The sequence below is a fragment of the Choristoneura fumiferana genome, chromosome Z (genome assembly GCF_025370935.1).
Source record: "Choristoneura fumiferana chromosome Z, NRCan_CFum_1, whole genome shotgun sequence".
Taxonomy (NCBI): domain Eukaryota; kingdom Metazoa; phylum Arthropoda; class Insecta; order Lepidoptera; family Tortricidae; genus Choristoneura; species Choristoneura fumiferana.
The window spans coordinates 12,098,249-12,170,337 of record NC_133472.1 but is presented as its reverse complement, the minus strand read 5'-3'; the positions used below and the strand labels follow the sequence as shown (position 1 = coordinate 12,170,337).

The following is a 72,089-nucleotide window of genomic DNA, read 5'->3' as shown; positions in this document are numbered from 1 at the left end:
ATGAAAAAAATCATATCTCAGAAAATAACAAAGATAGGAAGCTGAAACTTATAGGAAATAATACTCGTCATGAGGACTCTTATTAAAAAAAAAATAAGTGAACGTTTGGTGAAAGGGCCGCTTTTCCATGCAAACACGGCTACGCTCTTTAAGCAGGTGGTGACATTACATTACAGCAGCATCAAGAACATAACCATTTATACAGTACACATCCAAATCCAAATAGATAGGTAGATACATAACAACATTAACAACATACTCATAAATAAACTAACAGCTATAACATTCACACGCAAGACGACAGAAAGTGCTCCCTAAGAACAGACTTGAAGATAGGCAAGGACTTAGCGCGCCTCAAGTCTATCAGCAGGGAGTTCCACAACCGAGTGGTCTGGTCTGGACACTAAGAATAAACGTAGAATTAATGTAGGTTCATCCGTCCAATTGTTGATTATAATTTAGGTATACTGTACTAGTTGTTTCCCGTAACTCTGTTTGCATACCATGTAAACCTAACAATATACAGGCAACAAAATCCTACTAATATTATAAATGTGAAAGTTTGTGAGTGAGTGAGTGGGTGAGTATGTTTGTTACTTCTTCATGCTGAAACGGCTCAACAGATTTGGATGAAATAGAGGTTTATTACCTGGATTAAAACATAGGATACTTTTTATCCCGATATTCCCACGGGATAGGGAAAAAATCTCTAAATAACCGCTGGGCTTACAGTCATGATATTATTATTTGGTATGTAGGTAGTTGAACGTCTGGAATAAAACATAGCCTACTTTTTATTCCGATATTCCCACGGGACAGGGATACAATCTCGAAACAACAACCGCTGGGCTTAAAGTCATGTAATTTGACAATGATTGTTTTTAATTGTAACGTCAATGAAAACAACGATTTGTTTTTCGGGAATTTCCACGGGGTTTTTTTAAAATCCCGGAGTTTCAATTCAGCTGCTGGACCTAATGATTTACGTGTGCGAAGCCGCTGGTAAACGCTAGTTTGGTTATAAATTTGAGATAGTGTAGCATCAATCCGTAGATTTTTTTAAACCTTGAGTTATCTCGCAAACATACCTACATAAAAACAAAGTTTGCTTCTTTGTTTTATTAAAGATTGATATTAAATTATCTTTCATTACCTATTATAAGGGAAGTCTAAAATATTTTATATTTTATTTTTGAGGTATTTCAAGTGGTAAAACTAATGCCTGTAATCGTGTAGAGGTGTTTTAAAATAAAATAAACAAAAGTTAATTCAGTATACTTTATTCTTATAAGTTAAGGATTATTTACAATATAAAACATTTTTACAGCTTCTTTAAAATAGACAGTAAGATTGTTATATTACAGGTGGTTCCGTATTGTACATAGATATGGTTACAAGTATTTTACACCTAATGGCACACACAGAAATTTCAAAGTTACGGCCTTGCACACAGTCAAAAAACAAACAAAACACAAGTATAAATGTAACAATCAGCTTGTATGTGCTAATCTTATAAAATAAATTGGTGAACACATTTCGAAAAGACAAATCATTTATTTTAACATTAAACGAATGTATAATTCCAATTCTAATATCCAAAATCTATCGTAATGCCAAGAATTACGAAAATAAACATGTAGACAAGGGCTTTTCTAATCCTTGCAAAACAATAGAGTTGGCATTGCTTCCATCAATGCTAATTATTGTATGTTCTGAACAATCAGAACCGCAGGTCTAACTAATGGTTACTCGTTGTCTTTTAAGACACAAAAAACCTGTTAATTCGCCCTCATTAGTCAGGGAACTCGAGTCAAAGTTCTCGAATAGAGACCGCGGAACTGCAAACGCAGCGTAGGAAGGACGTCCATAAATGAGATAGACGGACATCCTGGTTAAAGCCGCGGGTTCACGGTGGATGCAGGCCGCTTCCAATCGAAGCGACTGGAGATACATATATGAGGGAGGCTTATGTCCAACAGTGGACGTCCTACAGCTGATATAATAAATGATTATGATGATGAGAACACTGGTTACAAAAACTACTTACCAGAAATTAGATTTTATTATTATACAATCGCTTAAAAAAAACAATTAACTAAGTATTTTCTTTGACTTACTGAGAATAACTCAAAACTGAAAATATTTCTGACACTACGCTAAAGATAACTGACTTCTTAATTAAGTCTTTTTGGCGTAAAGTTTGAATACAAAGATGATGATTTAGTTTTTTATGTAGGAAAACGTAAGGCAATCATGTTTTTAACTCAGAGGACCAGCATTCTTTACAAAATTTCACACACACATGTCATGCTAGCATCACAAATCAACCACATTAGAGCTACACTATAAAGGCCTGGCAAACATGAACCTCTCACTGCCTTGCCTTCTCATTATTTCTGCAGCTGCTGGCGTTGCCACAAACACAGCTGCTTGCCCCCCCAGCTCTGCAAATTTTCCTCTCTTAACCTTACTAGGTCTTCTATCAATCCTAGTATCGAATACATCATCATCGCTCTGATCATAGTCCACCATAGGTTCATTTAATGCTTCTTTCCTTTTGAAGCTTTTATTCATGAAGTATGACTGAGGAACTGAAACATTTGGTGATGATATTTGCCGCGTGATTCTGCTCCCAGATGGCAATCTTTCGAACGGTGGGTAGTGTCTCTGTATGTTTTCTGAGAAGGATTGTCTCCCGTAGTTAGGGCGACGTGTTTGGAGTGGTTGTTGGCCAAACGAGGCTCTGCGTGGAAACCTTTGGTCCGTTTCAGACCTGAGATCTCGATGGTAAGTTTTACGTTCTTGGTTGTGGTTGGATTTTAATGAATCTTCGTAGCTGCATCTGTAATATTGTAACAAAATTTAGTAAAGAACTCGATGGACTGTAACAAAAAAAGATCAAATCTCGTTTATTTACAATTCGGCAACCAAACATTTTTGGATGAATCAATGATGTTGAATAAACGAAACGTGAAAATCGTAATGAAAAATATTGACCCAATTATCCATTTCATGCCATGTTTTGAACTCCAAAGTCACCCAAAGATATTTATTCACGCCTTGTGAGATTTAGAAGACAGAAGAAACAACTAATTGCAATAATGTACATGAAAATAGCGCTACGATTATACACAGCATCATAATACATACATAAGCTTCTTGTGAGCATTTGTAAAATTAACTTTATTTTATATCCAGCCCCTGAGTCACTGTAAGCAATTAGCTTAACTAATTAAGTTTCGTTTATCGTTGAGTACATTCAACCTGACGCCTTTGTAAAAGAGTTTAAAGATATTTTGTGGAGATTGACTACATGAAGTGATCTTGCAAAGCTTGCTCAAGTTCAACTTAACTAAATCTTCTGGAGTCATTTTTTGATACCTGATATAAAGGAGAGGGAAGTAAAGAAATAGTCTATATATTTCACATACCCACTACTTTCCTCTGAGGTGTGGACGCAAGACTGGCCACAGGGGCACCGTGCTGCCTCCGCGATGCCAGAGTCCTGTCCACTAGAATTGACTGACGTTATCGAGTTGTCATGACCCTTCCTAATGAATGATTGTGTGTTAGACATGTTAAAGTAATGATCGAGTTATGATTAAGAGTAAAATGTACCGGTCTAGTGAATGAAAACAGTTCGATTTTATACATATTTTCGAAGAGATCTAGATCGCGATTACCTCTCGTATCATCATCACTCTGCGGGGCATAGGCCTTATGGAATGAGAGGAGTTGGACCGTAGATGTTATGCGAACTATGTTAGAAATTCTCACACATTATTCAATTTCTCCGCTGGTGTCTGGAGTTTTTTACACGATATCATCTCGCTTACTATGTCTGGTGTACAATAAAGAGTCTTTGTATTGTATTGTATTGTATCATCATTTACCGTAATGCTCATTGTAAATTTTAATTGCGAATTCTCATATTAATAAAAAAAACCAGGTGCATGTCCAGGTTCGAACCCAAAACCTTCTATTTGCGAGGACATAGGACAAACCACTAAGTTAGTGCGACTTTTTTACCTTTAATATTTAGTAGATGCGTCGCAATATCGAGAACGTTAAACTTTAAAAGTCATAAAAGGTAACCGCGATCAACATTTTTAAGAAAATATGTCTAATGTAATACCGTGAATCAGTAAAAACAGATTTTATCGCACTAAAAATGGTGGCAAGTTTAATGGTGGGAGATGTTAAGTACTGACGATTTTTATATAATGATCATGTTGTATGTGTTATAAATTATGATGTGTCAGTATTTATGTGTTAGCTAGTCACATTTTTAGCTCGATTTAAAATCATGTTGTCTCGATTAGCTTCTTTTTAATTTGGAAAAAGTTAATGAATTAATAAACTATTGATTCGGACGTGGACAAAGGTTTATAATATTAATCAACTTCAACCATTTTCTTTTCTCCTCCGCTACTATTATTATGTCAGACAGTTTAAGTCTGTATGATATAAATGTGGTTTTATGCAGAGATGTAGCATAGCATGGTAGCGGAGAGGCAAGACAAAAGGCTGTTGTTTATTGATAAATTAATTACAACTAATTTTTATCAATTAAGTATGTAGCTCACCTCTTTTGCAATGGTCGTTGATTGTATTTGATACATAGTTTTTCGTGTTTCTGATTGTAATCGGAATTGTGATCTCCAAATTGGGTTTTGATACATTTTTGGTGAGCTTTTCCAAATTCTTCCACAGTGTTGCCGTGAGGACATACTTTCTTGTTCACGTTATGATTGATCACGTCTATGTACGAGTCGGCCTCGCTGTAGGATTGGTTGAGTTCCTGACACTGGTTCCCTCCAGATGGGAAGAGATTCCCGTATTTAGTTAAGTGCTCAGTGGAGAAAGCGTTAAGACGTTGTTGGGAATATGGTTTGTGACGATTTCTGTTAGGGCAAAAGATAGGAGAAGATTCAATTAAAAGAAGAATATGGTTACCACAAGAAGATGATAGTAAATAGTTCGGTGCAAAAATAATGAATAAAAAGATGAACAGATTATAAATACAGTGGATAAGGAAGTGCAATGCAAAATGAATAAAGATATTTTAAGTAAAAATGTTTTTATTAAACTATTTAATAACAAATACACTAATATTAGCAATTATTTTAGAAATAAATTATATAAACAACAAAACGTAAGCATCTATTGAATTTATCACAAGAGTTATCCAACATGCACGTATTTAATTCATTCTAGAAGTTTCTATATAAAATAATGAGTCACATGCTTTGGTTTTGATGATGGCGATGTCTGAAAAGGTAAGTAAAAATAAAGGTTCGCTTACCCCTTGGTGTTGCTAGAATAAAATTTTATGCATTAAATTGTCCTAGTGAGGAAGGTTTCAGAAACGTTACAATGTTTTATTCAAAAGTCGTAACTTGAAACTTGCTCCAGGTGAAATTTATCAGTCGAACAAATAAAAGACTCAAGCTATAAAAATACTAAGTATTTGCAAGTTAAATTTTTCAAGTCATTCTGGAAACTCGAGGTTTTCATAGCTTTAAAAAGACACTTAAAAATATTTTCATCATTGTACTAAAATTACACCTGTCTAATTGTAAGATTGAAAAGATTGCATGAATATTAATATGCTTTGTCGTGGGAAAGAAAATAGATTTTAAATTACCTTCGAGTCCTTAGACATTTAATAGCGATAGTAGTTGCTAGAGTGGCAGCAAACAGGATGCAACCTAGGGCCACAGCACTTATTTCCATAGTACCAAGCAGGCGAGCGCCTCTTGGCTGGCCCATAGTATCATCACCTACTTCCAGTACTTTGAATCCAGCAAGATTCTGCCGAAGTTCTGGCCCTCTTTTTAGTAATGATCTGCAATAATATAAGCGTTTGGCAGGCATTAATCATCATTGCTTTAGAATTTTATGTGTTAATGTTTTTCTACTCACTTTTGAAGTTCTTCCATATCAATGATTGTATTCGACATTGGATCGACAGCGTAAATGTACATATCAGTTCTGTAAAAGATAAAGTTTATTTTAAAAAATTATCTGTTTAATACAACTAGACAGATCTATTGTTTAAATCAATTTATATTTATTTTTAACTAGCTGTTGCCCGCGGCTTCGCTCGCGTTAAATATGGGGTAACACAGATCATTTACTTTCTATGATCTTTATTTTCGTATTTTAATTGATTTTTCGGAGGATTATATTTGCAAATTTTAGAATTTAAAAATCAACCTAGATGATCATAATTCGTTAAACTTTGAACCCCTGTTTCACATCTTTAGGTCAGGGGTGTAATTCTAGAAAACCCACGTGCTTCTTTTGCCCGCGACTTCGTACCTACGCGGCATAGGATTGTTCCCGCAGGATAGGAATAAGTAAATTCAAGAGAAAACCACACTGTCCGCGATTGAATTGAAACAGGCTTCTATTATTTCGGGTATCGATTTTTAAAAAGCTTTTACTGATAGTTTTTTTTTAAATCCGCTCAGTTTTTTCAGAGACTCCCCAAACAACCAAGAAGCAGACAAATTTAAATATTTCCTTTTCCCATGGGAATTTCGAAAAATCCTTACTTAGTGCACTCCTATGATACTTTATCTACATGTGTGCCAAATTTTGGTCTGTCAGCCTGTCTTGTCACAGTATACTGTTTTACAGGTATGGATAAATTTTGTTACGTAATGAGTTGATTGGTTTGGTGTAGGTACTTAATGTGTCCTCCTAACAGTTAAGGAGTTATACCTTCCATCATCAGCTCACCTGAATAACCAGAAAGAATACAACTAAAGGTCTACCTATACGTGCATATGATGTTTAAAGAAACTTCCTCTAACTCCTAACCCTTAAGGAGTTTAACCTTCCATCATCAGCTCATCAACATGAGATGATGTCTGTCAGACGCAAATACTTAAATAACTCGAGATAATTATATAAAAAACGTAATGCGTGCCTACAAAATTTGAGGGTTGCCCTCGATTTTTCTGAGATTCCGTCATCAGATTCTGATTTGGTGACAATGGGACTACCTCAGGAGTAGATATTATTTCGAATAAAAAATTATTTAAAAAATCGGTCCACAATTGAGCGAGAAATCGGTGAACTAACATAAATAAATATATATAGCGGAATGCATAACCTTTTCATTTTTTTGAAGTCGGTTAAAGAGCTTTTTGCAGCGTACGTGCAGTATAAAATTTTGAATTTTGAAATTTTAGCTTTCTACAACCAGTAAAACGCAAAATCCTGTTTTTTTCCGTTCCTATAAAAAAAACGGGAAATGCTCTGTTACTGCTCCCCTACACTCCCCAAGGAACACACTTGCCAAGTTTCAGCTATCTACGACCAGTAAAAAGAAAAATCCCGTTTTTCCCTGTTCTCGTGTGAATTTTGGACAGTCCTCTCTCAGTGCTGGAGGTACATTGCCGAATTTCAGCATTCTACCAGTAAAACGAAAAGTCCCATTTTTTCCCTTTCCCGTGACAATTTCGGCAAATTATCTCTTAATCGTTCCACAATAATACTAATGCTGTTTAATGTAAAATTGCAATAATACTAACGATAAATCCTGTTTTTTCCCGTTAACGTCAGAATTTCGGGAAATCCTTTTGTAGTGCTCCCCTATACTCCTCCCCAAGGAACCTAAATTTGAGTTTTCTGCGATCAGTAAAACGAAATATCCCGTATTTTCCCGTTCCCGTTGGAATTTTGGAAAGTCCTCTCTTAACGCTCTTCTACAATCCCCAAGCAACCTACATGCCGAATTTCAGCTTTCTAGGACCATTAAAATGAAAGATCCTGTTTTTTTCCCTTTCCCGTGGGAATTTCGGGAAATTATAACTTAATGGTTTTCTTCACTTCTCAAGCAACTTACATGCCAAATTGCAGCCTTCTGCGACCAGTAAAACGAAAAATCCCATTTTTCCCGTTCCCGTCAGAACTTCGGGAAATCCTTTTGTAGTGTTCCCCTACACTCCTCAAGGAACCTAAGTATATGCAAAATATCAGTTTTCTAGGACCAGTAAAATGAAAAATCGATCCCGTTAAACTGAATATAAATCCCGTTTTTTCCTTATCCCGTGGGAATTTCTTCCTTAAAACTTTTTTACTATTATAACCACCTACTTCTGTGCCAAATTTGAAGAGTCTAGTTATTATAGTTCATAGAATTCAGTTAAACTGAATATATAAATCCCTTTTTTTCCTTATCCCTTGGGAATTTCCAAAAATCCTGAAATAGATGTTTTAATTAATGTAATACCTACTTGTGAATCAAATTTGAAGTCTAGGTATTACAGTTACTGAGATAGGGTCAGTCGGAATCGAATATATATATCCCGTTTTTTCCCGTTACCGTTAGAATTTCCAAAAATCCTTCCTTAGTGGATGCCTACATTGTATAAGGTATCTATGTGCAAAATTTCAAGTCTCTAGGTCCAGTGGTTTGGGCTGTGCGTTGAAATATCAACGATTGCTTTTCGATTGACTTTGTCACCACATTACCCCCTTTCAGGGGTTGAATTCTCAAAAAACCTGAAACACGTGTTTACTTATTTGTTGTTAAGAATACTCCTGTGAAGTTTCGAATAAAATAGTCTAACTAATCTTGTTTCCCCATACTAACTTTGGACCCCCATTTCACCCCCTTAGAGGGTGAATTTTGAAAAATCCTTTCTTAGTGCGCCCCTAGACCTTAAAAGGAACCTACGTGCTAAATTTGAAATCCCTAGAACCAGCGGTTTGGGCTGTGCGTTGATACATCAGTCAATCACTTTTGCCTTTTATATATATAGATTACAAGGAGGGATGGAACAGATACGGAAACGGAACGCCAAGGAGTGACAGCTGTTGTAGAAATGAGGAACGATCATAAAGTTGACAGGCGAGGATTATGTGATTAAGATCACAGGGGACAGCTCCACATTCACATGCCGAGCTGTCCACTATGCCCAATCTCGCAAGATGTTGGGGTGTGCAAACATGCCCCATTCGCATGCGAGACATCATAGTTGTTGCAGGCTTACAAAGATAGATTTTTGAGAACCAGGGCTTGGCAGGGATTGCCGGTTGAATATCGCGATAACGCAAACCCGTCCTTACATCATTGGACGCCCAAAGCTGGCTCCAAGCCTCTCGTAAGTATATCTTTGGCATAGCTACAAGATCCTCAGCTATATTTTTGAACGGATGAAGGTCCCCACTATCTATCGCTTCGCGAGCTAATTGGTCCACGCGTTCGTTTCCCTTGATCCCCCTATGGCCAGGGATCCAAGCTAAGGAAACTATGTATCCATTCTGATAGCATTTAAATAGAAGGCTTCGTATTTTATAGATATGGGGATTGTTAGATTTTGTTTTGAAAGGAAATTTAGCAATAGACTGCAATGAGCTCAGTGAATCCGAAAATATTATAGTGTTTTTGAGTTTCATTAAAACTATATATTCAACTGCTTTCAGGATACCAAAACACTCTCCAGTGTACACAGATGATTCTGGTGGAAGTTTAATTTTTTTGTACAATATTGTATTGAGAATGCAATACACCAACGCCAACACACCCATTTGAGGAGACCTTTGAAGCATCTGTGTAAATATGATGGACATCCCGAGCTTCTGATCCAATAAAACCCAAAAACTGTTGATTATGTTCTACATCATTTTTAGAAATACCTATATTTAGGGCGACAGATGGAATAAGAAATAATGATTCATATTCATGCTGATAAATGGGGAGTGTAGAGGAATTAATAGTGGGTGCAGAAATAGATTGATATTTATCAAAGCTTTTGATTAAACAAGGAGGCTTCTTATGTTTCCAATATTTTGAGGAGGCTATTTGCAGAGATAGACGAGGCAGGATAGACCAGAGCTGATGATTGGATATCTGAGTACATCGGAAGAGATATCTATCGCTGAGGAATTGACGCCGTAAATATAGTGGAGGATCAACGCATTCCACTTGAAGTGCATTAATAGGACTAGATTTCATGGCCCCACAGACAATTCTAAGAGCTTTAGACTGGATACCTTTCAATTTCTTGAAGCCAGCAACACTTCCAGGGTCTAGTAAAAAAGTACCATAATCTAAAATGCTTCTAATCAAAGCATTGTACAATAATTTCAAGCATGAAGGATGTGCACCCCACCAAACCCCTGAGACACACCTCAGAATATTAATGTTTTTTTCACATTTTGCAGCTATGTAATCACAATGGGCTAGACCAGTTAATTTGCTATCTAAAATTACACCTAAAAATTTTGTTTGATTTTTAACCAAAATTACTTGACTACCAAATTTAACACTAATTGGGGGAGGGAGTCGCTTTCTGGTAAACAATACCACCACACTTTTGGACACAGAAAGCTCCAAACCATTGGAGTCTAACCATGTCTTTAACAGCCCTAAAGAACAAGTGAGACTATTGCTAGCCTTTTCAATGGAGCCATTAATTGAGTATAATAGTAAATCATCAGCATATTGTAAAACTCTGACCGATCCTTTTAAAGATGATTCCAAGTCATATGTGTAAATATTATATAGCAATGGGCTTAATACGGAACCCTGTGGAAGTCCTCGCCACACTGTACGCGTGATTCTATTATTGTCATCTAAGAGTATACTAATAAATCTTTCTGATAGTAAATTGATTATGAAGTTGATTAAAACTATAGGTACCCCTAACTTAAGAAGTTTATCCCTCAATACTGAAACTACCACATTATCATAGGCAGAACAAATATCAAGGAAAGCAGCAGTAACTGACTCATTGTTTGAGAATGCTAGATGGATATCGGACGTTATTATTGCCAGGCTGTCATGACAAGACCGACCTTTGCGAAAGCCAAATTGACTTTGAGCCAGAAGCTGATGGCTTTCCATGAAATACTCTAACCTGTTTTTAATCAAATGCTCCGCCACCTTGGCGAAGACTGAAGATAGGGCAACTGGGCGATAAGAGGATGCATCGCTAGCTGGTTTACCCTGCTTCAGAATAGGTATTATAATTTGAGACCTCCATGCCTCAGGAACAGTGCCAGTAAACATAACTGTATTTATGACAGAAAGGAAATAAGAAAGAATACTGTCACTAACATTTGAAAGAAAAGAATAAGGTACACCATCCTCTCCTGGTGCTGAATCCTTTAGGTTTGCTAAAATACCTTTTAACTCCTCCATTCGGAAGGGTGATCCTAGACTAAATTGAGAAGAAGGGCTAGGAGGAATAGAGGAATGCTGAAAAACATACCCTTCAGGAACTGATGCAGGGGCTAACTGGTCTATGAATTGTTGAGCTAAATTAGGAGGAAGTATTTGTCTAGGAGAATCATTAAATGCAGATCTAAACCTTTTCACGTTATTCCATACTATGGAAGGTTTTACATTAGGAGAAAGTGACAGACAAAATTGCTTCCATCCTTCATATTTTTTCTTACGCAGCAACTTTTTAGTATCTCTTGCAACTTGCATGTAAAATTCAAAGTTTTCATTGGTCATTGAGTGGCAATAACGTCTCTCAGCCTCCTTTCGTTTTTTAATTGACTGGGAACATTCAAAGTCCCACCAAGGCGGAGAAGGAATTTTACCTGATGCACTATTTTTAACAGGAAAAGTTTCATCAGCTGCTTCAGTAATTATCTTAGCCAGGGCAGCCGAGGAAGTAACTAGATCCTCCTCATCAATACTGGGGAGATCAGATAATCTCTTATCTACGCAGCTTTTAAACATTTTCCAATCTGCATTATTTAAATTGTACTTGAGCATGGGGCTAGGCCTTGTAAGCAACGGAATAGTAAAAGGAAAAGAAATTAAAATCGGAAAATGATCACTTCCATGGGATGACTCTAATGTATGCCAGGATAATGACGATGAAAGATGAGCAGAACAAATAGATAAGTCCACAACGCTTATGGCCTCTAAAGGGCCAGTTCGCCTAGTGGGGCAGCCATTATTGAGAACACAAAGATTATGACTATCGAGAATATCTAAAATTTGTTCTCCATGATTGCTAGAAACTGAACTACCCCAAGAGCGATGCTGGGAATTAAAATCCCCTAAAATCAAGATGGGTTTTGGAAGGGAGATTATCACTTGTTCAAGCTCATGGAAAATCAATGATGATGGATGAGGAATATATACAGAGACAATACAAATGTTATTTACAATGGCAGCAACAATGGCCCATTCATTGTTGCTGTGTGGAGGAGTAGGTATTGTTGAAAATGCTATATTATCCTTAACAAGTAACGCTACTCCACCATATCCATCAGGTCTGTCCTCTCTGAGACATGAGTAGCCAGAAACTCTAAACAGAGCTCCAGGCTTAAGCCATGTCTCAGAGAGGGCAAAAGCGAAAGGATTAAACTGATTTATAAGATAGATTAAGTCTTGTTTTTTGCTAGTTATACTTCGGCAGTTCCACTGAACTATCTTGTCCATTGTGTGTTATAGTAGCAGCAAGTGCTTCAAGCAAGGGGGCAACGTGGGACGATGAAACAAAGTTAGATTTAGATAACAAAGAAATTAAAGCTATTATGGCCTCAGCCACAGATTGAGATTGTGAATCAGTATTGTTGGAATCTTTCAGTGCGCAACCATTTGGTGGAGGTGGAATAGCATATTCCTTAATCAGAGCATTGTGAGCCACTTGATCGTATCCTTTACTGGTTCTAACTGGAGGGCCTCGGGGTTTAACAAATACTGTTTTTCTATATGACTGAGTGGGTGTGCTTTGTCTAGAAAAATTTCCAACACTATTGCGATAAGTTTGTTGGTTCGATGGTGAAGGTTGATGAGGTGAGGGATTATGTTGAAAAAGGACATCTGCAAAAGATTTTTTAACTGGTGGATGACACTTAGCAGCTTCTCCATACGAGATACAATTATTGGCCATAGTAACTTTAATATCTTTTTGCCTTTTATGTTCCGGACATGATCTATTTATAGCAAAATGTGGGCCACTGCACCAATAACAAAAGGCATTGTCTTCTTCCACGGAGCAGGTCTCAGCTGTATGCATTTGTCCACATTTGTAGCACTGGGGCTTGGACCTACAATTAGTTTTTGTGTGGCCGAACTTGCAACAGCTGAAACACTGCACCGTTGGGAAAATGTACAGCTCTACAGGTATTGCGTTATAACAAGAGAATACATGTTTAGGTAGATGACGTCCGTCAAAAGTCAAAACGATAGTTTCCGAAGGTTGCCATGTGACAGAACCATCAATAGTCACCCTTCGGTTCAGTCGCCTCGCCTTAACAACATTCCCACACCCAATAGGTACAGTGATGTTAGTTAAAATTTCGTCATCGGACCATTGAGCTGGAATACCCCGGACTAAGCCCATACGTGTGACAGAAAATGAAGGGATGTAAGCCGTGAGATTCTCGGCCTCAAGACGAGAATCGTGGATGAATGCATTTGCGTCGTTCATTTTTGAAAAGGCCATAGATATGCGGGTCCTACCAATTCGTTTTACGCTTCCGTTAATGATGTTTTGGAAGTTGTTCCTCATCAGAAATTTACCAAAAGACACAGGATGTAAGGACGAGTTTGCGTCTGTTTTTTTGGTTTGGACGTGGATAGTGAAGGGACTGAAATCCATACTATTAAACAATTCCCTGCCAACTCCTGATGTTTTATTTTTTTCCACTTCCATCTTACGTGTCTCTACAGTATTTAAGTCAACAACAGTACTGATACTCCTTGGTATATTCGTAACTTCAGGAACACTTTCATTACAAGCGCATGCGTAGTATCCCTCATTGTTTTTTCTACTTTTTGTGTTACATTTTTTACAAATTTTTCGGCGTCTTTTCCGATCGCATACGGTAAATGAGGTAGACGAGTCTGTATCAGCAATGACTCCATCTATGATGGAGTCGATTTCGATATTGCACCCAACCTGGAGGCTTGCACCTCCAGGGTCTGGGGGATCCTTATCCCCCATGGGGCCAGAATATAAAAAAAGGAAAACTTACCTAACCCGACGTTTTTATATACACTTACACAAATATAAATATGAACAACGAAATAGAGAAACAAAATATATATACAAACACCACCTAACTGATCTTTAAACTATTAAATAATATTTAAACAAAAAAGAAAGCCAGAAACAGAACCGCCGCGTTTCACGTTTCCCGCGCTTTTTTTTTTTGTCTGTCATCCTTATTCTATTGTATTGATTTTAATATGAACGTAATGTCTTATAAAAAATGTAATGGTTGTATGTAAATAAAACAACAATATTATCTTCCAGATCATTTTAATTTATATCAGTAACCCTGCTGCTAGTGTTGTCGTTTCTTTAAAAAAATATAGATCTGCAGGGCTACTCCGAAACTCGAAACTCGAAGTTCGTGTCGTGCAGTCCCTCTGACACTTATACTATTTAATACGAGAGCGAGAGGGACCGCACGACACGAACTTCGAGTTTCGAGTTTCGGAGTAGCCCTACTGTCCAACGGAGGACAATTTTGCCAGTGTCCAGTAGTTTTTGCCGTTGTACGGTAAAAAAATTCTAGAAAACGAAATATGAGAGGTAATGGTGGATGAACGATGACAGCGCGACCACCTGCTGCTAGTGCTAAGAGAAACTTCAGGGAGGGCTACTACGAAATTCAATAAAATCTTCTATGGGCGGGCGTGTACCTGAAAAACAGGCCCTATACACTGTCCGTCTGCATGCAGGGCTACTACGAAACCCGAAACTCAAAGTTCGTGTCATGCGGTCCCTGTCGCTCTCGTATTAAATAGTTTAAGTGTGAGAGGGACCGCATGACACAGACTTCGTGTTTCGAGTTTCGTAGTAGCCCTGCTGTCAGGCTGGATCTCATGACATGAACCGTGATCAAACCGTGATAGTTACCAACATCCGTTCCATGCTTACTTTCATCTAATAACCCATGTATCTATGCCTCCATTGCTTCCTACATTGTTTCTAATGATATTAAAATATAAATATGCTGCCTCTCATTATAATTTGTATTCACATATAACTATTCCGACCAAACCCGATCCTGATCCTAAGCTTTCCTATCAAAATTCAAAATTCCATAATTTTTTTAATTAAATTCCGCTCCGTTTCCTCACTTTGACGTTGGCACAATCGCAAAGAGTATAAGTACCTCACAATCGTCGTTCTATCCACGATAAATACTAAAAACCATGGACGTAATATCTAAAAGGGACCAAGTACTGTGAAAATATGTATTTACGAAAATGAACCATATTACAAGGTGAGAAAGTATCTTTCTCTGCAGGGCTACTACGAAACTCGAAGTTCGTTTTTAAGTTATCGTATTATAATTTTCATCAATTTCGTTGTAGAAATTCTTAAATAAATAATAAAAGATAGAATTTTTGTCTATTTTACTTTTTTATTTCTAACATGGTAACCCTTCAAAGCGTAATGTCATAGCGGCATTATTTGAATATGCCTCACAATTCGTCACTACTTTGAAAAAATCTCGTATCTAATATCAATTTGTCAACAAAATTGAACCTTGACACAATGTCTATAAAGTTCACTCTGAAAAATTATCTATTTTCAGTTACACGAGTTTTTTTGAAAGTAGTGACGAATTGTAAGGAATACTATTTTTTTATAACAATTAGGGTCTGTTTCACCATCCATTGATTAGTGTTAACTGACGGTTAGATGTGATGCCGTCTCCGTCTATTCGAACAAAACAAATAGAGACGGCATCACTTTTAACCGTCAGTTAACACTAATCAATGGATGGTGAAACAGCCCCTTAAAATGGTAAAAAAAGTGTTCCATTTATACTTGTCCAAGTGAATCATATAGTGTTTGCACTATATCGTTCCACATGTAAGCTAAAAATAATAGTACATTGTGTCTTAAGGGCGGTAATTAAGGAATTACGAACGAGAGTCTATTAGAAGCCCGAAGTCGAAGACTGAGGGCTTTAATGAGTCGATGTTCGTAATTCTAGTACCGCCCGTGCGACATACAATGTTTTTCATCACATTTGCAAGTAAAATGGCTGTGCTCTTGGTAGCGTCGCCCTCAACCTCCCTCGGCATGCGCCGCAACGTGCGTGTGCATGTGGTGGTCCATGTAGTCCTGCAGCAAGAGCGCGCGCACGGGCACGCGGCACGGCGCAGCGCCATCAGTACGGGCACGGACTCATTTACCGACCTTGGGCTTCATGGCAAGAAAATGTGTACGCGCAATGACTCATTTACTGACCACGGGTTTCATGACAAGCACATTAAGGTCGAGGGTTTTATTTGGGGGGTTGCAACTAAGGTAGCCTGCATGTTACGACACTGTTTACGAGCAAGTGTGATGAAAAATTATTTGAAATCAGACAAATTATTTAAAAACATGTTACATTACCTACTGATTTATTGAATCAGGCGTTACTTTGCCGAGGTCCATATTAATGAACTGAAACAATCACCTACTTTGCTCAAACGCGACCTTATAATAGCTACGTTTAAACTAGAAACGTGTGTTCATTCAGTTCCTCCTCCTCCACACTGCAAAAATACAGGGTAGTTCGAAGGACTCGCGCTGCTAGGCAGACTTCACACCCCACACTTCAGTTTACTCGTGACCACGGCCACTATGTTGACCATGAATTCTTGTAGTGTCCTTACGGTTGTATTATTATTACAGTTTCCAGAAAAATGAAGAAGTGTGACAAAAATGGCTCAGCAATGTAGAACTTCGTTCGTAAGGCGTAGGGCGAAGTTCGTATCGTACCATCCCTCTCACTTTCGTATTGAATAATATATTGAAAGCCCAAACCAAATTATTTTCGAAATAATAGCGCGGTAAATTTTGGACACGCAATTTATGATCGATTTTGACTTAGTTTTTTTAATAAAACAACGGAGGGAAATTTTGCCAGAATCTAATGTATTTTTCAGTTATTCGGTAAAAAAATCTACAAAATGGAATATGAAAGGTAAAGATGAGATGTTATGAGCGTTTATACCTGCTGAGCTGGCAACGTTGTATTTTGGTTAGTTTTTCTCGATTATTCATAAAAATTGAATGAAAATTAAAAATGTTGTCTGATAGAACACTTCTTAATAGTTATATAAGTTAATGTGTGTACTCCAATAATTATTCGTGATAGACTTTTATTTTCTTTAAAAACCGGTCATAAACATTAGTTCGTTTTATAGAATATAAAAGTCTATCACGAATATTGGAGTAGACACATTAACTTATATAAGTATTAAGAAGTGTTATATCAGAGAACATTTTTAATTTTCATAAAAATTTTATGGAATGAGTAATTGAGCCCTCTTTTTCTGCGAGGAGGCCTGTGCTCAGCAGTGGGACGTATATAGGCTGGGATGATGATGATGATGAGTAATTGAGAAAAACTAACAAAATGCAAAGTTGCCAGCTCAGCAGGTATAAAAGCTCTTATGAGATTGTACAGAAGTGCAACTTGCGGAAAGTTACCAAAAATTCGGAAAAGTTCTCGGAAAATTTTCACAAGAAGTAAGCTAGGAAATGTAAATTTAAGGAACGGAAAGTTTCAATTCCCATACAAAATTGTAAGAAGTTTCCGAAATTTTCATAAGAAAAATTCCGCAATTTTGGAAAGTTTCCTTCGGCAGAAAGTTTCGATTGACGAGTGAACGACGAATTACGCAGTTTAGTTAAAACCTATTAAAACTGATAAAATTATGATTTGACGTCATACGTCACATCACTAACTACCTTTTGGTAAACATGTAATCAATGTTGCCAATTTAATAACTTAACGCTTGGAGAGCGGACTTTTGCTTAGGTCTTAGAGACTTTTAGATGTAATCGGTTATCTATTGTTTGCCCGAAAGTTATATGCCATAATTTAATTTGCCCGAAGATTATATGCCCGAAACTTCATTTGCCCGAATGTTTCGTTTACTAGAAAATTCATTTGATACATTCTTATTTTCCCGAAAATTAGATGCCATAATGATACGAATGCAATACGTATTGTTTTCCATATTATTAAGTGCAAAAATATTATTTAAAAGAATATTCAAATGCCATACTAAAAGTGTTTATTTTGATTATGATTGATTAAAATTGCTTTTTTTCTATTACTAATCTATTCTATTTTTATTATATCTTTATTATCTGGGTTGCTATAAACACAAAAAAAACTAACATCGAAGGCTAAGCGGGAGCTACGCTCCTCTTCGCTCCCGCCTTAGCCTTCTTAACCTAACCTATCCGAGTCACTTCTGCTCCGAACTAGAGGTGGGTAAATCCGGATCTGAAGATTCAAAAGAGTCAGATCCTCAAGCGGATCCGAATCCCTTAATGACTCCTTTCAAATCTTATTGACTCCGGAGTTACTAACTCCGACTGGATCGAGCGGCTCGCCTCGCTCGTGATCGCCGTCACGCTCACTCACACTGACTCGCTCCGTCCGCCTGCTTTCGCTCTCGCTCGGCTCGGATCGGATCGGCAGGGCTACTACAAAACTCGAAGTTCGTATCGTACCGTCCCTCTCGCTCTCGTATTAAATAGTATAAGTGTCAGAGGGACCGCACGACACGAACTTCGATTTTGGAGTTTCGTAGTAGCCCTGCGGATAGGATCTTGAACTTGGATCTTATTATCTATGTTTGGTTGGTCGGTTCGGTTCGGTTCGGTTCGTAGTAGCCCTGCGGATCGGATCTTGGACTTGGATCTTATTATCTATGTTTGGTTGGTCGGTTCGGTTCGGTACTCGGACTTGGACTAACGAACAAATCTTTCTCTCTCTCACGAATCTGTACTTCAGTTCAGTCAGCGGGTGGGGCACCGCAGTACCGTACCGACACCGACCGACCGAACCGAGCCGGAGCGGATCGGCCATAGATAAATTAATAATCGCTCGAAAGAACCGGAGTCAATAAAGGAGTCGGATTCAATAAGCGGATTCGGTACCGACACCGGAGCTGGATCTAGTGAGTCAGATCACTTCGCGGAGTTGAGATTACCCATGTCTACTCCGAACCGTCAAGTCAACAAATCAAGTCGCAATGCTAACCTTACTTAATCTATGTGATTAAAATTTAACTAATTTGCTTGTTTGACGTATGGGATTTATCAGTATTATAGAGTCGATACTCACGATTTACATGGATGGCAAATGATATTATGGCATGTGATACTTATGTGTTACAATGATTATGAAAAATGAAATTATTGAAATTAATATTATGGGAAACAAAGATTCTGTCATTTGATTAATATGGTAAACAATGAGTAGTGAAAATGAATTTATAAGAAACAATATTATGGCGGTTGAATATTATAGCACATGAAATTCGGGCAGATGAAATTCGGTCAAGTGAAGGTAGAAATCACTTCACTTTTGGAATAAGTATGGAAAAGTTTCAAAAGCTTTGGGAAAAAACTTTAATTACCTCCCAAAACATGATCTTGTATCCGTCCTTGCTGCCATCACCAGTGTACCTATGCAGAACGCCTTAATCGACAAAGGCTGACTTTAGCTAATTTTAACGAATGTTTTGACAGTGAGCCTAGCGTTTAGATAAATAGAAGTTGGCAACACTGAGTACCATACTATTACCACGTTGACCTTATTATCCAAACTTATCACTCCATAAGATAAGTCTCACCTCATATCATACATAGTTCGAATAATTTTATTCCATTTCGTCATATAAATTGTTGTTTTTAATCTCTGCCTTAAGCAACGTACCCGTACCTGTTCGATCAAAACGTGTTCATTGAGCTGTGATCTGTGATAATCATGCCTGATTCATTTTCGTGTATTACTTGTCAGGTCTTGTTTAAAAGTCCTGAATTGCAAAGGGAACATTATAAATCCGATTGGCACAGGTACAATTTGAAAAGGAAGGTCGCCGCGATCCCCTCCATTACGCTGGAAGAGTTTGAAGCTAGAGTAAGGGAGCATAGAGATCAGGCGCAGGACGAAAATCGCGATGATTCACATTACTGTAAGTGTTGCTCAAAGTTGTTCAACACGACGAATGCTTACAACAATCACCTGAACAGTAAGAAGCACAAGTTGGCGCAAGAAAGAGCCAGCAGTGTGGAAGATGAAGAGCACAGCAGCCCGTCTGATACTGACAGCTTTGTGAAGGTGGAAGCTGCAGCGACCGCGGCAGGCGCACCCAAGCCCGCTGAAGACAGGGTTAAGTTCAGGCTGGTCAACGCCCATGGATCCGGGGATGAAGATGCTGATACAGAATCAGATATAGAAGAGGTAGATTCATCTGATTTAATATCACAGTTTTGTTACACAACACTATGGTTTTATACAATGATTTCTTATAAAATATGAAATAATTCCATGTTAAATTAGATCAGACTAACAGTAGTAACAGTTCATTCAGTTCAATAATGTAAAAGTTTTTTTTTTGTAAAATTTCCTGATTTAATGTATATTCTGGTTTATAGTTTTAAATTGTATTTTAGCTTGACTCAGACGAATGGGATGAATGCCGCATCAAAGGGAGTGACTCCCTGATCAAGCTTCAGGACTGTCTGTTCTGTGGCCACCACAATAAGAATATGGTGAAAAATCTGAAGCACATGTCGCAAGCACACTCATTTTTCATCCCTGATGTGGAGTACTGTGTTGACATTAGGGGATTGTTGCTGTACCTAGGAGAAAAGGTATTAACTATGGTTCGGTTCACATACAGAGACATCAAATTTTCGAGAAAAGTAGCAATGATTCAATGCTCAAAATTTAGAAATTAAATGAATTTAATACATGCTCTGTGTTTGTAGGAAATTGCTGTTGTGTGTAACCTTGGCCAGATTGCATTATTCAATATCTAAATAGACTTGATAAAAAAACCTTTAATATTCTGTTTGATATTACCTAGTTTTTATATATACTAGCTGTAGCCCGCAACTCCATTAATTTAGAATTTGTTTACTGCTATCCCGCGGGAATGATGAAATTTTCTGGGAGAACAACTATCCCATGTCCTTTGCCAAGACTCAAACTATCTGTATACAGAATTGCATCTAAATCAGTTCAGAAGTTAATACATAAAAGGTAACAAACAAACAGACTTACGCTTTCACATTTAAAACATTAGTGCTATTACCTAGTACGTATCTTTAATTGCATGATGGCCCATAGCACTGATGCTTTGTAATGATTTAATTTATGCTCAGTAAAACAGAAGTTAAATGCCCTTGCTAAAAGTTAACTGTGTCTTAGCCTAAATTCAGTTTTCTGAGAACTGACATGTGTTCAGCTCATGTTCATGATGTCTTGCCTGTTTGGAAAAGAGCACCTGTAATGAATTAATAATTAACTTTTTTTCAGATTTCACAGGGTTATATGTGCCTCTGGTGTAATGAGTCTGGCCGCACATTCTATTCTATGGAAGCAGTTCGTGGCCACATGGTTGACAAGGGACACTGCAAAATGCTGCATGAAGGGCTGGCCCTAGCAGAATATGCTGATTACTATGATTATAGGTAAGCTTATACTTATGTCAAATTTGATGTAAGGCATGTAAAATGTTTACCTCATCGTTTGCAATACAGTTACATTACTTTTATTATTTAAAAACATTATTTGTAGTAGTTCATTTAATTTAATTTTCAGTGCATCTTACCCTGACAAGAAAGAAGGTGATGAGGATATGGAGGTGGATGAGGAGGTGGAAGGTCCGGCTACACTGGAAGGGGATGACTTCCAGCTGGTGCTACCGTCGGGCGTCACTGTTGGCCATCGCACACTGATGAGGTAAACCATTTATATTTAATAGCTATCTAAGATTATGCTAACATTGCTGTTTTAATATATTCATCAATGAATAATTACTTTGTAGAAAAAATGATTTTGTCTAGATTTCAACCCCAAAAAGAATAATCTATCTTGGTGATCCTCATTAAAAAAATAATTGAGCTTTGATTAATGCCCAAATTGTTTTCATTAAAAGATCTGCTCTAGTTTGAGACTTTTTACCTGAATGATGCGGAAGCTATGGTTCCTAAGCATTATACTTCAACTCATTGCTGCAAGTATCAGAGTATGGCAGATTCTTTGAAGAACTGCCATTGCCTTTCATTTGTATTTATTGCGTTGTCTGCATAGCTATATTTGTAAAAACGCCACAAAATTGCAGTGGTTATAAAATTCAATAAACAAGACAAGTATGAATATGCAATGCATTTTTTTTGTGATTGATAATAAATTAATAGCCACAGGATTTGAAAAAAAAAACAGTTATGGTAACTATTAGAGCGGAAACTAGTATTGTGTTTTTAATTACATGTTAATGCACTGCAATATGCTTGGAGATTGCGAATTGGTTATTATATAGTAAAGCATTAAATCGTAGTAAGCTTCAATTGCACAACAATTTGCAGCAATTATTTTTTGTGTAATATTGTGCATTGCCTTGGTTTGATTAAGAAATATTGTCAGCACGTTAGAAAATACGGCCTCTGAACCCCTGGTAATTACGGGATAAAAATTAACCTATGTGTTATTCTAGATATTCAGCTATCTGCATACCAAATTTCATACAAATCCGTGCGGTTTTAGCGTGATAGAATAACAAACACGCATGCACACACTCGCATTTATAATATCACTAAGAAGTAGGATTTGCCTATACATTTTTGGCTATATTGTCCATATTACTTTTATCCAATAGAATGTTATCATGTTTACAAAACCACAAGTTTTAGACTTTGAATTTATGTTTTGATATTTTTAAATCACATTCTTGTATAATCGTCAAAAGGCAATTGTGTCAGTATTCTGTTGCATGAACAACTAAGTAGTGTGTCGACTAAGTAATGTGTCGTATATATTTTGAAATAATTGTAATCTGCGCGAACACATGTTATAATAGTCGTCATACAATTGAGTAGTATGTAGCAGCACGTATTTTACCACTCAGTATGAGTCATATTGCTGTTTGCGAATATTTTGAATGAGAACATTTAATTCGCTATTATGTTTATCTATATTAATTTTATAAAGAGGAAAGATTTTATTGTTTACTTGTTTGCATTGAATAGGCTCTGAAACTACTGGACTGATTAAAAAAATTCTTTCACCGTTGGAAAGCTACACTATCTGTGTGACTAGCTATGTTTTATTAAAAAAAATTAGGGATCCGTACTAAAACTTCTATAATGTAATCCAAGGTGTAAAAAAAATAGTCATAAAATATCTTTCATCGCATGCGCTGCGGAAACTATTAAAGATAGAACAAAAAAATGTCTACAATATTAAAGAATATATCAATATCTACAAAAAAATTCGTTGTAGTTATGTTACTATAACTATTTTTTTACATTTTAAAAGTTGATAGAAATGCCGACTAAAATCAGGCTACTTTATTCATATCTTTGAATTAATCCTTATCCAATTAAATCATTTCATATTCAAGACTGTTTTCAATACCTGTAGTCAAAAGATATTACGAATTTAAACATATAAATCTAACCTAAAAATGCATTTACGTCGACGCGCCCCGGCTTCGCGCGGGTTGGGTGTAGTTTTTGGGAAATGGAGCTGAAAAATGTGTGCCCTTGATTAGAGAGCTTTTTAGGGTTCCGTACCCAAAGGGTAAAAACGGGACCCTATTACTGTCACCAGGCTGGATCTTATGAACCGTGATTATCGTATCGCTATAACAATAAATAGTAATAACAGAATAAAATAAATATTTAGGTGGGGCTCCCTACAACAAATGTGTTTTTTTGTGCCGTTTTTTGCTTGATATTAATGACCGCAACAGGTAGACGCTTGAAATATTCATATAATATTTAGTTGTATATTCATTTTAAACATAAACAATTAAATTAAAATAAAATAAATATTTGAGGAGACCTCCCATACAACAAGCGTGAATTTTTTTTGCCGTTTTTTCTAATGTCTAAAGTTGAATAGATAACGGTACGGAACCCTTCGTTCGCGTGTCCGACTCGCACTTGGTCAGTTTTTTGAAAATTTTGCCGTTCTATTCTTAGGGGATCATTAAGTTTGGGTTATTTTTTACTCCTCTGCACTAAAATATTTAAATTGAAGTAGCTACATTTACACCCTGTTTCACCATGCATTGATTACATTTATTTGACGTACCTATAAATGTGATGCTGTCTGTTTGTTTTGTTCGAATAGACGGAGACGGCATCACATTTATCCGTCAATTAAAATTAATCAATGGGTGGTGAAACAACAGCCCCTTAAATTCTTAGTCTTGGTCATGTCCATAGAAAGTACGGTTGAACAAATGGAAATCAGTTTGTTTGACTGTACACTTCATTACCCTCCTAGCTCCTATACCAGTCTGTCATGCTAAAACTGTACATTATATGTTTCTTCAGTGTCTTTGTGTTACTGTTTTGCGAAACTTTATTTTTATAGAGCCGTTTTAGAATTACATTGTCGTAGGGAAATAGCCTTCTTTCATTCCACCATATAGGGCAAAGTCGCGGTGGTAAGCTCATAAAAGTAATAAATAAAATAAATGAGAATAGGGAATATTACTGCAATTTTTTGCCGTCAGAGTGCAGCTTAGCACAAACCGTAAACAGTTTTTTGAATAAGTTAAATGCCCATAGGATTCCATAATATTATATTTTTTCAATTTTTTTTTGGAAATATAGCTCTATCGTTACTATTGATGTAAATATCATGTTATTTTTTATTAATAAATATGTCATGATTTCTGTATGTAGGGTCAGCATCAAACAAAAGTAGCTGCTTACTTTTGTACGTTGTTGTTTTGCAGCAACATAGCCAACATACTTAACCAAATTTGTCAAATTTGTTAAAACGACAAGAGTATTTACTCTAATAAGTTTTTGGTAAAAAAATCATTTTTAATACAAGCTTTTTTCCTGACTGTACTTTTTGTTGACCATACTTTTATTGTCACCCAAACTACATTTGCATGCCAAATGTCAAGTCGATGCCATTAACCGTTGAAGAGTTTTGTCCTGTGGAGACGTTCCTGGCTGGACTACCAGGATGTCACTACCAGATTATAAAAAGTATTTGATCTGAGGTATTGTCACGCAATTTACATAAGTATACCAAATTTCAAGTCAATCCAACCACTGCAAGTGGGTCGAGTTTAACTTGCAAGATTTGATTACAGACAGACAGACGGACAACGGGACAGGTGAAACTAAATAAAAGCTTGTAAAAAGTGATCCGCAACTTTTGATGCTGACTGTACTCTTTGGTCATGATTAGTGAATTCGATCCCGAGATTTTTAGTATGAAGAATCCCGGGATTGGAGTCTGTAGTCATGATCCGTCATGGCCACAAAATAATAAGAGAACTAACGGCGGTTTGCGCTAGTGTCGCCCCCTGCGCAGAGCTTTGCGTAAAGGGGCCTTAAGTAATTGATTATGATTACATTAATCGTAAAACTGAAATATTGTTTACATTATTAAATTGACTCATGTTATTTCCACCATCATTTGAGCGGCATGACCGTAATCTTGTGCTTACTAAGCAATAAGTTTGTTTTCAGATATTACAAACAGAACTTGACGCATAACAGCCAGGCTCTAGTGAAGAAATCTGATCGGAAGCTTCACAGGCTCCTCGGTGTGTACCGCGCGCTCGGATGGGCCCCCAAGGAACAGGCGCTGGCTGCGAAGTGAGTTCTTATCAAAGAGATCGACAAGCAGTAGTAGTAGCTTATTTTCGGTCGGTGTATTTTTTGTTCTACTAGAGTTTACCCGCGGCTTCGCATGCGTTAACTGTTCGATCTGGTAGTTACAATTGAAATTCCGGGAAATTGCGATTCCGCACCGTTTCGTGCGCTTCGTTCGCGTGCGTGCGTGCGTGCGTGTATGTTTGTTACTCCTTCACGCTAAAACGGCAGGACGGATATGAATGAAATTTGTTATGTACATTGCTGGACATCTGGAACAACACATAGGCTACTTTTTATCCCGATATTCCCACGGGATAGGGATAAAATCTTAAAATTTCAACTGCTAGATTTAGTCTTAAAATTTTGAACAGTTCTGTTGTTTTTAACACAACCTCAGACCACGATATGAATTTTGGAAATTCCCTGGGAATTTGAAAAAATCTCGAAATTTCAATTGTACCAGATCGAATAGTTTACGCGTGCGAAGCCGCGGGCGAACTCTAGTGTATCAGACATAAATTATGGTTTTGTTTATACCTACACGTTGACTGCCCACCATACCTACTTCACTAGTGTTGCTCCCACGCTCCCACATACATTAAATTAAGTGATCTCACCGGTGATGCTCACAACATCGCCCTGTTACTCAGGTACGAGTAATAAGCCCCTAAAATAATCTCTCAAAACAAAACCCTGAAAATAGTACATTACTGCAGAGACCAGGAAGTAAGCCATCCTGGACGAAGGTGAGGCCATCAATGATACGTGGCCAGGATGGCAATTACTGGTCGAAGCTTGTAGTGCTTTTCTCAAAAATTATAGGTGATAATGAAATGACGGTGATTGTGATGTGATGATGATGATGTTGAGGATGATGGTAATGATTATTATGATGATGATGATGATGATGGTTGGTAGTGATGAGTTTGATGATACACGATGATGGTTGATGGTGATGACAATGGTGATGATGACGATGGTGATGATAATGATAATGATGATGATGATGATGATGATTTTAGACGACCAGATGGCCTAGTGGTTAGAGAACCTGACCTGACTACGAAGCTTGAGGTCCCGGGTTCGATTCCCGTGTCGAGGCAGATATTTGTATGAAAAATACAATATAATGTTCTCTGGTCTTGGGTGTTTAATATGTATCTATATAATTATATTAATCCGTTGCTTAGTACCCATAACACAAGCTTTGCTAAGTTTACTTTGGGACTAGGTCAGTTGGTGTGAATTGTCCCGTGATATTTATATTTATTTATATTTATGATTGTTAGTGATGGTGATGATGATGATGATTATGATGATGATTTTGACGATGATGCTGATGGTTGTTAGTGATTGATGATGATGATGATGGTCGTTGATGGTGATAATGATGATAATGATGACATGGACCCATTTCAAAATAGGTGCTACTTTGTTAACTACACCCAACACTGCCGCTCGGCCCGCGCGCTGTTTGTGATGGGTTCCAAATTTTTAAAGGAACCCGTTATTCTCCAGGAAGTAGTTTCATACTTACTTCCTGGACAGTTTGAAACCAGCACCTAGTCTCCAGGATGAGTTACTTTCTACGAAGTTTTTGATGACGTAATGGCAACATTTCATACCATTTTTGAGAAGATGAGTTTTTCATCTCACTAGTGATGCTCACGGCCCCACAGAGAAAATTTCATGATCCCATCAGTGATGCTCATTGCAATCAGTGTGTTTAAAAATTTAGATATTATTCAGTATGCCCCACGTACGTTATTACAAGAGCACCTTTTAGTTAAAGACAGCTAGTGAAAGCTTGTATTTGAGTTGTGTACCTACAGTTGAGATTGTCCAAATCATGAGCGTTCAAATATTTTTTTGTTGTTACAGAAAAGCACGCGATATTCATTTTATGAAGCGAGTGCAGGCCAAGTGGCAAATGAAGCTCTCTCTGAGAGCAAACAAGTTCCAGAAGCATTACCGGGCCCAAGTCAACTTCTAAACATTAATCATGCTACCACAAATACTTAGACAACCGTTGAACATGTGTTTAATTCATATTAGTTCATAGAGAATTGTCGTTTTAAGCATGTCTAAGATGTGTTTAAGTTTTTTGTGGTTCATTCATTAGAACGTTGACTACCACTTATGAATTGTTAAATAAATCACTATGTAGAACAGATGCCAGAATACGTACATATATTTATGTATTTTGTTTTGAAATAGATATAAACTCATTCTTACGGATTGATAGTTTCTTGAAAATGTAAAAAGAAAGCTGCCTTTTGTTAAGATGATGAGGTTTAGACCACTGAGAAATTACTAGTCCAAGAGGCATTCTCTTTTAGCCCTGGTAATATCATCCGAAATCCTAGTCGATTAGAAGAAATGCAAGTCAGCACTAGAAGGTGGATGAGCTGTTATGGAGCGCAAAATGGTCTACACGCCCTTTAATTTAATTAAATTAAGTTAATTTTTAGCTCCACAACTGCTTTTTACGGTTCCGTAGCCAAAATGTGAAAACGGAATCCTTATAGTTTTAGACATGTCTGTCTGTCTGTCTGTCCGCGGTTTTGCTCAGAGACTATCAGTGATAGAAAGCTGTAATTTTGCACGGAATTTTTTTGTGTACCTCGTCTATACGTAAAGTGGGGGTGATTTTTTCCCGTCCAACCCTATGGTGTGGAGTATCGTTGGATAAGTCTTTTAAAATCACTGGGGGGTTGTGAAGACAATTTTTCGATTCAGTGACCCCCCCCCCACCCTCCAGTACACAGAAAACTATAATGGTTAAATTTGCTTATTAGTAGTTTAAGAGTAAATAGCAGCCTATGGAATAAAACATACCTGAACTTGGAAGATTCTATACAAAACGCAAAATTCATAGAAAAATATTACTTGATTTTTCCGTAACGACTACGGAACCCTATCTTGGGCGTGTCCAACACGCTCTTGGCCGGTTTTTATTTCTACTGCTGACACAGTAAACAAATCTTTTTTTCTCAATTTTTTTAAAATAATTTATGAATTATGTATGAGCCTTGCTGTGTTATTGTATTTTAGACGAATTTGGAGTAAAATCACCGGTTTTAGAAATAAGCCTTTTTGAATTGCCCTTCGTCACGTGGTAGTGGTAGGGTATGGTATATTAAAAAGCAAGAAACTATTTATTCCAATCGCAATAACTCGACAAGTAATGGTGTGCTTAATAAAATAATAAACATTTTAAGAGTTCATTTTATTTAGCTGCATTATACACATGTAGTAGTTCTCTTTATTTAGGTAGCTTTATCTCCAATTAAATTATGTTTACTTACCCCGAACATTATGGATAACTTTTTTACTTTCATTTGTCGATTTCCCTACCTGCAATAGATTTGGTCGACGTACATAACAGTTAATTCTAGTTCTCTTATGGTGCCTTTTTATCGACAATTTATACTCAAACTCTTTATTACTCATACCTCCATAGCAGCGCGCCTTTCCAAAAACCAATTTGGTTGGTTTTCACGCCTCGTCTCTTGCTTGTCACATATAATACATTCGCTCTGTTTACCCTAGGGCTTTAGATTGAGTTTCTGTCATCTTGAGTGACAATTCAAAGGATTTGTTTTAAATGGGTACTAGATTGACGATTTCGACCGTACGACAGTCAAGGAAACTGAATCACGTACCAGGGTGGAACCTTTTTATAATCTATTTCCCTACGATTTCTTTGGCAAATGTGTTTGATATCAACAAGACATTAGTTTGATATCTGACTGTATTGCGCGTTCTACAGAGCCTTAATTTCGACTTCCGAGCTCGTGCAGCGCGCGAGAACTTTGGCTCTGTTCCGTTAGATGGCGCTGCAAGTATTAGTTGGTGATCATAGCGTTCTATCTAATAGATACATCACAAATATGCGTAGGTTAAAACTAGGATAGAAAATCTGTACATACACACATCTAAAAGCTTTGGGATACTCATTATCCCTAGGCAAATTTGATGTTTTGACTACAAAAAAGATAAAACATGAAAAGCCATGCACAAACCAAGTGTCGTCTACGTATAAAATACGTATTTTACATTACATTACAAAGCAAACGGTGTTTGTTAATGTCTTGATACTTTATTTCGAGCGGCGCCGTTGAAGGGGTGAACCCATTTTATCTATGCCTACGTTGTTCGTTCATAAGATGAAAGTCTTTTGTTTTGCCGTAAAGTGCGGGAGGCGATTCAGTCGGTGCGCGAATGACTCGTTATTTTCATGGAATCCATTACTTATTGTAACCCTGACTTCAAGGTACTGCCTAAAATGTGCGTGTAATCCAAGACCGAGTCTTTCAACCACAGAGGGAGTGACCAAACTTTTTCATTGGTGTATTCCTTTATCCTTTCGATGCTGCATATGGATGATAGTATGAATACCTTCGGCAGAGGAGCGGTTCAGAATACCGTATAAAAGATTAAAAGCATATTGTACGTTAAACACTTGTTTTTTTAGTGAGGGTAAAGCCAAGCTTCGTTTGCAATGGCGTTCGTAGGAATACCAGCATTTCTCGCGGATATAAAACAGTCATCTATTTTGCACGTAATTTAGGTGGTATACATACAGTCGAGTGTAATAATATGAACTTATCCAACGTTTTAAAAATATGTAGGTACCCTACCCTTTTTCTCATTATTGAATTAATTTTGCTTTTTAATAGTAGGGAAGCGTAAGGCCTCTAGTGTCTTAGAGAAATTAATTTCATTTGACTTATTAAATGTAGCCTTAAACTTAACGGAAGTAAAAAAAGCACTGTAGTATTTTTGCACTTGATTGTACCTGCCAACATTTAAAGTAATATTTGCATTATATTCTCCCCTAAAAAGGGTTTATGATCGTGCGAAAACTTTGGGAAGTAGCTACTCGTAAAGAATAAAGTCGGGGATAGTGCAAATCACAAAAAACTAACATTGAATAGTTCCACGTATCTGACTTAGTAATAATAATATTTTGGGACAAATAATAACACGTATAGTGATGAATGTGATGATACGCGGTATTTAGGTATGGTAGATAGGCACTATTTGCCCTATTCCCAAAGACAACAGGTTTTTGTTCAATGGCAATTTGGTTAATTTCCTAATTGAAAGGAAAAGTTCTCTATAATAAGGCCATTCAACCACCACGTTTTTGCTCCAGGAAACAAGCAGTCGCGTTGAGCACAAGATGATTATAGAAAATGTTTTCCCCGTTTATTGGAAAATCCGGAATATTAGGTCCTTATTACCACTACGAACGTACCACTACGTTTATTATGTAGTTCACTGGGTTCAATGTTGGGAAATTTTGTTGCTAGGAAATCTTATAAAACAGTTTTGTTATGAAGCAAAGCTCATAGATTTTGTAATTTGCCTTTATTTTAATTAATTTGGTAAAAACATAATCCTCCTTCGGGCTGTCGGGTAATAAAGGCAAATTAGGAAGAGACATAGAGGACGAAAAGTAAAATAGGTCAATCAAGCGTCAGTTTTTGGAGCGTCGACTTTCTTCGCCTTCAGAAACTTGTACTGAATTTCTCCATCATTAGCTACGCCATCCACCGAGGTCGGCACTTGTTCGCCGTGGCCGTCAATAGTCCACGGTATCTTCACCGGAGTTCGATCTATCTTAAGACTTATTTTAAACAAAGGTAACGCACTCATTTTGCCTTTAAAATATCTCGATATTGATTTTGATAAGCCTTCGTTGATGACGTATTTGGAATCAATGTCTGGTATCCTATCGATGTATTTTTGAAGTATGTTGTTAATTTCTCCTTCAGTTTCATTTTGTGCTTCTAAGGCATTCGAGTAGAGCACTAGAGAAAGAATCTGTAACATAGTGTGATTTTAGGTTGTTTGTGTACCACATAGTATTCATATTTATGCTCTTAACAGAAATAATAAATAGTAGGTTAGTAACACATTTATGCTACTTATTAACTTACTATTTCGATAACTGGCTATAGGCTTACCAAAATCGTAATCATGTTGACTCCATCTCCACACTAATACTCCGAGGGTAGGTGTGCACACTATTCACCTGTTTGTTTACGTAATATAATTGGAAAGCGATAAGTCGCTACAGTACCTATTCAATCAAGGAAATTCCATTACCCACTGCTACTTGGTCCGTTACGCTAATTTACGAATTGATGGAGAACGCTGCAAGGGAAGGGGTTGAGTACTTCGTTTCGTAATCAAGTAATCATTAATAACACCTTTATTGTACTGGTTACAAATTAATAAGCGTCGATTCAAGGAAAAAAATACTTGTAGGTATTCTCGAAATCCAAGTACAATTTTCAAATAGAACGGAGATTTTATTAAATTTCTTATTACGACGGTTGGACGCTTGGTTAGGCAACAAATAAAATTGACAGCCTCTGCAATGTGGTCAGAATCGGAAATGAATACCTAAACTTCTCAAGGAGAAAATTACGTCACCGAATGGGGGCGTTCATTGATTCGGCAAGTTTCTGATTTCCTCCATAATTATAAAGGCGGGTCGTGTCACGTGGCATGTTATTTGCCGGGGTTGCCGTGATGGGTTTGCAGAGGCATATCGCGTAAGCCGCGCGGCGCGGTGCCTCGTCTTGAGGATCCTAGGGCCGCTCGTAAGATACAGATTCCAGCTTCGATGGTGCGATTCCTATCTGATTCGTTGCCAAGTGCCGGGTTGATCTCCACGAGGTCCACGGCGCGAAGGCGGCCTGTTGCGTGGATGATTTCCATCAAGGTGATGCCTTCGCGAAGACTCAGACCGCCTCGCACTGTCAACGGATTAACAATCCAATGTAACTTAAGATAAATTAAAAAACAAAACTTAGAATGTAATGTTTGAGAAGTTTTACCCGGGGTCCCGGTGCTTGGTGCCTCGAGTGCGTCGAGGGCGTCGATGTCGAAGCTAACGTGGATAGGTTTGCTCCCGCTCGGGTCGAGCCGCTGCAACACGTGGTTTATTGAGTTGACTATGCCGTGTCTGCAACAAAACATCATTTACCTAGGTTTAATCATATAAACACGCCATCTTCTACAAAACAATTCTGGAAGGAAAGATCGAGGGGAAGAGAGGAAGAGGTCGACCTAGGCGCAGCTTAGCTACATCGATCAGATAAGGGAGAAAGTCGGCGTCACGTCGTATCAAGAGGTCAAGAGGATGGCTAAAAGGAGGGATGTGTGGAAGATACTCCACCGACAATATTATAACTCTTAAGTTAAAGAAGAGGAGAGAGAATAATATAAAGCTGAAAGTTTGTTTGAATTAATTCTAGAGGAAGATTAATCATTAAACAAAAACGAAAATCGTGTGGCGTAAAGGATATGCTTCTAATTATTTAAATTTAATAGGTATTAAATTCAAATGTTTTAAAACTGATCGCGACAGGCAACAGCAGTGATGTGTTGGTGATGAATACCTATCTACGTTAGGTATACTTGAATTATTTTTTAATATTATCAACTCACTGGTCAATGTCTTCCATTGCAAACGTGGGGACGTTGTATTTTTCTATAGCTAATCTCTCGTATGTGTCGACCGAGCGCAGGCCAATGTAGCCCAGATTCTTTATTGAAAACCTGAAATATAAAATGAATAATCAATCATAGATAATTAAAAAACCGGCCAAGTGCCGCGCGTTCGCGCACGAAGGGTTCCGTACCATTATCTATACATTAGACATTACCAAAAAAACGGCAAAAAAGAACAAGTTTGTTGTTTGACAGACAAACAGACAGTCAGCTGAGTCTCAGTAATAGGTAACTTTCGCCATTATGTACAAGGTTATATAGCTCAGGTGGGAAATCGGACGGTTCCGAAACCAGAGAACCCCGGTACGAGACCAGTTCGATTGTTTTTTCCGTTATTTTTTTCAAGTTCCTTTTTTTGCGAGAAAAACTTATTATAGCCCTTTATCAACGCATCTAATTCGTATCTAAGTATATTTTCTAAAAAAACACGAAAAAAACACAAAAATCAACAGACGGGCTCCTCCTGACATCTATTGGCGAGTAGTTATACTACATTTTTTGAATTGGGAGCAACTAACTGCTTTACCGACACAGCAACACTAAGCACTAAGTTTGAGGGTAGACCAAGAAAATCAACTTTATGTATGTACTAGCTTTTGTCCGCGATTTTGTCTGCGTATATTTCGATATTTACCTACACAATACTCCATAGAACAGTCAAACCATTGGAGTCCTGTCCTGACCCACTGTAGAACGTTCTCGCAGTAAGTGTCATAATAAATTCCCTTGTCAAGCAATGCGATATCACTATGACTTTTTCTACGAAAACGTTTCACAGTGGATCACGATTCAGTTGGTTCGACTGTACCTAATAAGATTTTCTCATACAAAGCCCCATTCACATTTATCTGTCGTGTTGTATTGTGACGCATCAGAACGGTACCGGTTTCATACATTTTAAATTATGGTTGCGTTCACATTTATCTGATGCAGTGTGTGTGTTGTGACGGCTTGTGTTGTGTCGCATCACAAGCTATAGAGAGAAAGAGACAGAGCATCACAACACGACAGAGATACAGTCAAAGATATCGACACGGCCAAAGTTACAAAAATATGTATACGCGACTTTATGCACTTAACGTTAAGGCCGTGTATACATATTTTTGCAACTTTGGCCGTGTCGATATATTTGCCCTTGACTGTACAACGGGGAAATGCTACTAGGTACTACTAATGCACTTTTGAGCCGGGTACGACGCGGAATGGCGGTTTTTAGCTTGTTAGGTCTTAGTTTGTACTTTGTGTTAAAGGTTTCAGTAGTTTTTTTTATGTTTAATTTAATTTTATCAGAATCTCAAAAAACGGCTCCAACGATATCGATGACATTTGGTATGTGGGGGAATGTTTGGTATTAGGTATTCAGGGATGACAAATCGATCTAGCATAATCTTATCTCTGGGAAAACACTTATTGACGAGTTTTAGCCCGAGCAAAGCTCGGTCGCCCTGGTACTATATTTTTAAAAATGTGTGTTGTATGTTTCGAGTGCTGTACGTAGGGGTACCTATTTATGTTATTAATATAGATTCTCTTTCGGTTTTGTTTAAAAGCCAAAAGTGGCTGGAAAATAAATAAATTTAACAATAGCTACCTAGTTTTTTTATGCATCTCGCAGGAATTAAAATAAAAGTCTTACTTAGGAACCTGCCAATCCATCGTAGGCAAGTACGGCCAGTAGTCAGAGAGCTCCTTCACTAGGAGAGCAACTGGCATGCCGTGCACGGAGCCCGAGCCCGAGGTTTTGTTGGTGTTCAGGTCAGCGTGGGCGTCCACCCATATCAGGATCATGTCTTCATTAACATTATAGTGACCGTCGACCGTGCCTGGAACAATCCAATCCATCTATTCAACATAATGTTTCAAACGTCCCCGTGAGGGGGGCCAACACTAGCATTTACCGCAGACAAAGGCAGCATCAATATCCCCTTTGCTCTCGTTTAATGGTTTAGATGTGCTAAGTCTATCGTCGCAGAGGCTGGTTTCATAATAGTATTTTGCCTACTTTGCCAGAAAAAATAAATGTTCTAATAACATTTTACCTACTTTAATTTATTTAACTAGCTTTTGCCCGCAACTTTGTTCGCGTAGGTAGTATAATTAATTACCGATTATATTCGTACATTCTTAATAAATTATTTAGTTTATACCATTAACCAACAAAATAATAATCCCAAGACCTAACTCTAATATAAAAACCCATTATATGGCCAAAGCTACTATGAAACAAAAAAACTTCCTTTTATTTCCTAGTCCGGGGGAATTTCATAAATTGCTTCTTTTTATCTCTATGACTAAAGGAATATGTTTGCCCCTAGTCTAAACATCCTCTTATTTCCTGTGTCCCATGAAACTTATCAGTTTTTTAAATACAATTTCTTTATTTTTATTACTTAACAGGAACTGAAAATAAAACAGAAGTACACCTACTCATTAAATAAATGAAAAATGGATAATGTTCAATGAGTCAAATTAAGGTGTTTCTTTGTAAAGCAACATTTGGACTTACCAACTCCTATAGAATGATCGCCGCCTATGGTTACGGCTAACCTGTCATCTTTGAGCACTTCTGTCACCTTTTCCGACAGCCTCCTGTTGCAAGCCGAGACAAGAGCCAGATCAGACATGTTCTCCACGTTGGCACGTCCGTCGCATGTTTGGGTGTCGACGTCGCCATAGTCCTTTATATCTAAGCCGTCTGTTCGATAAAAAAATCTTAAATAAAGTGTTATATAGTATCTTTGTATTTTAAGTTAGTATTTGTATAAGCATTCTGTATTGGGCTCTTGTAGATAACTTGCAATTTTTTATCTTAAGAAAATGCATAGTTTCCGCAGCTAGCGACAATAAGCAATTTCTACGCATATCATTAAAATATAGTTTAAAATAATACCGTGAATCAACCGGTTTCATTGGTAAACTATCCGTGGTTAACTACCTATATCAATTGCAAAAATTATATATAAAAGAAATATTTCCTCCACGACTTATTTTTCTTATAACAATTAGACATTCGGCTACGCATAAGATGGCAATTTATTTACAGACTAACCCGAGGATCGCTTAGTTAAATATTTGCTTCACCATACTATGCCGTAAGTTCGCTAACTGTGGGAAGTCATACGATATAATGCTCAAAAACTTGGCAGCTTTTCGCGATCGAACTTTCAAGTCTCGTAACTCAAAGTTTGAATGGCAGTGGGAACCATCTATTACAGTTTGCGTTTGCACGTTTCACTGCAAGGAACATGAGGGATCTTACCAATCTCCTTAAGTTGGTTGAGGAGTCCAGCGAACCTCATTGCTGCGGGAGCGACGCTCACGCCATACTTCTTTTGTCCCTTCTCGAATGGCACACCGATAATACCCACTTTCTTTAAAGGTTTCCATGGTTTGGACTGACTCATATTCCGCACGAACACTTTAAAAAAATTCATTTTGACTTAAAAATAACTATTTGCTACATAACTTAGGACTGTCGACACAAGCGATACCATTGATGGTACAAGATAGATAAGTGATGCGGGAATAGCATAACGCGGACCCGTTATCTTATTTCTTTAAAGAGGTCAAAGGCTAAGGATACTCGCTTAGTATTTTTAAGTCTCGTGAATTATGCAATGATATGTAAATTTTAGTAAGTCGATAGCAATTACAATTAGACAGTCAGTAGATTGGTATATCTGTTTAGAACAATTTTATGAAGATTGCCAGAATAATATATGTAGGTAATGTGCTTTACCAAAGTAAATGACTGCGCTAGAGAGACTCTTGAGGTTTGACTTTCGCCCAGGTATTAACTGACGGACGTGCAGTCTTGGTTCTGAGAACTACATTACTTTTGTTTTACTTATTTGACCGCAAACAATGGAATCATAAAATTTAATTAGTTTATCAGGGCTTCCCAAACTGTGCGTCGGGACGCCCCAGAGTCGCGGCACTATCTAGAGGCGTCGCAAAGCTGTACAATTGAGTCGACTGCATACGTAACTGAGAGCTATAAGCAGGTATTTTTAAACCCAGACTCAAAAAGTGGGGTGTTATAAGTTTGACCGCTCTGTGTCTTTCTGTCTGTCCGTGGCACCATAGCTCTGAAACGGGTGAACCGATTTGGATGCGGTTTTTTATTTGAAAGCAGATTTTCTAGCGATGGTTCTTACATATGTTTCATCGAAATCAGTTCTGCCGTTTTGGAGATATTAAACTTTGAAATGACAATATCAAGGGTTTTTCAACATTTTTAAGTCAGGTAGGTAGGGTTAGGTTATCTGTAGAGAGTCACTCTATAAAAAGATTGAGAGTCCCTGAATTAATCAGTATAGAAATAACGAGCACATAGGTAAGTATTAATACTTTGTTACAGCCAGCTGGGTATTTAGACAAAAGGGCTGTGGCACACTATGTGATCATTCAAATATAGGTACGGTTCAGACGATGGCAGTTCCGACAGCTAAAAATCATCACGTCAAGCGACTGCTGCGTCGCGAATATTTATTGATACGTAAACGGTATTAAGCAAGTGGGTACAATTATAACAACAACATGTCATGACATATGGCGTAGCCAAGCTTCAGTAATTCTAATTACCCGGTGGCGGCCCGTGGTGAATAATCAGTAAATCAGTGCCTAAAGTGCTTACCTTAACCACGAATGTTAATTTCCGTCCAATTATCGGCTAACCAGCCACATCGCAATAGTACATTATTAATTAATTGTAAGCAAATCAATCAATAGCTGCTAATTATTTATTTTACACAGATTATCATCTGTGTTTATTAAAATAGTAATAACAAGCAATATAAGGATATATTTAATTAATACTTCTTTGTGCGTGTCACTGCTATTTATCAGAGCATGTAACTTAAGATTTGTAACGGTCTGACTTTTATCAATCCATGAGAGGTACGGTCCGATGACAGTGAAAATGTTATACTTAACGTCACCCTTTGGTTCGATCATAGAACCGCTAGGGGTCGCCGCTATTGCTACAACTTTTTTGTCGAGTAACACAGGCGCTCCTTCGCCAAATTCTTTTTCGTACGTCCCGAGAATGTCAACTGAATCTTCCAATCCACATACACAGTAGTACCATTTTGGATTCGAACATGGGGTTTGATTGTAAGCCTGTCGCTGCAAAACTATTGTACCAGTATAGAGTTCACCATAGCCGACCACTGTCATCCGCGTATCTCTCAATTCTGTGGCATAGTGATTAGCTATTTCGGCTGGTGTCATGAAATGCATAAGGACAGGCCTTACTGCAAATACGAGGGCTATGTTACTATGCACCCGGGTAATGTTCGGTTCGGTTTGCTTCACATCGAATGTGTATTCGTTATGCAGAACAGTGGCGGCTACTTCAATCAAATTACGCATTGCCCCCTCGCCTCCAATTATCACTGCCGTAGCTACTGCAATGAAGTGTGGCGGCGGATCTACGCAGTGGCCTGACGTGAGAACCGTCCGCTTGTTTATGGTTATACCGGTGCATACGTATTGCTGATTAGCGTTGAGCAGGGCCACTATGTATGGGTGTTCTTCTGCCAGCGATTCTATTACCTTCCAGTTGTTAGGGAACAATGTGCTGAGCTGGTCTCCGACTGTTATGCTCCCGATGGACACAAGGAATATAGTTCTCATAATATTTTGCCATGTAAAAATCATAGCAGTTTAAAACATTTGACTAAATTTGTAAATACTGATCTTACTACAGTAAACATATTAGAAAATAAAAACACCATGTGACAATGTGACATCAGTCACATAGTCACCTTATTATTTTTGACAATAAGGATAAGAATAGAGTTACCAGCGCCTTCATTATTTTTAGCAGTGTTCTCGTTAATGAGCAACCGCAAAGGTTTTCATCATGTGCGGTTTTCTTTTGCAAATCAACATCGCCGGTTGATCGCCGGTAAAAATGTGGTCGTAAATCCCCGTCAGCATTTACAAGAAATCGCGAAAATTGGAATAAGAATCAGGTAAACGAAGACAATCGTTTGTATCTGGGCGAGATCAAAGTGGTCTCTGAGGGTTTCGGCCAATTCGTGCAAAAATAGCCTTATCGTTGTAGACTATATATTTATATAGGCAGTGCCAAGTAAGTGCCAAGCTAGTACTTAACATACGAAGGAGATTTTAAGACGGCGATGAAGAATATCTTTGTCTACTAGTAACGTGTTTAACTAACTATACCTAGTGCCATCCACGAAGAAGCGTGATTTTATCAAAATTAGACATTATAACGACATTCTAATAAGAACCACGGCACGCGTCATCGTGAATGACTCTACCTATATTTATTTACTACTTAAAATGTTAGTGCTTTTTCGTTTAGACAAATTCTAAATGACTAAAATGCGTCAAGAAACGGTTCTCCTGTTCAAGAAATGCGGGTGTCAAAGTAATCGAATGTAAAGTAAGTAAGATTCTGAGGGTTAATTTAAAAATACCAAGGGTGTATCGAAAGTGGAACTCCGGGCGCAGTGCTTGGCGCGGCAGTATGCTCTATCATCTCGATCTCCGCACTAAGGTTTAATGTCTGTATCGCAATCACTCACCATTTTCGCCAATAACTAGATATCATCAGCCAAACCAGTGGACTATTAATTTTTAAACAAGTTCCTATCAAATGAATATGTCGCTAAAGTCGAACTTTCAAGTTGACAGACACGTAGCATTATTGTTTTTTGACATGCAAACGATTATCAACTCTAGGATGGTAGACCACGCATTTGACTGATGGTTCTTTCTTCCCTCAAACACCTGCTATGAAATCACTGACAGTTAATTTGGACCACATTCTTGTGCCCAGTTTCACAAAGAAATTAAGTACCTACTTTAATAAATAGGACGTAAACGCGCTTACGTGGCCGTGAAAGTGAAGTGAAAAGTGTGAATACGAATGTAAACGAGTGTTCTTTCAAGGGTCCCCGAACAAAAATGCTTAAGTTAGGGAACTCGGTGAGAGGGGTTGCGATCCGTCTTAGATGTATCGGAATTCAATACTTATAACGTAATAGTAATATGATTCCAACGGCCTCGATGATAAACTACAGGCAGCCAATCTACATGACATTATACATGTACTCATTATATAGGTAAGTACCACCGCAGCTTGTCTCTTGTAAGTCTTGTACCATCAGCCAAATAAGTGGTCTATCAATTTTTAGACAAGTTCCTATCAAATGAATATGTCGCTAAAGTCGAACTTTCAAGTTGACAGACACGTCTATTGGCATTATTGTTTTATGACATGCAAACGATTATCAACTTTAGGGTGGTGGACCACATATTTGGCTGATAGTACATCTTTGCAGTGCAGTAAAATTAAATAAATAGATAAATCTAGGTAGTCTATACAAATTGAAACTTTTGTCATCCATGTACCATCCGCCAAATAAGTGGTCTATCAATTTTTAAACCAGTTCCTAACAAATGAATATGTCGCTAAAGTCGAACTTTTAAGTTGATAGACACGTCTATTTGGCATTATTGTTTTATGACATGCAAACGATTATCAACTTTAGGGTGGTATACCACATATTTGGCTGATGGTTGAGTTAATTTTGGCTCTGGTGGCATTTAGTACCAGTAAGTGTAGTTTGATAAAAAAAAAAATTAACAAAAAAGTAAAACCGACTACAAAAAAAAAAAAAATAACAAAAAATGGAACCGACTACAAAACCCTTGAAAATATTTTTCTAGGTAAGTAGGTACGTACTAGCTCGAAGTCGGTGCCTCAGCACGAGCCAGCAGGAGTGGGACAATTCACAATAGTCGTCTACCTCACCTACATACTATGGGTTTCAATCCCTCCTGCTGGGTCGTGCTGAGTCACCGACTTCGAGCTAGTACGTACCTACCTACTTACCTAGAAAAATATTTTCAAGGGTTTTGTAGTCGGTTCCATTTTTTGTTATTTTTTTTATTTTTTTGTAGTCGGTTTTACTTTTTTGTTAATTTTTTTTATTATTTATCACTTTTTAGTGATTTGTAGCCAAAGAACATCTCACAACGATTCCATTAAGCTCAAACACGACTTAGTTACGTTGTTTTATAACAGAGTTCCGTTGCCTACCTTCTGGCTTCAGCATCAGATCAGTTCGAAAGAATCATTAACTTAAAGCTTCTTCTTAGTCGCTTATCTAGGTAAGTATATTAATCATGATAATTTAAATTTAACCCGTGAAATACTTGTTATTGATAGTAGTAGTTCCGTTGGTCAAATCTGGTCTTCATCATCAGTTCCACTTCACCAAATTATGATTTGCGAGAGCAAATGCACGAGTTACTGCTAAATATATCCAAATTACCATAGGTGTCCCTACAATATTTGAAGAGTTCCCTCGATTTCCTTAAGATCCGATCATCAGATCCTAATTTGCTGCTTATGGGACCTAATTGAAAGCATTCCTAGTCGAACTCAAAAATTTTTTTTCAAATCGGTTCATAAATGACGGAGTTCTGAGGTAACAAACATTAAAAAAAAAAAAATACATCCGAATTGATAACCTCCTCCTTTTTTGAAGTCGGTTAAAAACCGTGTAGCATTTAAGTAAAAACGGCAGTCCCCGCGATTTTCTTGTGATGTTTGCGATAGATGATGAATTATGCAAATCATTTATCGCAAAATTACTCAGTATGGCTAAATTTCCCAATATACTTAAATTGTCACCAAATATGAATAAACTACTTTTTCGATGTTATTTTTATACAGCTAAAAAAGCTAAAGTTAGGCAACACTTTCCTGTTGTGTTTTTACACCAAAGAAACGACTTTGTGTACGAACGAATGGGTGTTAAATATAACACCCATTCACCCACCCATTATATTATTATATAATATAATATAATAATATTATATTATATGAAAAAATATGAAGTCAAAAAGTACCTTTTACTTTCTTACTTGAAATGAAGGAGAGTTTTATAAAATATTTTAAGGAAATTTTAAGTATTCAAAGGGTCTCTTTGAATTAAGAAAACACTTAGCGGGCTTTAAAGAGGAGGAAAGAAAATTTCTGCTAATTATTTCTGTCTGGCTGCTTCCGTCCATTAGATTATTTTATTAAATTGTTTATATTTTAACAGCTGCAAAAGTTCCTCACTTTCAAATCTAATTGACATGACTTATTGCAGCGGTTTGTCTTTGTATTCGTTTACCTCGCTTTTTTCTGATTCAAGTTACCTATTCCTGTGCGATCGTGGGTTTATTTTATAAAAAAATACTCTGTTAAAATTACAACCACTTATTGCTTTTTAATTATAGAGCTACCCATAGGGCAGACGGCGTAGGCTTTGTAATATTTAGGGTCCAGTCCTTTGTGAATCGATACCAAAGTCAAATAATTGAAAATTGGACGCCTAGCGTGCCAAGCCCGTTGAACACAACACGTCACTAAATTCCGCGGCGAGCCACACGGCACCACTCAAATTAAAATGTTCAAATGGATACTACCTAGCTACCCATCAGAAATCATTGTCATTTTATTTCATTCGACATCCTCATGAAAGCGATGCCGCCACTGGTTTTTATTATTGGAAGAACCATTCGACAGTTTTTAAGTTAAATGGCAAAATTTCAATCCATTAAAATGTAGTAGTAGGAGTATTAAGTACAACACACAAAATTTTATCCGGGCGGTAAAAGTAGGTATTTTGTGTCCATTTTCTTCTTTTTTACATTAACTAGGTGCAAAGAAATTGGTAAATACTGTGTTTTTTTAACCTAAGTTATGTACGCTTTTAAAATAAAGACGGTAACATTGACTTGATAGGTGCTTTATATACGAGTATAGGTACACCACACTAATAGCTGAGAACTAAAAAACATTAAAAGTTGCTTGGTCGGTGAAAAGTAAGCAACAGCTTTAGTTTAACGACACGCTTACAAGACTTTGAAACTTTATTTGATGTTAAAAATTTACGCAGATCCCTAGAGGTAACATAGCATGTGCAGGCACTGAGGAAAATAACGTCGCATTATATTTTACGGATCCTTGTAAAGTTACGATCCTGTTGTCTGAACTTAATAAAACACTAAAATAAGTAGGTACACCTGCTATCAAAACAAATGGTTTTGGGTCAACTAATGGACGAGGAGAAGTCTTTTATAATAAAATTCGCATTGTGCCCTAAATCAGACATGTAAGGAAGGACAGACACTCAATTCCGTCCCCCGGGTGGGCCAGCCGGGGTTTGCGTACCTTTTATTCGGCCTCTGCCGGTCCCAGGAGCCCAGCTTTCATTTCACTGATTCTTCAGATTATAATAACTTTCATGGGCGCTTTGTTATGGTTCCGTGTACGGATTTATAGTACGCAAATACATATTAGGGCCCCGTGGAGCGTAATGTCCCTTTCTTACAATGTGTAGTAATTAGAAATGCTTGGCAACGGAGGTTGGATACGAGTGGTTGTTAACCGTCTAATGAATGATTAACTTGTACCTCTTTGGTACTAAAGAGTGTTATATCAAGTAGGTACTTATGTTTCAATTATAATGAAACTATTGTTCTCTCGGTAATGGAAGCGTGGGCAGGCGCCAACAGGGTGGAAGACTGGTGAAGGTTGCGGACCACCGCTGGGGGTGGACAGTTGGTCGGCTTCAGGCGCTAATAGCCTCTTTGTCCAGCGTACACCTTTCTGATAATAATAAAAAAATTATACGATGTTACATGTGTACCTACCTAACTTGCCACAGCAAATTTTAAAAACTTCGAACAAGCTTACAAAGAAAAATCAATTTAGAGATCGCTTATAGTCAAGATACAAAAACCTAACTTGATGAAAAGAGAGTGTTTTACAGTTCTATATTTGGACGGTATTATCAATATTTACCGCACAGAGCGTTGGCAACTTTGAGCGTTCCGTGCACGTAACATTTTGTATGATTTGCATGTAGGCCTTGTGGGATTTGTGTACATTTGAATATGGGGACCGTTTCATTCGCCCAGTGAGCGGCTGGATCAAGGCATCGACGCCTAATTTAATTGGTGCGCTATTCTTTTATATCGACTCAGTTAGGTTAGGTTACGTAATGTGAAACCAACTACTTAGAATCGTAGAATATGTTAGTGTGGAGTGGAGTGTTAGTTCTAGAGAGATTTTGTTAATACTTGAAATACTCATACCTATGAGTTTTTAAGTAAAAAAAAATAACCGACTACAAAAAACCTTGAAAATATTTTTCTACCAGTCTGAAGTCGGTGCCTCAGCACGAGCCAGAAGGAGTGGACCTGTAGTCGTCTACCGCACCGACTTCAGACTGGTAGAAAATTATTATGAGGGTTTTTTTGTAGTAGATTCAATTTTTTATTATATTTTTTTTTCACGCTTAGTATATATAATCTAAGATACAATAGTTTAATGTCAACTGTTCGTCACCATTTACGAAAGATTGCTTTTTCCTATGCAGAGACGTTCATTATTGAGGAGATGCATTACGAGGAGCATAAATTGCTTAGCAACTGTGTTAAAGTAATTAAAATTCAACCCGTGAAATACTTGTTATTGAATTGTAACTCCGATGGTCAACTGTGGTCTTCATCAGCAGTTCCACTTCACCAAATGATAATTTTCAAGAGTAAATGCACAAGTTACTACTAAACATATCCAATTTAGCATAGGACTCCCTACAAAATTTGAAGAGTTCCCTCGATTTCCTTAAGATCGAATCATCAGATCCTGATTTGGTGCTTATGGAACCTAATTGAAGCGATTCCTAGACGAACGCAAAAAAATAATTTAAATCGGTTCATAAATGACGGAGTTCTGAGGTAACAAACATATAAAAAAAATACAACCGAATGGATAACCTCCTCCTTTTTTGAAGTCGGTTAAAAATAACATAAAACAATACATATTGTAATATTGTTCAAGAGATTTTCTCGAGAGGTTCCGGGAGGCGTGTCGGCTCACGTGCAAACACAATTTACAGCTGCTGGAAGTGAATTTCAATTAGAATACCTACGTAGATTTTTGTATAGTATAGAGGAGGCCTCACTTTGTCATTAATTTCAAGCTTTTGCTCAGCATAACCGTCATATATATGTGACTTCATGTATCGGAAACAATTAAGTTTTTTGTTAAAAATGACAATTTTAATACAAGCCTTTTGCAGACTGTAATTTTGTTGACTGTACGCGCATTGTCATCCAAACTACAATTCCGTAGGTACCAAATTTCAACTCGATGCCATGAACCGTTAAGGAGTTCCGTCCTGCAGAGACGATTTTGCCTGGACCACCAGGATGTCACTGCCAAATAATTGCATTGTCACCAGATTTACATAAGTATGCCAAACTTCAAGTCAATCCTATTAGGTTCTGGAAGTAGGTCAAATTCGACTTGCAAGATTAGACCCGCACATACCTACGTATAACTACCTAGTGTCATCCACGAAGACGCGTGATTTTGTCAAAACTAGACATTAATGCCATTGTAATAAGAACCACGGCACGCGTCATCGTGAATGACTCTACCTATACATAGTTACATACATACATTGCAAGTTTAAAAAAAGCTTGTAAAATATACAACAGATCCCCAAAATGATCGATCACCCGAAGTTATGTTTCTTAATTTCTTTTACATAGTAGTTGTGGTGTATCTTGTCTCGAACTATGTTAGGCAGAGCAGAAAGTATTATTTTTAGGCACTGCACTTTATCTGGCTGCTTGCAGTTACGAGTATGATGAACGGTTGCTGCCATAGAAAATATATTATATAGCATAACATCTGAACGAGTTTAAATGAAATTTGGTATGAAGATAGTTTAAGTCTCGGGGAAGAACATACATAGAATTGTTTTTATCCGGGGAAATGGCATAATCCCCCTGGAATTAGGGCGTCCAGTCTCGGAAATAATTTTGAGTCTCGGGACTGAGACGAGACTTTATCTTCAGTCCCGGGAGTCTCGAAATTTCGAGACTTTCGAGACTTAACGACAAATCCTTTTGAGTGGTCCGAAACTGAAGTCATAGTCGTCGTAGTTGCAGATAAAGAAATAGTAGGAGAAGAGCGGGCGACTTGAAATAATAGAAAAAAAAAAGTTTTTGTTAGTTAATTATCAGAACACCCTAATTCAATGCACGTCCAAAAATGCAATTTCATTTTATTACACTTTTCGATACATCAATCTATCATATGAACATGTTTATGAAAAACCTTAGTAAAATTTTTCAAAAACTTACTAAGAAAATTTAACATATGTCCAAAACCATGACATTTCCCAATCCCAAGTACGAGTAGTATGGCCTTATGAGTGTAACAACAATTGCTCCTTATCTTCTCTTTACTAAGAGTTAAGAACGCATATCTTCTTTCCGTTTTTATGGCTTAGTTGTTAGTGACTGCAATGCAATGAATCCGCTTGGGGTGTAGGTACATAAAATATGTAGATGACGAAATACAATTTTTTCCATGCATCGTCGTTAAATACTAGGAAGTGGATTTTTTGAGGTACTTATGAAAGTTTATTTGATTTTACGTATCGTATAGGCATTACAATACGTAAATGGTCTCTGTGGCCTGTAAAATTTTAATATCATAAGTTAATAGTACATTGTGTCTTAAGGGCGGTAAATAAGGAATTACGAACGAGAGTCTATTAGAAGCCCGAAGTCGAAGACTGAGGGCTTTAATGAGTCGATGTTCGTAATTCTAGTACCGCCCGTGCGACATACAATGTTTTTCATCACATTTGCGAGTAAAATTTTATATTTCTAAAAGAAAAAATATAATTGTTCCAAATATTGGCGTTACCTTAGGCTGCGCTCTTGGCAACGCCGCCCTCCCCCTCCCTCAGCATGTGCCTGAGCCGCGTGTGCGTGTGGTCCTGCAGCAGCGCGCGCAGCACCATCAGTACGCACACTGACTTATTTACCGACCTTGGGCTTCATGACAAGTAAGTTAGTACGCGCAATGACTCATTTACCGACCACGGGTTTCATGAGAAGCACATTAAGGTCGAGGGTTTTATTTGGGGGGTTGCAACCAAGGTAGCCTGCATGTTTCGACGCTGTTTATGAGCAAGTGTGATGAAAAGTTATAATGATTCTGTATTCTGAAGTTTTCAAGATGTAGGAAACTACTCGGGCCCAAAAAGAAGACTACTTAAAACAAAAGTCTTCTGAAAAAGAAAATGTTTTTTGAACCCACCATCGTAAATAAGGCATTGTCTTTTGAAAAGACTTACCTGTCTCTGAATAATTGACTGTAAACAATCAAAAGTCCGGTCTTGCTGGACTGAATAAAATAAGTCTCGAAGTCTCGACAATCACCGAGACTGGAACTTCAGAGTCTCGGGACCGAAAATAAAATAAAAATCTGAAATATACATTTCAGGTCAAGCAACCATTAAGCTTTTGGATTACGAAGGCAAGCTCACGTCTGCCGCCCCCAAAGTTAGCTCACACGCACTAATGTCATGCTCTGAAAGCAGAGCGGTACCGAGGACATGGTATTGCTTCCGTTCCCATAAGCTCTATGGGCCAAGGGGATGTATAAAGTCCCTGAGTTAATCATAATAACTAAGAAACTACTAAACAGAATTCAACGAAATTTTGTGTAGTGATAGCTTATTGTTGTTGGTGTCCAGGCTTCTCAGCAGGAATACAAAGTTAAGGATCTATAAAACTTTCGTAAGACCTGTCCTTATGTATGGCTGTGAGGCCTGGACACTAACATACAAAGAGGAATATCAACTCCTTGTAGCGGAAAGGAAGGTCTTGCGTAAGATCCTGGGACCTGTCAAGAGAGACGACGGCACGTGGAGGATCCGTAAAAAGAGAGAGATCCAGAAGCTGGTGGCTGAACCCAACATCATCGACCTAACAAAATCACACAGACTTCGCTGGTTCGGCCATCTACTACGAATGGGAGAGGATCGGGCTGCCGAAAGAGCGTACATGGGGCGACCGACTGGTCGCCGCCCGGTTGGGCGACCCAGGTACCGCTGGGAGGACAGTGTCCAGGCGGATCATCGACGTCTCCACGACCACGACTGGCAAGAGGCTGCGCACGATCGGGACAGATGGCATGCTCTTGTTTCGGAGGCCAAGACCCTCTTTGGGTCCCTGAGCCAAATTAGTTAGTTAGTTAGATAGCTTATTGGTCTGGTCAACATTTAGGATACTTTATGTTACGGAAAACAAATATTTTTGGATATAATAAAAAAATGCTCTAAATCGGATTCCTCTTCCAAAATTGTCTGGAGCATGAAGCGAAGCTTTTCTTATTTTCGTGACTTGAGAAGTATGGATATGTAGGAGAAAGTTATTTATCTTCAGTCAGAGGAGATTCCAAAGTTGATTGTCTGGTGTACCAGCAGTGGTGTAGTGGTATAGCACGCAGTACGGAATACCGAGGACCTGGGTTCGATTCCCAGTGCTGGTCTTATTTTTCTGGTTTTTCTGTGCATCTATATTTCAGTTTGTATTTTCAATTTAGGTTTTACGGGATGACCGTAAAAGTAAAAAAAAATTGGAATGGAAATAAAAAATATAAAAAGATTCCAAAAAACCAATCTTGATTTACGTGAAGGTAAATTACAAATCGAAGTACCTATAATAAATAAGTCGCTGATAAGGTAGGCGGTAGGCGTCGTAATGTACGGTCTAGTACATACGGACCGCATTCCAATTGCAATCCGGCTGTAAAATGGCAGAACTACATCAGAACTGCGTAAAAACTGCACTCCGACTGCCTAAAATGGCAGTTGGAATGCAGTACTCTGACAGTCGGGTCCAGTGCTGGTGCAGTTGTACTAACTGCGCAATAACTGCATCCAAACTCCCATTTTGTAGCCGGATTGCAGTTGGAGTACATGTTTTTGTCAATAATTTACTAGTGTAACCAAGTGCAACCATCTTATTTTATTAAAATAATTTATGTTAAATAACTTGGCTGAATGCAAAATATTACCTTTGCCTGCAAAAAAATTAGAAAATTTAAACTTATATCGAAACTGTTGCATCTACTATCAGAAATGTCAGTGAAACTGTCAAAGGGATCAAGCAGGGTTACTACGAAACTCGAAACTAGAAGTTCGTGTCGTGCGGTCCCTCTGACACTTATACTATTTAATACGAGAGCGAGAGAGACGGTACGATACGAACTTTGAGTTTCGAGTTTCGTAGTAGCCCTGAAGGTTCGCCGCATGTTCGCCGTAAGTAGTATAGGTTATATGTACAACGTGCCTACAATTTGTATGGCAGTCGCGGTAGAATCTGGACGAAGCCGTCCGCGTCCGTGAGCAGCCGAGGCCCGCGCCAACCAGCTTGCGGCCGTAGCATGTCGATTAGCCTGGTAGGTACTTACCGTTTAGGTACTCTAATGTTTCTCATATCTTCTCTGAGTTCACTTAAGCGTTCCTCTTTCGCTTTACTTTTTAATACGGTGATTACCCATATAACTTGCTGTCTAAAGTAGTATTAGTGCGTTAGAAAAATGTGCACAGGTCCGTCGTCGACTTCGTACACGCGTGTACTGGCGACTGGGCAATACTTGGCCGCCGCCGCGCGCTTGAACCGTTTTATTTTTCCAAAGACGAAATAAATTAGTATGATTGATGTACTCAACCTATTGAAAATCTATTAAGCATAAATCTAAATATACTAAAAAACTATTGAATAAAGCAAATTTTGTGTTGATATTCATAATAGTTTTCATAATATTTGGTTTAACGTGTAAATGAAGGCTCTTTTTCAAAAAAATAATCTATCGAGGTTTTTTTCAGCAATCGTGTTTTTGATGAAGTCAAAAACTAGCTAATAGACTGAAAATATACATATAAAAAAATTGCAGTTGTAAGTATTGTGTAAGTATATTATATTATATTTTCTAAAATTTTAGTTTTCACTACGTACAGCGCCTATCATTTCGGCTAACATACTTCCCACCGCAGGACACAAGCCTCCTCTGAAAATGAGTGAGCTTTGGCCGTAGTTCCCACGTAGGCCCAGTGGGAATGGGGAGCTTCACTTACACCGTTAGATTTCTTTGCAGGTGTGTGTAGGTTTCTTCTCGATTTTTTCTTCACCGTAGTAATTAGTAAATTTTAAATGTTCACATTTATTCCGAAAAACTCAAAGGCTAGCCCGGGTTCGAATACACAACCCTTCTACCTGAGAGAGGCCATAGGTTTTGCAAGATGTCCATCAAGTATGTAGTTGCAGCTAATTTTTGACGCGAATTCAGTTGGTCGTATGAAGAAAATTTGGAGAATGTTGTGCTGTGATTCTTCAAGCGGTTGAAATGATTAATTCAATGGTGAATTTGGCTTTGGATCTGCGAACTTGAAGGCAAAGTCAGTTAAAAATACAATCGTAAGTACTGCATGGAACATGATGTCGCTGCCACGCCACCATCGGATACATAGAGATAGATATTATCTTTAGAGAAAAATATGAGTACAGACAGTTTTTACCTGAGATTGTTGAGTAGGTACCAGCTCTATTTCATAATATTATCCTGAAAACGTAACAGTCAATTTCTTAATTATACTTGAAACGTTTAGGTAATTAACTAAATGTAAACAAAACAACGTCAATTGGTGTCTTAAAAATTGAAGTTCCCCCATTAAACTATCTAAACGTTTCAAGGCCGCTTTCAAGTCTAGGGTGAATGAGCATGTACTAGGCAAGCGTGCTCCATCGTAGGCCTCATCTTCGCTTTCCATCAGGCGTGATTGTGGCCAAAGGCAAGCCTATATTGTATAAAAAAATATTTTTGTGTTGAGTCTAGTTTGTATTAGAATGATGGATAAGTGAAATATTTAAAATCCTTGAATTTACCAAATGCGGTAGCTGAAGTTTGTTTACATTTAGTTAATTACCTATCCAAAGCAAGTATAAATTACCTAAAAGTCGAACGTTTTTAGGCGTTTTTACGTCGAAGGCTTTTAGTCGTTACTATTGTTACATAATGAAGAAGAAGTGAGCGTAGCATTCTAGGACTTTGGGCTGAGTGGGGTGTATCGTTTTATTGTAGGTTTTTTTACGCCCCCAAATCCGCCATTTTGACCGACTAAAAAGTGATGGGTAATTGTCATATCTCTACTCATGTCCTAATTATCTTGTCGCGTCAATTGACACCACCCCTAATAGCCTTCGTTAGAAGCAACGGTAAACTCACTCGGGGCCACGACTCGTGGCGAGTACTTATTCACTTTCCACGGCCGTCTAGAGGGTCTCTAAACACTCGTGAGTAATGAACGTTAATTTGATACTTTCCAAAAGGGCACTCGAGTTAAGCATGTCGAACTAATTTTACTCAAGCCTTAATCTAGTTTCAGCTATGTTAGCGTTATGCGATGGGTATAAGACATCGATGGCTACTTTTTTCAATTTTCGACAAAGTATTACTTTGTTCGAGGATAATTGTAGTACTATAGTCAACGGTCGTTATGAAGACAATCCTGACACATTGCAAAACTATGATGTTTCTGAATATGAACAATATAAATCTATACAAAAATGCAATGCTTACTTGTTGCGTGCGACACAGTAGTAAGTAAAGCATTTTTTTAATGGTTGACATTAACATTAACCAGGAACTTACATTGCAATGTGTCAGGATTGACATCTTTGCCGGACACTATAATCACAAAAATTTAAAGACAGCTAGGCGTGAGTTGCATCAAGTTACTATAACGATATGACTACACTGTCAAACTAGTCAGTACATCCTTTGGATTTCATACCAGATTTGGCTATAAATATAACTAAAATAACATGGAGCAACTCACTGTAATTGGGTTAAAAAAATTCTTTCTGAGATGCTACACATAAGTGATAATTTGAGTAAGCATTTCTGCTATAAATAAGTAAGTTGATTTTTTGCAGTACTCTTACAAAGATTGATAATGTATCCAGTCAGTACTAGGTACCTACTATAGAATAGGAACGTATAGCTCAGCTGCGTGATTCTAAATATTTTTCCTTAGTGGTTTAAATTACGATTACTGAAAACCGTCGTGTTTGTAATCTAATAAATAAGGTAGTTAAGAGCCGCAGTTGCAGGCGATGAGTTAGTGCCACTAGTAGCGAGTCCGGGAGAGTAGTACTTGGCTTGAAGCCGTTCACTAGTGACTAAATTAAAGGGAGGTGCCTACATGTCGAGGGAATGAATACGTAAGTCTACGAGTTCGTACCATTATGAGCGCTGCTTTTCACACACTAGAGCTGCTTAGTTTTCATAAATGATTTACCTACCTATATTTTAGAGTAGTTTGGTTGAGATAATAAGATATTAGCATTAAGCATATTTTTACGTAAAACGACAATAATTATTATTTCATACAATACTGCACCGAAAGGGCAGGAGACATAGTAAATTGTACAATGAGAGCACAAAACGAGCCATTTTACCCAAGACTAATATGTTGCATAAAATCGAATCTCATAATTTCGTTTCTCATAATTTTGTAAAGCAGAATATTAACATTACATAATATCTATGAGAATAATACGCAGAAAGACATATCTCATAATATTACTTTGCATCAGGATAATAAAAAGCAGAATAAAATTTTACTAAACATTCCTTGCAATTAAGTTACGGTTATATTATGTGCCATGTTATGTGTCATTACGTTTGTGAATCTGACACTGGCTCAGTATAATGCTGAAGCGCTAAAAACACCCCAGCGTTGTTTTAATTGTAGTTCTATACTAACCTAACCTTTATTGGTAGCTGTAAAATTCTGGCGCTTCGCCGACCGCTGCCACGGCACGCTCGCTTCCCTCGCTCGGTTCGCGCGCTGTTGTGGTCGCAGTTCTAACCTAACCCAACCTACTATGTTTCTGTTCTGGCACTTTGCTGGCTTTACTTTAACCTGAACCCATTCTCATGGTAGCTATTTGTGCCTTTTACTATGTCATTACGCCATGTTAAAGTCAGCGCTATTTAAAATTCCGTGAAAATACAATAGTCCAAACTAGTAGGTATTTTGCTATGCCATTATGCCAAGTTATAATTATGCAAAAGTATCATTCGGCTTAAATTTATGAGATACCTGTATTACCTGTATTTCGAAGAATCGATATTTTACAAGATAAAGGGAACTCAATAGATACATACGTCAAGTTTCTACTCGAGTTTTAAACTGCTTTTCACTTCGATTGCGAGAAAATGAAATAGTAAGTAACAGTGGAAACAATTGTTCACTTAACACCTGTGTACCTTTTATTTTTCATGCATTACTAAATAATATTATTTTTTTAGTTTTATTCATTTATTTTGATTGATTTGATTGAACTTTATTATTATATAAGTTGAAATTATGAAAAAGTATGTAGAAACTTTTTTGTTTGTGACTTTATGTATGTATGTTAGAGCATAAAAAGTCATTTTATGTCGCCTAGACCCAGCATAAACACGAACTTTACGCGAGCATGACAAGTGAAAAATACGTTTTAATAGCAGCTCAGCTTTGGATGGTAATGAATGAGCCCGTCATAATTTTGAATCCAGTATTATGTCACGTTAGAAGTGCCAGGACGACCTCGTCATATAAATCAGTTCTGATTTTAAATTTCCCTTTAAAGTGTTAAAAAACAGAGCGCCGGAGCGGCTGGCCCGCGAGATCTGTCAACGCGGCTAAATTTATTGCACATCGTTCGGTGGGATTTGCTTTTACTTTACGTAATGGATTGCTTTAGAATTTCGACGCTCCAGCTCACACGGTTTTTTGTTCGCTCAATCTCATATATCTATCTCGGCCCGAACAATCGACCTATTGTTTTCCGGATATTGCCACTGAAAGAATAATCAGTTCTTCGATCCTTTATAGCACGTAGAAACTGACAGGCAACTGTCCTTCGATCCTAAATAAATTGATTCAACCGGTACAATGCAAAGAAAAACGTACAGGTAAACCATTAAACTCCGGTAAGCGATGCGATGTGGCGATCGATGCAGACTAATCAAGAATTACGATTCGTGGGATATTTTCAATTGCAGGGAAGTATATTATATTGTAGGTACTTTGTCAAAATTATTCTATAAATTTCAGCTGATAGACATCGAAGTTCTATTTGAAACAAAAAGCGACAAATAATAACCACTGTTCTGAAGGAAGTTAATACACTTTCTAATTACAGTTTCTGAATTATTGATTCCGCTATTTCCTAACTAAGCGAAAAGTAATATCAATAAAAGGAAAGTATTGTTGGTATTTTAAAGTCACTTATGTAAATACCGTCTTGATAAAGTAATGTCAAGCAAAAATCTATATATATTCATGTATCCATAATTGAATTGCAAATTTAATTCGCAAATTGAAGTGGAGATGCTGCTAGGGAGGCGTCACTGTGATATCGCTGGCTCGTGTTAATGGTCAGAATCTGGTAGATGCAGTGCTGCATATTAAGTCTAATAGAAAATTCCATAAACCAAATGGCACAGATGTATAAATGAATCTGGAATGTTATTAAATAAATAATGCACTGCAAATATGTGTTATATAACAAGACATACATGACTGAAATGCATAAAGTAACTAAAAACATATATGTTATTATAAATTATTAATCCTGTACACTTGTAATTAATATTTCTAAACTTATTTACCTAATAATTTGAAAATGTACAATGGGGACAATAATAATAAATTTAAAAGATTTGTCCTTAATTTTAAAATGCTAATATATGTATTCGGGTACGTATAATAATGTATAAATTTAAAATACATATCGGTTGAAATACATACAGTTGAAATACCGAAAATTTAAAAATATAATCGTTAAATTAAATATTAATCCAAATTCATAAAACCCGTTTTTCATACTGGTCGAAATACATACAATTAAAATGACTAAGTTCACAATGTATATGTTCAGAATATATACAATCAGAATATATAACAGTTGAAAGAAATAACAATTAAAATTTCTATTGTACGTATATATATGCATTTTTCTTTGTGAAAATTCAGTGTCTAGTATGTATTTCAACCATTATAGAAAACATACTGTATAAATTTTGAAAATATGCATATTGTGCCATATGACTAAGAACCATTATGCGTTGTAACCATCATATATTTTGACCAATATGCATTTCAAGCTTATGCGTTTATTATATTTTATAATTTTCGGTATTTCAACTGTATGTATTTCAACCGATATGTATTTTAAATTTCTACATTATAATACGTACCCTATAAATTCATAGGTTTAGTTTTCTTAGTTTTAAGACAACATTGCGTGGGGCGCCATGGTTTAACCATTTTTTTCTGTAACACCTTATTTACTTTGTACATGACTTAAAATTTGAAAATTATCAAATATATAATTATATAATAAGTAGGTATAAAAAGCATAATTCCTGCATTGCATTGCAAATTTGAGAATCAAACTACCTATTATCATGAAAATGGTAGGGGCGTACTTATATTCCGCCAGTGCTTCTAATAGCTCGCAGTATGAATATATAGACACTAATAATCTATGCAAATTTCGTTTCACGCGGGTGTGTGACCTTGATTATTTATTTATTCAGAGGTATCATCGCAACGTCAAACACTCACCCGTTTAAATGTAAATCCACCTATCCCTAGTTAAGCAAAGCAAAACGCAAATATATTCAATTTATTTAAGTGTAAATGGAATATCGGTCTTGCTCCTGCGCCAAGTAGTGAGGCCAAGTCGTGCGAAACAGCTACGTTTGAGTTGGAAAAAATGTTTTTTCATGCAATTTAACCCGCCCTCCTTCCACATAAAAATCGTAAATAACCAACTCAAACGTAACTGAACCCACCACCAAGAGAACCACCACCACCACACCCATAAACAAGATCACGGACACGTGTTTCGCTTCTTTACGAAGCATCATCAGCGGCCATTTTTTCCAACCCAAACGTAGCTGTTTCGCACGACTTAGGAGCAAGACAGATATTCCATTTATTTTAACATGGACTTCCGCAAAGTAACGCCTGAATCTATACAGTATCTATTTAAGTATCTCGCTAGGAGTAGTAGTGAAGGGAGTACTTAAATAGGAGAACCTAGAAAATAGACTTAATGTGCCTATGTGAGTTTTATAATTATATCTAGTCCTGATTTTAACTATCTCCGTCTCATTGTATTGTATTGTAAAACTCTTTATCGATCTATCTATCTATCTAACATATTACTAGCGGCCCGGTACGTGCTTCCCTACGTATACAAAAAATGTGATAAATGAAGAACCGCTCTACCGATTTTGTGCAAACTTCACAAAAACCCATCTACTACATAGTCCGAATAAAGCCTAAACATTTGGTTTGGATAGGAGAGCCCGTTCTTGAGTTCTAAAAGTACAACGAAAAGTGGCATTGATTTTTATATATATTGATTGATATATACAGGGTGGATTTCGACGAGGGACCTTTGCGGAACTGGCAGATAGTTCAACCTTAGCACTATATTCCCCCATAGAAACTATGGAAATATATGTTACCGTTTTCAAGGTATAGCCTTGTAGCAAAAACTACTTTGTGCCAACCCTAGTAGCTGGGTCAATGTTCTTACTTGTAAACAATCTTTAGACGTCAGGATATTACGTTAATATGTTGCCATTTGTCCATTTTTAGGTCTGCGTGCAATGCTATAGAAAATCGTTGCAGGATTTGCAGAGGTGATTGTTTTTGGAGTATTTATGTAATTTCTTAGTTAATAATTCTAACCACAACAAATAACTCACATGACAAGACATGACACTGACATTCACTCGAATGTACTCAATCGTCATAAACAATTAAAGAAGATAGTAACCTCTTTCATCATAAATAAAATGTCTCTGTTTACCTACCTAAACTGATAAAAAGGTTTTAGTTCTAACGAACTCGCTTCATCAAATTATTTTCGAATGAATTGAAATTGTTCCCTGGTTGATCAGCAATTCATACAATTGGCTGCCCTTGTTTTTTTTTATTTTATTTTGGTTATCGCCAAAAAATTAATACTTAACAATATTTGATGGATATTGCACTAAAGTTGTAGTAATAGGTTGTCATAGGACTCTTCATTCGTCGAGCCGAGATAGAACCAACGCATTTTTTACAACTATCGAAACTCTTTGCGTGATTGAAAAATCGATCATAAACATATCATAAATATGATGTTTGAAATGAAATTGACATTTAAGTTCATTTCATTTGCTTCCTATACATGAAAATGCCTTTGTTAGATGCACGTGGATATTTAATTTGCTCATGTTATACGCGAGCTGCAATCATAATGCGGTTGAAGCTTTACGACGTTACAGGGAAACATATCCACCACCACACTCAACAGGTCGTAGGACAATTTTACGTGCTTGTGATCGTGTCACCAACAATCAGCCCGTTGTATCAAGAACAGCTCAGAACGATCAACGTGGAGGACCCGTTATTCGTCTTGCGGCTAGACTTGAAGAAAGAATACTGTGGTATTTTGAGCGGAATCCAAGAAAAAGTTCGAGATCAGCTGGTCGACATTTCGAAATAAGTCATACCGCAGTAGGTACTAAAAGTTCTTAAACGTGCCCGCGCCTTTACCCTTACAAAATACATACTCGGGCACGGGCTGCAGCGTGTATTATTAGACACGGAGGAACATTTGAACACCATATGTAAAAATTTTAATAAAGTAATTGGTATTCGTATTTTTGCATTTTATTTGATTTATTTGACTTTTATGTGTCATTTTTACATCAGTACGATGACAACTCTCGGAAATAAACGTAATATCCCGAGTTTTTCCGACGGCGATTCCTTAATCTAGCCATCTTGCCGTTATGTGCAGATGCAATATAGGGTTATCACCACAGTCAAAAATGAGTGAATTTTGTATTTTTTTTTGTACTTTGTTTAAGTTTCTAAACATTAAAAATCGACTGTGTATCACTTAAACAATGCAATATCTCCACAAAGGTCCCTCGTCCCCCACAAAGGCGAACTTATCCCATAAAGGGATTTCTTCCAGTTTCATTTCGAGGTTCGACAGTTTTTGGATCAATTTGTAAATATTTAACTACCCCTACAATACGAACAAAGTTTATCTCTTCTTTACTTCACCTATATATTTATAGATTAATACATAAATATAAATATCTTAGGACAATTAACACCAATTGAACTAGTCCTAAACTAACAAGGAAGGGTACCCAACTGTCCGACTCCGACTTGATTTATTTTGATATATGTTATAGAGTAGTCTAAAATAACGGACACGTATTTTTTTTTAGCTGCCCAAACTCAACCTGTTTGGAGACAATGTCCTTCAAAGTACTGAAAATTGATCAAACCTTCTAATTTCTGTTGAGAGATTTGTTCAAGAAAATTGATAATTAATGACTGGTTTCGTTGCTTGTTGGAGAACATGAAAAAGGAATGGAGGTATGTTTTGTCATTTCACCACAAACTCATATTTTATATATTATAAACAGTATTAGTGTGTTTGGAGTATTTATGAGTCATATTTTATTTACTTTAAATAGGTTTTTGTTGGTTGTCAGTTGAAATTGAAGATGTTAAAATTGCACGGCAACGAAAATAATAAAAAGTTATTTTTATTAAATAATAGATCGACCATTGGCTATCCGGTAGTCAAAGGATGAATAGAATAACCTTTTTTCCGTCCACCAATTAGAAAATACCTACAAACAACACCATTTCAGTTCTAATTCAAACGACTAACAAAAGCTTGTCAAAAAGAATCACGTCAGTGGGAGTAGGTATGTATTCAATTATCGGGTAAAAATGATTACAACTGCTGTAACCCGGTTACCCGGTATTAGAGGAACGTAAACCGCTAAACTACGCTAACAAGCGCTCCGCACTACCAACAGCTCGCGGGATCAGCGCCAAATGGAAAATACTTGTTCGTTCCAGCCTTTAGTTGACAAAATCCTGGAATTGAGGGACCAGCTGGACAAATGTAGGCCACAATTCTAAAGCATTGTTACGAGAACTTTCGTCTTTCATTGTTCTGTTCAGGAACACAATATATACCTACTTCATTTACCGATATTATCGTCTGTCAATAAGTACTATTGTCAATGTGCCTATATTTATAAAATGCCATACGATTAAATAATTAAGTACCGTGCGATTCAACTGCTATAAGGATGGAATAAATCAAAATTTTGAACTTTACGTGCTAAAATGTAAATTTTCCAGATTTCAGGTGAGAAAATGTGTAATTTACTGAAATACTAAATACATACATACATAAGCCGTGGTGGCCTAGTGGTTTGACCTATCGCCTCTCAAGCAGAGGGTCGTGGGTTCGAACCCCGGCTCGCAACTCTGAGTTTTTCGAAATTCATGTGCGGAATTACATTTGAAATTTACTTATTTAATTAAATCGTACACATGTTTTTATTTATGCCTGCGCCCTTCTCACATCCTAAATGGCGTCTATAGCGCAGATATTACTTTCAAGAACCCAAAGTTCCTTAAAAAAACAAGATACGATACGTAAAAAAGGCTAATGTTATAACAAATAATAAATATAACTGGCAGCATTATATCGAGACAGCGAGTGAATTGTCAGCAAATCCCATCCTGATAGCAGTATTAAATCGTATATTAGGTACCTTCAGTTTTTAGTTCATTGGATATTAACAGTGCTGTCCCAGACTTCACGTATACGCTATGATACGTCTACGAATCAATATCTCATCTCGAGGGTTAGTATCATTTTATTATTTTTAAGTAAATATTTTTTTAACGAAATTCCTGAATGACTATAAATATTTTCAGCAACGCTTGGGATTACCCTGTTATATGTAGGTACAAGCTGGAAAGGTTCTCATAATATCCCCGATTTTTGCTTTGAAATCCTGTTTATTTTTTCTGTCATAGTGTGCGTACAAATAAGTAAGCTTCTATTGCAGGCCTTATAGTACACACTTGAGATTATATCCTGACAGAGTCCTATTTCGGAAGCATTTCCGGCGGCTGAATAAATTTCCTGCCATGTCAGCAAAACTACTGACTCCTGGTAACCCTAATCATCATGAAACATTTAAAAAGTTCATGTGTGGAATTGTGGTAACATTTATATTTAAGTACTAAAACTGGGCATTGCAATACGACAGAAACATCGAAATAATTAATAAAAATAGTATTTTATACAATCGTAGTATAACGGGGTTTGTTTTAGTCACTTGGCATGCACGTACCAGTTCTTGTACTAAATAAGGTACGATTTTTTAAGACAGGTATTATAAAATCTTATACCAACACAAAATGCACATCCTAGAAACCACTGGAGCTAGAAACTTACAATTTATCTGACATATTTCTTGAGGGTCACAAATTAGTGAATGCAGGATAGGAAGCCAGTTTTTTTTTTTTTTTTTTCATGGAGGTAAAGGCTCCGACGTGCTAAGTGATTGCAAAAATGCTTTTTCAACGAGTAAAAGTATTACCTACACCTAAATTATTGTAGCTCTAGCGTTTCTGTCTTATAAGGTGAGTAACAAATAATATATCCGACTTTGTTTGACATAACAGTATAGCTAATAATGCTCCACGTCTCTCCACGTAAAGAGATAAGCCGCGGGATTTCCACGTTACCCCAACTCCAGGGCTGCTGCGAATGCGGCTCAAAAAGTCCTCGCCAATTATTGCATCATTACTCTTTTTATTGCAATAAAGAAAGATAAAGCTTCAGAATTTATCTTTAAATTAGTTGTTGATCTGTCTTTGTTTCGCAAGCTACTAGCTTTACTCTATTTACATATAAATATACGAGTATTAAATATAATGACCCGGATAACTCACGTCTTAAATCGAGTTTAGCTCGACATGTTTACGTTATGTGCCGGTAGACGAGACTTTAAAGATTATATCTGACCTATTACGTGTCACTGATTTACCTACCGCGTATATGGAGGGAATTGAGTTGTGTTTAAAGAGCGGCTATTTGGTTTGGCGCGGTGATTACTTTTTCAAGTTGTTCGGCCATGGCACCGATTGCTCCGGTCACCGCCAATATTTTTATGGAGTGGTTGGAGGGTAGAGCTTTAAACAACGCTCCTGTTGTTCCCAGATATTGGTGGCGGTACGTGGATGACCTTTTTGCGATTGTGTCCAGGAATAGTTTGTCGCAATTTTCTGACTACCTTAACACTTTGCACGAAAGGTTAAGTTCACGGTGGATTGAGAATGATGGGCAGTTGCCGTTTTTAGATGTTTTGGTTAGCGGGGACCCTGTGGTAAATTGGAAACTACGTTTATCGTAAGCCAACTCATACGGATCGATACTTGAGAGCAGATTCACACCACCATCCTTGTCATTTGTCTTCTTTGCCAGAACGTTGATAAATCGAGCCTAATATTTGTGATCCAAAATTTGTGGATCGTGAACTGAGTCTACGTGAGAGGGTTTTAAAAGCATCATTACAACCTATTAAGTGCAAGTCTCCAATCATTCGTCAAAGACCGGTAGGCGGCACAGGTAACATTATTTGTTCATTTACAATTATTGAATGAAATAAACTTTTCATGAACAATCAGCTTTAAAAAACTATTTTTTTTCGGTATTGCATAGCTTGATTTATTTTGTATGTAAATTTTAAGTAGCTTAATCCCGGGACTTGCACAACACTGAAATTAAAAACTTTTATTATTGTTTTAAATACTGCGATATACAAATAATGTAGACATTATAGGTAGCTATTATCATTATTAACTTTGATTATTCTAGACATTTCCTAGTTATATGCCTTGCAATGTAGAGTCAAGAGTCTGCAATAAAGTCTTCTTATGTACAAAGAATATAAAAATATGTAGTAACTAAATGTTTTGCCGTTTGTTTTGTATACGATACAATATTCGAGAAGCTGTCGTACGTTTTTGAACTTAGTAACTTATAGGTGTTGTAGGAGATATGATGTTTATTCAACCATGCATGTAACTTTAGCGAAGGTAACCAACTTGTGCGATGAGCAGGAGTTCCAAACTGCACTTCCAGCCATACATTATCAGGAGGTAACGCCAACACCTGCCCCTCGCGGCTGCGAAGTGGAATTGCTTTTCTAATATAACTTAACGTACGTGAATAACAGCCTAACAGGACAGTAATAATGTACCCACGCGAGCTCCGGCCAACCCAACTTTAATGCTGTTTGTTTGAAACACGTGCAGTTTTTTTTATGATTATGAATATCTAGTGGTAGCAGAGTCTCTCTTCGAAGCAAAATGTACGCAGTAGAAATATTTACTAAATAGATTAGGTAAATACCTTTCGGTTACGGTAATTTGTATGTAACACCTTTTTCAGTTACTGTCTCTTTTGATGGCGTTGACTTCGGAGTGTGATTTGTTTACTGCTCTAAGGCGCAGAGATCAGCATTTGAGGCGAAACTACATGTGGAAGCTAATGGATAACAAATTATAAATTACTGATATATAACTTAGTGTTCTATTTATTTTCTACTATCATACTATTTTTCTCGCCCCTATAAATCCCATAAGCAATCCTTTTTTCATTTTGATCTACAGAACGGAGCCCTAAAAACTAGCACCGCAGCGATTTGTTGAAAAAACGTTAGCCAACATCAAGGCCTCCTAAGAACATCATTGAGCCGTAGCGCCGCCTACAACGTTCCCACGCTCTAATCCTCTCGACTTCGCTCCTGTAAATCACTTGTCGTATATTGCAATATCATGTGCGAGCTAACTCCGTAAACTATCGTCCACAAATCCTTGGTATAAGTCGAAGCAGGGTCTTCACCTGTCCCATTATTCCGCTCCGCGTTTAGAAGGCTTTGAAGGATTATGTCACGGCGGAATCCCGCGAAAGTAGGCAGATGCTCCTTTATCCACTGACAGATCTTTACTTTGTTTTACTTTTCAAGTCACGCTTCGGGCCGCGCGTTCGTTTGGCTCAAGGTTAGTTAGCGTTTCTTGCTGACTTAACAATATTGGTAAGCTGCGAAAATTTTCACCTTGCCTTTGTTTAATACTGACCCGCCCTTTTGTTGGTCAAACTGGCAATTACTCGTACAATATAACATGTAAGCGTATCTCCGTCACCTATGCACAATCCCAGTCTTTATACCTATAGTAAAACATAAAATAATATAATTTTAAATTAAAGCTTTCAATTTGATTGTGCACGTTGCGAAATGTTATTAATATTCTGAAATAAAACGTTGGTTATTTTGCATGGGAGACATATCGTAACAATATGTACATTCTACAATAATGCGTAAGTGGACTTAATCAAAAGCTAGTACTCAATTAACACTAGGTTACTGAATCGGTTATTGAACTGTTAACAGAAAATTACCAACGTGACTCTGTAATACTATCCAATACCGAAAATGAACTCCATTCTGTTATTTTCAGGCTAATTGCATAGCTCATGTGTCACGGTTTAATTCATTTAAATATTGCACCATCCATTGTAGACCTCTGAAACGTTACTAGTTTGCTTTGAACCGCCGTATGTGGTGCAGTTCTCCGAGATTGGACGAGCTATCTCACAACGATGAATTCAATGACTGCATCCAACTGCAATGATGAAGCCAACGTCGTTAGCGGAAATGCCGAAAATACGACGAAAAATGCCACGAGCTCTGACGTAAATGAATCAATTATGTACGTTGTAACGTCGCTTCTCATCGGAAAACAAAAGCCTTTATTTACAAGCTTTATTTTGTTTCACCTGTGCTTAGTTTCACCTGTCCCGTTGTCGGTTTGTCTGTCTGTCTGTAGTCAAATCTTGCAAGTCCAGTAGTCGGATTGACTTGAAATTTGGCATACTTTTTAAAGGGTATGATTTTATTGATCACCTATTTACTCACATTTGTTACTAAAATAGTAGAGCTGTCACCTAAATTGAATCACCAAATAATATTAAAACGGTACCTAAATATTGTTTAAAAATTACTCGGAAATAATATTCATCATCAAATAATTATATTGGGTTCCAAAATAATGGATGTGTCACTAAAACTGAATCACCGAACAATATAGAAATGGCTTCCTAAAAATGAATCATAATCACTGGAAAATAATATTGATCATCAAATAATTGAACTGGAATTTGACGATGAATGAAATAATAATAATAATATCTTCTCACAAAATACTAAGCAAAGTTTGTTCTATAGGTGCTAAACAACGGGTAGACATACATACATATATATATACTTAAATACATACAAACATCCAAGACTCAAGTACCTACTACAAACATTTATATTCATCATACAAGTATTATAAAAAAATGTTCGGTTCTGGCACTTCGCCGGCCGCTGCCGCGGCACGCTCGCTTCGCTCGCTCGTCTCGCGCGCTGAGGGTCGCAGTTGTATCTAACACTCCGTCGTCGTACCTAACCAGACCTTCCTTAGTAGAATAGGTAGAAGCATCGAATTAAGGAACTGATCTTTTTATTAGGTGATAGATCTTTTATTTTGTTGATCGAATTTTGATGATCAAACTATAATTTAGGATACAGGTTTACATTAATCTGCTGGACTCATACTTAGAGATAGATCTGATTAATTTGATAACCAATATATTTCTTAGGGATATAATAATAATAATAATCATAAGCACCTTTATTCTGAATTGGGTGCAATTTAGTTTGCCTCTTGGCAAGGGCCTCCTCCAGCTTCTGGGCTCGAGGGTGGTGGTCATTTTTTCCCTCGGTGACGGGCCGTGGTGGAAGAGGTTTTATTGTTTTTTTTTTGTTTTATACTTTGTGTTACTATTGCCATATTTTGTTCATATTCATCAGTTTTGCTTTTTTATAGAATATCTCTTAATTCTGCATATCTCCTGGCAAAGGCCTCCTCCAGTTGCTTCCATTGTACTCTATCGCGAGCAACTCTTCTCCAGTTGGGTCCCGCTGTGAGTTTTAATTCCTTAGGGATATAATAATTATATAATAATTAGGGTATCGCAGTTTAGTGACAAAACATCTAAATTTATGTGACAGAAAATATAGTTCTCTTTATTTAAATTGTGTGATTATAATTTATAATCTACTAGAGTTTACCCGCGGCTTTGGTCGCTTTAAATCATTAGACCAAGCAGTTGAATTGGAATAGGTACCGAGATTTTATTAAATTCCCATGGAAATCCTCACAAGTTGCAACGTGGATTTCATTATCGTTGCATAAATATAAAAGATCCGTGCCAAATTTCATGACTTTAAACCCAGCGGTTAAAATTGAGAAATTTTATCCCGATCCTGCGGTGATATCGAAATAAAAAGTAGCCTATGTGTTATGCCAAGTATCCAGCTATCTACAAACCAAATTTTATTCAAATCTGTCGAGCCGTTTTAACGTCAAGGAGTAGGTAACAAACATACATACACACGCACGCATGCTCACAAACTATCGCATTTTTAAATAGTAGTAGGATTTAGAAATAATTATTTTCCAATCGTGTCTATTCAACGATTTACGGCATGTAAATGTATCCTCTTCAAGTGTGTTTGTGTCAATCAACTGTCTGGCCGAAGTGGCCACGTGAAAGCTAGATTAAACAGTAAGCTAGAGCAGCAATCAGTAGACGAATCTGGTATCCTGCTCCTGACTGTTATTTTGGGTGTTATTTGAATTAATGATTTCAGATTCGACTGGGTCTCCAAGGGTTTCTGAATTATTGCAGTAAATCTCTTGGGAGTAAATAATATTTAATTTTAATGGTGGATTTTGATATAATGGTAAAAGAAGCTCGAATATGTAGCAATTTTAAATGTTTGACTTTAGATGTTTGACTTCTAAAATTTTTACGACAACTTTTGTTAGAGACTCTTAAATAAACCTTTGTGGTTGGTTTGTTAGTTTTGGTAGCGGAGAAGCCAGTTAAAATATCGTGATTTACGTTTTTAGTTATTGTTTTTATATTTTTTAACGATGTAAAGTTTCGGAAGGATTAACACATAACTTTCAAAATTGTTTGTTAATTAATTCAATTTAACTTTTTTGTGCTTACTCTATGCTTGCAAATAACAAAGTTAAAAACGAGACTACGTAGAATTCTACAATATTGTTATAAGCAACAAATTAAACGGAGGCGCCAGTTTTTTAAGTAAAATGGTCGAATATAGTAACAATATTAATATAAACATTTTTAGAGTCTCTTCCATCCGTTTTCTTCTACTCTATAAGCCTATTGTAGTAGGCACTCTATTTCAGGGCTATACAAGCGTCCATTCCCGGAATAACAACACATTGTTTATCTTTTCTCCGGATATAATAGTGCGCGCTTTAGTAGTTAAATTGGTGGCTGGTTCACAAAATTTAATATGCAGCGATACACCGCAAGCGTAGTTGGTATAATTGCTGATTCAAATATTCTGAATATTATTTACCAAACAAGCCGTTATTTTTTGCATCAGAATTTACAGTCAACCAACCATTAGCCATTTACTTACGTACGCACTATCGAACACAGAATTTTGGTCCACTGTATGTAGAAAAAAAAAAACACATAAATTCATAACGGCATTGCTTCAATTGCTTGACGAGGGAATTATTTTGCTGTGGGTACTTTCTACGGTGGGTTGAGAATCAAGTGTTAAGTATGTTCAGTTATACAAAACCAAATCTGAAAGAATAACGAACGCATAAATCATTTGACTTTTTTTTTTCATTAATAGGCACGTATATTATCGCAAGCTCATTTCGTTGTGTTCAAGTTCACAACTATTCAAACTACATACGCAAGTGAACTTATTGATGCTTTAGTTTATCCAATAATGCATTGTTGCTACTATACCACTCTTCATGCCGCTGTGAAATGAAAGTATTTCAATTATCCTCCACGAGCGCCCAAGTTTCCTTTGAAGTTAGAATGCGCTTAAATTTAATTGTTCGCAAAATGTATTGTGCAGCATATATCAAGACATATAAGGCCAAGTTTAGGTAGTTAATGTGCGGCGGGGCTTAAAGCGCTTACAGCGCTACTTGCTTATTTGTTTAGCGATTCTGCAAGACGGCACCAAAGCTCAGCTTACTTGCTCGAACTGGAATCTATGTAAGCAGAACTGCTTACAACGATGAACATCGTAAACAGAAAAGTATCAACAAACAATAACGATAAATTTTGTATACCTAGTACAAAACACAACTGACATTCGAGTATTAACATTTTAAAACACAATATAGTTAACTGATTTTTATAGCACACTAGTGGTAGCACAGAGCATTGCGCAAATCACATTGAATTCAGGTTGGGCTCTAGAGTGTTCTAACACGTATAATTTACGTACTCCTAATCTCGCTCCCACCAGATTCCTACATGGCTACTGTCCGTTAAAATTTAAACTTATTTTAGGAGCCTGGTGTGGAATATTCCGGAAACTTTTGTGTGGATGCCAGTAGTTAATTAAGGCAGCGAACGAGCACATCCTCCGCGATCACCACACCGAGACCGAAGCATGAAACGAATCAGAAGCACTTAGCACTCATAGCTCCGAGCGCTCCCCCTATCCCATGAAAGTACCAAGTAGCAAAGATAATTACATAATTATGTTCAAATATTTATTTACTTTTCTGTAGTGTTTAAGTATCAATACAAAGTTTGTACGTTTATAGAGACAGTTATAATAATAAATCCAAAACTTCAGCGAGTGCGGCAAAAAATATCCTCGCGTGTTTACCTTTAGCTTTTAATCCTGAGACCATTCTTCTTTTTACTTTGATTTACGGGCAAATAAAAACAAGACAAACTACAGTAGCACAATTTTATACATCAGACTGATAAACTAACTATTTATTTATTTGTAATCTACTAAAAGTCAAATTTCACAGTTAATTAAAAATTCATGTGATTTTTCAGGTTAAAGTTTTCATGTTTTATTAGAACTCGATGAATGGTATTAATTAACCTGTACTGTGTAGTGGTGAATTATGTACGAAATGAAGCAAATAATTCTTGAACATGCTATTCACGGGTTTAAATTGAAATTTAACGTTAATACCTGCAGCTTATTCCAACTAAAAACTTAATTTTAACTTCCATAACACGAAACGAGAAGTAGAGTTTTAAATAATAAGTTTCGCCGCCAACTGAAGTAGCTCCTTTTTCCACAAATGTACCTACTAGGTATTCGTAGATAGTAGAATCGTTGCGGTTTCTTCCTAATTTACCTTTATTAAGTTTAATTAAAATTATTTCCATCTACAGCAAAGGCAGGCTTGATTCATTAATTAAAACTTAACCCCTGTTATATTTTGGTTGTCCATTTGTGTACTCTACATGATATTCGTAGGCAAAGTATCGTATTGGGAAATTTACTAACAACGGCCGACATTTTAATTCGCGAATGCCACTGATATAATTGGGAGTCATCTTGCTACCCGCGTCACGGTGAGCATGGAGGTGACGTTTCCAGGTACCTCGAGCAGCTAATTAATTATGTGTATACTGCTGTCGGGGAAGGGCACTGTTCATAATTAAACAGTTTCGCATGTTACAACATATACCAACTCATCTATTATTTTCTAGTAGAAACGTTTTCGATTCGACTCCGAATTGCAGAACCCACGCTTGAAGGTAAGGAGCCTATTGGTCCGTAAATTTATCAGCGTTATACATTGTTTAAATTTGAATGAAATTGGGTAAGAAAGAAAGAAAGTAAGAAAGAAAGAAGACATTTATTCACATTCACAAACACACAAATAAAAAAAAACAGCAAACACAAATAAAACAAAAAGAACTACAAAAATAAAAATACACGATTTTGTGTGTCCCAGCAAAAGTGAAACGGCCGCTGACTCAGCATAATGCTGAGGCGTTAGACGCCTGCAGCGCTGATATTCTGTCAGAACCGTCTGTGACTCACGGAATGATACATAAATATAGTAAACTTATGATTGAAATTGAATTGTATTCAAAGATAAACCAATTAAATAATATCATGTTAAAATTACGCGCTACGAAGTACACTATTACGAAATAATCCATGAAGGATTTTTATAAAGAACATTTAAATTCAAACTCAAACTCACAACATTTATTGACAAGAAAAACACACTACATCACAACAAAAACACAGTAAAAACATAAATAGGAGAAGAGAGGAAAATAAGAGACATTGTGCTGTAGTGTGATGCCAAAAGGACTCAGCTCAGCATGTGCCGTAGCCCTGTAACCAGAGCTGCAGCGCTGGTTTTCACTAAATTATTACTATTAGAAGTTGTATTACATATTACTACCTACATGGATAGTTTATAGAATATCACCATATCCTCAAATTTAGTTTAACATTTCATTCGATTAGTAAAGTGTGGTGAATAGTATTCTGCACTCTTGTAGTAAGTATCTGTGACCTTAAAATAAGTAGACTAACTTTAACAATAGGTGTAACGTGTGCCGGCAGTGTCGTCGTGGCACTAACTATCATTTAGATTTGATCAAAATTACATGGAGCTTGACTTGGTTGCGATCTAAAACATCGTACGTAATGAGAATTTAAAGGCGAGCGCGAATGCAGAGCCGCAGTGGCTGACACCCACTTCTAGATTACGTCCGGGTCATTGCTTGCGAGTTTGTCCTAATTTATGATAAGTTAAAGCCTTTCCAATACTTAAAGGCTCTCGGGCTTTACAGATCCATTACCGCAATACGCGCATTAATCTTAAATAACAATCTGGATCGTTTGGGGTTACACGACGCTGGAGGTATAAAATTCATTATCTCAAAATTTATATACGACGCGTCATCTTTGGGGTTCTTGTACATGTCTGGGGTGGCATTAATCACTTGGGCGGGATATCGGCGAGCGTTAAATATTTTACTGCTGATATCGCGTTCCTGAGCCATAAATCCGCGTCACAGAAACGCAACCAAATTGACAGCCATTCGATTACAGCTAGGGCTTTCATTTATAATCATCTACCTGGGACAGAGGCATTTAATGTCGGTTGTTTTGATTGCAACGGATCTGTTTAATTTGGAAAAGTGTAATTTGTCCCGCTCGCCTGGGAGGCTACTCTGAAATCCGAAAAACGAAGTTCAGGTCATACCGTCCCTTTCAATCTCGTATTAAATAATATTAGCGTCAGCGGGACGGCAAGATACCAAGATTCGTAGAAGGTCTATAGCTTGCCGCGCGAAAAGCCTTCGTTGTCGCTGCCACTGTCGCCGTTATAATTGATTCAGGTATTATAATTATAAATATATTGGTTTGGACTGGGAGTGAAAGCTCTCAAAACGGGCAAGCTGATTGCTATTGATTTAAAGCCAGTAATAGGTAGTAACTTCTGATAGAATATGAAAAGTAATACGATTAGATGATTACGAGTAGGTACACACATCACGTACCTATTTTTGATTTAAATCTGAAAATAAACCGTCCCACGAATAACCTTGCCTCTGTGTAGTCACTTTACGTCTTTGATTTACGTCATTAGTTAATGTATAAGCCACAGATTTAACAAGAGTATTTTTAGTCGACGGGGGTAGTTTCCGGTGAGTCAATATTGATGGCATCCCTATTAGTAACCAAATCTGGCGCCCAGAATGTACCAGGCTGTTAGTCGTAATCACCGTTTTCGATCGTTAAATTTGGAGCACCTACTCTAGGAGTCCATTAATTACCTTTTAATTTTCATCGTCACTTGCTGTGTCACGGCCGGATTACTAATGTTTGGGTAAAATCTTTCCCCATCATATCTCAAACCATTTTTCTCAAATTATCATTTGGAAAAAATAAAAACCGGCTAAGAGCGTGTCCCCTAGGGTTCCCTATTTTGGGCGTAGCCATTACGAAACAATTAATTAAGATTTTTCTAAGGTTTTCGTATTTTATACGGAATCTTCCAAGTTTAGGTATATTTTATACCTTAGGCTGCTATTTACTCATAAACTACTAATAATTCTCAAGCAAACTTAGCCGTTATAGTTTTCCTTGAAAGTTTTATATACTGACTACCATCCTGATTTTTTTCAAATTTTTCCACTTACCGGGTTAGATTTTAGAGGGGGGGGGACGCTCGATTTTAATGAAATTTTTCACTTTAAAGTTGAATATTTAGCAAACATATCACTAAATCGAAAAATCGTCTTAGCAAACCCCTGGTTTTAAAATACCTATCCAACGATACTTCACACTATAGGGTTGGATGAGAATAAAAGATCACCCCCACTTTACGTCTATGGGAGGTACACTAAAATTTTTTTTTTTAAATTTTTAATTGTACCATTTTGTCGGCATAGTTTACTTATATATCCGTGCAAAATTACAGCTTTTTAGCATTGATAGTCACTGAGCAAAGCCGCGGACGGACAGACAGACAGACAGACAGACAGACATGGCGAAACTATAAGGGTTCCGTTTTTGCAATTTTGGCTTCGGAACCCTAAAAACATAAGTCAAAAATAACTTATCGCAATTTTACAGTTGAGTAGCATATTTTTTGGTAGATAGTAACATTAAATTACTCAAATAACATTAGTCAAACGAAAACATTTCCTTGATAAAACTTGACACCGTAAAATTACATATGTCCAATAATAATTTGACCAAATTAATAAAATGCGAAATAAATATGCTAAATATTCGTTTTAAAATCAATGAAATTACTGCAGTAAGTTTTTTGGGAAGTAAAATGCGGCTAAAAATGTTTTGCCCAAACGGCAGAACACTGTCACCATGGCCAATTGGCCATACATACCGATGTTTGTATGAAGTCTGGTAACGACATCATCGTTGCCAAAACTCGGTTGAATGAAAATAAAAACATTCGAACCAAAAAGTTATTGTTACCAATTGGCGCGGACGTAGACAAAGGGGTTACAATTAAAAAAACATGTTTCAGCCGACCACCGCCAGTGCTTTACAAAACGAGCGTGGGTGCCTATAAAATTTATTCCATCTGTATACGTATTGACTAAGGTGAAGTTTCGCTCTCATCACTATATTGCGGGGAATTTAGACGTATATTCACGCTTTGTGTTGTCGAAGTTTGATTGTAACATAAAATTAATGAAGTTTTCTCTGTAACGAGTTACATACTGCCT

General features: G+C 37.1%; 5 protein-coding genes and 1 long non-coding RNA gene across 8 annotated transcripts; 2 read left to right on the top strand and 4 right to left on the bottom strand.

Annotated features, from left to right (window-relative positions):
- Positions 1 to 1,272: 1,272 nt before the first annotated feature.
- Positions 1,273 to 5,994, bottom strand: LOC141438694 (uncharacterized). The gene is made up of 5 exons (XM_074102606.1): positions 5,926 to 5,994; positions 5,648 to 5,848; positions 4,587 to 4,904; positions 3,432 to 3,551; positions 1,273 to 2,842 (listed from the first exon to the last, which is right to left on the bottom strand). The coding sequence occupies exons 1-5, from the start codon at positions 5,985 to 5,987 to the stop codon at positions 2,344 to 2,346; spliced, it is 1,200 nt and encodes a 399-aa protein (XP_073958707.1). The 5' UTR covers positions 5,988 to 5,994; the 3' UTR covers positions 1,273 to 2,343.
- A 2,815-nt stretch (positions 5,995 to 8,809) lies between these two features.
- Positions 8,810 to 10,628, top strand: LOC141438689 (uncharacterized). Its single transcript, XR_012452502.1, has 2 exons — positions 8,810 to 9,119; positions 9,442 to 10,628. It is a non-coding gene; the product is annotated as an uncharacterized lncRNA (long non-coding RNA).
- An 8,880-nt stretch (positions 10,629 to 19,508) lies between these two features.
- Positions 19,509 to 28,818, top strand: LOC141427498 (cytoplasmic 60S subunit biogenesis factor ZNF622). Its single transcript, XM_074087010.1, has 6 exons — positions 19,509 to 20,205; positions 20,418 to 20,618; positions 21,286 to 21,440; positions 21,571 to 21,711; positions 25,470 to 25,598; positions 27,480 to 28,818. The coding sequence occupies exons 1-6, from the start codon at positions 19,729 to 19,731 to the stop codon at positions 27,589 to 27,591; spliced, it is 1,215 nt and encodes a 404-aa protein (XP_073943111.1). The 5' UTR covers positions 19,509 to 19,728; the 3' UTR covers positions 27,592 to 28,818.
- Positions 28,819 to 30,957: 2,139 nt separating this feature from the next.
- Positions 30,958 to 31,708, bottom strand: LOC141427530 (uncharacterized). Its single transcript, XM_074087065.1, has 2 exons — positions 31,574 to 31,708; positions 30,958 to 31,430 (listed from the first exon to the last, which is right to left on the bottom strand). Exons 1-2 carry the CDS (start codon positions 31,586 to 31,588, stop codon positions 31,077 to 31,079), a joined length of 369 nt encoding a protein of 122 aa, XP_073943166.1. The 5' UTR covers positions 31,589 to 31,708; the 3' UTR covers positions 30,958 to 31,076.
- Positions 31,709 to 31,900: 192 nt separating this feature from the next.
- arg (arginase) lies at positions 31,901 to 37,854 on the bottom strand. Of its 3 annotated transcripts, none has more exons than XM_074087040.1 (7): positions 37,765 to 37,854; positions 36,388 to 36,546; positions 35,635 to 35,823; positions 34,765 to 34,951; positions 33,066 to 33,176; positions 32,453 to 32,580; positions 31,901 to 32,371 (listed from the first exon to the last, which is right to left on the bottom strand). In XM_074087040.1, exons 2-7 carry the CDS (start codon positions 36,530 to 36,532, stop codon positions 32,124 to 32,126), a joined length of 1,008 nt encoding a protein of 335 aa, XP_073943141.1. In that variant the 5' UTR covers positions 36,533 to 36,546; positions 37,765 to 37,854; the 3' UTR covers positions 31,901 to 32,123. The 3 variants fall into 3 exon arrangements, with proteins under 3 accessions (XP_073943141.1, XP_073943132.1, XP_073943124.1); XM_074087031.1 differs by lacking the exon at positions 37,765 to 37,854 and adding an exon at positions 36,868 to 37,014; XM_074087023.1 differs by lacking the exon at positions 37,765 to 37,854 and having other exon boundaries at positions 36,388 to 36,750.
- An 8-nt stretch (positions 37,855 to 37,862) lies between these two features.
- Positions 37,863 to 38,878, bottom strand: LOC141427524 (chymotrypsin-2-like). The gene has a single exon (XM_074087051.1). The coding sequence runs from the start codon at positions 38,787 to 38,789 to the stop codon at positions 37,863 to 37,865; it is 927 nt and encodes a 308-aa protein (XP_073943152.1). The 5' UTR covers positions 38,790 to 38,878.
- Positions 38,879 to 72,089: the final 33,211 nt, after the last annotated feature.

Excerpts from the sequence above, each read along its gene's own strand:
- LOC141438694 (XM_074102606.1), bottom strand. The coding sequence starts at position 5,987 with ATGTACATTTACGCTGTCGATCCAATGTCGAATACAATCATTGATATG. Across the intron at positions 4,905-5,647 it reads AAATGTCTAAGGACTCGAAG|AAATCGTCACAAACCATATT; the intron begins GTAATTTAAAAT and ends TTGCCCTAACAG. Across the intron at positions 2,843-3,431 it reads ACCTCAGAGGAAAGTAGTGG|ATGCAGCTACGAAGATTCAT; the intron begins GTATGTGAAATA and ends ACAATATTACAG.
- LOC141427498 (XM_074087010.1), top strand. The coding sequence starts at position 19,729 with ATGCCTGATTCATTTTCGTGTATTACTTGTCAGGTCTTGTTTAAAAGT. Across the intron at positions 20,619-21,285 it reads TGCTGTACCTAGGAGAAAAG|ATTTCACAGGGTTATATGTG; the intron begins GTATTAACTATG and ends ACTTTTTTTCAG. Across the intron at positions 21,712-25,469 it reads GGCCATCGCACACTGATGAG|ATATTACAAACAGAACTTGA; the intron begins GTAAACCATTTA and ends GTTTGTTTTCAG.
- arg (XM_074087023.1), bottom strand. The coding sequence starts at position 36,562 with ATGAATTTTTTTAAAGTGTTCGTGCGGAATATGAGTCAGTCCAAACCA. Across the intron at positions 35,824-36,387 it reads CAACCAACTTAAGGAGATTG|ACGGCTTAGATATAAAGGAC; the intron begins GTAAGATCCCTC and ends TTTATCGAACAG. Across the intron at positions 34,952-35,634 it reads CGATCATTCTATAGGAGTTG|GCACGGTCGACGGTCACTAT; the intron begins GTAAGTCCAAAT and ends GGATTGTTCCAG.
- LOC141427524 (XM_074087051.1), bottom strand. The coding sequence starts at position 38,789 with ATGATTTTTACATGGCAAAATATTATGAGAACTATATTCCTTGTGTCC.